The sequence below is a fragment of the Natator depressus genome, chromosome 12 (genome assembly GCF_965152275.1).
Source record: "Natator depressus isolate rNatDep1 chromosome 12, rNatDep2.hap1, whole genome shotgun sequence".
In the NCBI taxonomy this organism is placed as follows: Eukaryota; Metazoa; Chordata; order Testudines; family Cheloniidae; genus Natator; species Natator depressus.
The window spans coordinates 33,413,483-33,485,571 of record NC_134245.1 but is presented as its reverse complement, the minus strand read 5'-3'; the positions used below and the strand labels follow the sequence as shown (position 1 = coordinate 33,485,571).

Genomic DNA, 72,089 nt, shown 5'->3' with positions numbered 1-72,089 from the left:
TGTGCTGAATCTTTCCTTTGCCTCCTCTCAGAAGAGTAATGAGGCATAGGTGATGCATGGGTGGGGAGAGGGGGATCATGGGGGGGGTGTCAAGTGCCCTCCCAGGTTTCTTGGGGGCGGGGCTGGAAGAGGGGCTCTGTCCTCCTCTGGGGCTTCCCCCCACCCCCCAGCACACTCGACTTCCATCCCTGGCAGCAATACCCGGGTGGGAAGCAGAAGGGCAGGACCAGCCTCTTCTCACGCCGGCCAGAGGGCGCTAGAACAATTGGTATTGTGGGGGTGCTAAGAGTCATTGAACCGCCCTGTAAACCTTGTATCTGATGGAAAACACTTCAAGCCAGGGGGTGCGGCAGCGCCCCCAACATCCCTACCTCCATCACCTAGGACACCGGCCACTCCGCGTTGCTGCTCTGTGCAGCGTGGCGGCTGCCTGCGAGAGCCCAGTTGGGAAGCCTGACTTCTCTGCTCCCCTCCCAGGGCTGGCTGCCAGGGACAGGGGCTGAACGTGCTGGGGGAGGGTTGGAGGTGCAGCGGGAGAAGGACAGCACCCCCAGGTAACTCTGGGGAGGAGGGGAGAGCGCAGTGGTCACCTGGCTAGGCACAGGTTGGGGAGGAGGGGGGGCGCTAGGGAAGGCTCTGGGAGCAGGTTCCCTGGCCTCTGCACAGCCAGGGCCAGGGCTGGCCCCAGCCAGGCCCAGAGGCACATGCTCCCTGCTCTTGTGGCTCCAGCCTCCCAGGAGCTGGTGGGATTGGCTGCCCTGGCCCAGGGAGATGGGGCTGGAATTCCTCCCAGAGGAGACATGTTGAGCGGTCACGTGTCCTCCCCTTTACGTTGTGCCCCTCCAGTATCAGGAGGCACCCGTCATCTGTGTAATGAGGGAAAGAGTCAGTCCTTGGCAATGGAAGCTGATCCCGCGGTCTCAGGAAACACTTTCTAAAACATGCACTTGGTTGTTGTGAAAGTCACTGGTGTGATAACTGTGCAATCTGAAGTTCTCTGTCAACACCCCAGTAGGAATGCAAGATTCTCCCTCAAGGTCAGACCAAAGTGTATCAACACAGACCTCTAGTGGTTACAGAGAACATTTCAGCTTCCAGGCCTGAGCCCTGGTCTACACTAGGAGTTTAGGTCAAATTTAGCAGCATTAAATCAATGTAAACCTGCACCCGTCCACACGATGAAGCCCTTTTTTTGACTTAAAGGGCTCTTAAAATCGATTTCCTTACTCCACCCCTGACAAGTGGATTAGCGCTTAAATCGGCCTTGCCAGGTCGAATTTGGGGTACTGTGGACACAATTCGACGGTATTGGCCTCCAGGAGCTATCCCAGAGTGCTCTATTGTGACCACTCTGGACAGCACTCTCAACTCAGATGCACTGGCCAGGTAGAGAGGAAAAGGCCCGCAAACTTTTGAATTTCAATTTCCTGTTTGCACGATCACCTGCAGCTTGTCATGCTGGCCAGAGCTCATCAGCAGAGGTGACCATGATGGAGTCCCAGAATCGCAAAAGAGCTCCAACATGGACCAAACGGGAGGTACGGGATCTGATCGCTGTATGGGGAGAGGAATCCGTGCTATCAGAACTCCGTTCCAGTTTTCGAAATGCCAAAATATTTGTCAAAATCTCCCAGGGCATGAAGGACAGAGGCCACAACAGGGACCCGAAGCAATGCCGCTTGAAACTTAAGGAGCTGAGGCAAGCCTACCAGAAAACCAGAGAGGCGAACGGCCGCTCCGGGTTAGAGCCCCAAACATGCCACTTCTATGATGAGCTGCATGCCATTTTAGGGGGTTCAGCCACCACTACCCCAGCCGTGTTGTTTGATTCCTTCAGTGGAGATGGAGGCAACACAGAAGCAGGTTTTGTGGACGAGGAAGATGATGATGATGAAATTGTAGATAGCTCACAGCAAGCAAGTGGAGAAACCGGTTTTCCCGACAGCCAGGAACAGTTTCTCACCCTGGATCTGGAGCCAGTACCCCCCGAACCCACCCAAGGCTGCCTCCCGGACCCGCCAGGCAGAGAAGGGACCTCTGGTGAGTGTACCTTTTAAAATACTATACATGATTTAAAAGCAAGCATGTTTAATGATTAATTTTCCCTGGCATTTGCGGCTCTCCTGGATGTACTCCCAAAGCCTTTGCAAAAGGTTTCTGGGGAGGGCAGCCTTATTCCATCCACCATGGTAGGACACTTTACCACACCAGGCCAGTAGCACGTACTCGGGGAATCATTGTAGAACAAAGCATTGCAGTGTATGTTTGCTGGCATTCAAACAACATCTGTTTTTTATCTCTCTGTGTTATCCCCAGGAGAGTGATATCATTCATGGTCACCTGGTTGAAATAGGGTGCTTTTCTTAAGGGGACATTCAGAGGTGCCCGTTCCTGCTGGGCTGTTTGCCTGTGGCTGAACAGAAATGTTCCCCACTGTTAGCCATGGGGAGGGGGGAGGGGCTAGCCACGTGGTGCGGGGAGTTAAAATGCGACCTTGGAACGAAAGCACATGTGCTGTGTATGTAATGTTAACAGCAAGGTTTACCGTGAAAGAGTGTAGCCATTGTTCTAGAAAATGTGTCTTTTTAAATATCACTGTCTCTTTTTTTTCTCCACCAGCTGCATGTGTTTTAAGAATCACAGGATCTTCTCCTTCCCAGAGGCTAGTGAAGATTAGAAGGCGAAAAAAACGCACTTGTGATGAAATGTTCTCTGAGCTCATGCTGTCCTCCCACACTGACAGAGCACAGACGAATGCGTGGAGGCAGACAATGTCAGAGTGCAGAAAAGCACAAAATGACTGGGAGGAGAGGTGGTGGACTGAAGAGAGTAAGTGGTGGGCTGAAGAGAGTAAGTGGCGGACTGAAGAGAGGGCTGAAGCTGAAAGGTGGCGGCAGCATGATGAGAGGAGGCAGGATTCAATGCCGAGGCTGCTGGAGGATCAAACCAATATGCTCCGGCGTATAGTTGAGCTGCAGGAAAGGCAGCAGGAGCACAGACCGCCGCTACAGCCCCTGTGTAACCAACCCCCCTCCTACCCAAGTTCCATAGCCTCCTCACCCAGACGCCCAAGAACGCGGTGGGGGGGCCTCCGGCCACCCAGCCACTCCACCACAGAGGATTGCCCAAGCAACAGAAGGCTGGCATTCAATAAGTTTTAAAGTTTTAAACTATTAAAGTGCTGTGTGGCCTTGTTCTTCCCTCCTCCACCACCCCTCCTGGTGCTTCTCTCCTCCACCACCACTCCTGGGCTACCTTGGTAGTTATCCCCCTATTTGTGTGATGAATTAATAAAGAATGCATGAATGTGAAGCAACAATGACTTTATTGCCTCTGCAAGCGGTGATAGAAGGGAGGAGGGGAGGGTGGTTAGCTTACAGGGAAGTAGAGTGAACCAAGGGGCAGGGGGTTTCATCAAGGAGAAACAAACAGAATTTTCACACCGTAGCCTGGCCAGTCATGAAACTGGTTTTCAAAGCTTCTCTGATGCGCACCGCGCCCTCCTGTGCTCTTCTAACCACCCTGATGTCTGGCTGTGCGAAACCAGCAGCCAGGCGATTTGCCTCCACCTCCCACCCCGCCATAAACGTCTCTCCCTTACTCTCACAGATATTCTGGAGCGCACAGCAAGCAGTAATAACAGTGGGAATATTGGTTTCGCTGAGGTCTAACCGAGTCAGTAAACTGCGCCAACGCGCTTTTAAACATCCAAATGCACATTCTACCACCATTCTGCACTTGCTCAGCCTGTAGTTGAACAGCTCCTGACTACTGTCCAGGCTGCCTGTGTATGGCTTCATGAGCCATGGCATTAAGGGGTAGGCTGGGTCCCCAAGGATAACTATAGGCATTTCAACATCCCCAACAGTTATTTTCTGGTCTGGGAATAAAGTCCCTTCTTGCAGCTTTTGAAACAGACCAGAGTTCCTGAAGATGCGAGCGTCATGTACCTTTCCCAGCCATCCCACGTTGATGTTGGTGAAATGTCCCTTGTGATCCACCAGTGCTTGCAGCACTATTGAAAAGTACCCCTTGCGGTTTATGTACACGCCGGCTTGGTGCTCCGGTGCCAAGATAGGGATATGGGTTCCGTCTATGGCCCCACCACAGTTAGGGAATCCCATTGCAGCAAAGCCATCCACTATGACCTGCACATTTCCCAGGGTCACTAGCCTTGATATCAGCAGATCTTTGATTGTGTTGGCTACTTGCATCACAGCAGCCCCCACAGTAGATTTGCCCACGCCAAATTGATTCCCGACTGACCGGTAGCTGTCTGGCGTTGCAAGCTTCCACGGGGCTATTGCCACTCGCTTCTCAACTGTGAGGACTGCTCTCATCTTGGTAGTCTTGCGCCTCAGGGCAGGGGAAAACAAGTCACAAAATTCCATGAAAGTGCCCTTACACATGCGAAAGTTTCACAACCACTGGGAATCGTCCCAGACCTGCAACACTGTGCGGTCCCACCAGTCTGTGCTTGTTTCCTGAGCCCAGAATCAGCGTTCCACCGCAAGAACCTGCCCCATTAGCACCATGATGCCCACATTGCCAGGGCCTGTGCTTTGAGAGAAGTCTGTGTCCATGTCCTCATCACTCACTTCACCGCGCTGATGTCGCCTACTCGCCCGGTATCGCTTTGCCAGGTTCTGGTGCTGCATATACTGCTGGATAATGCGCGTGGTGTTTAATGTGCTCCTAATTGCCAAAGCGATCTCAGCGGGTTCCATGCTTGCCATGGTATGGCGTCTGCACAGAAAAAAGGCGCGGAACGATTGTCTGCCGTTGCTCTGACAGAGGGAGGGGCGACTGATGACATGGCTTACAGTGTTGGCTTACAGGGAATTAAAATCAACAAAGGGGGTGGCTTTGCGAGAAACTGAATGGCCCCCTCAAAGATAAAACTCAAAACCTCAAGGATAGAACTCAAAACTCGGTTTAGCAGGCCGTTGATTTCATGGAGGGAGGGAGGGAGGAGAAAATTAATACAAAACAAATCTGGTCTATTTCTTGTTTTGAGCCACTTCATCTATCTTTATACATCTTGCTGGCAGCGGATTGTGCAGTACGGCTGCTAGCCATCGTCGTCTCCTGGGTGCTCGGCAGAAGACGGTGCAGTATGACGACTAGCCATCATCTTCTGCTAGTTGGAGGTTAAAAGACAGTGCACTGCCGGTAGGACTGAATCGCCACGAGATGAAACAAGGGAAATGACCTGGCTGAGTCACTCCCATGTTTGCCCAGGCGCCCGGTTAAAAGAGCACCCAGGACTATGTCGACGATGGCTACCAGTCATACTGCACTGTCTGCTGCCAAAAGGCAATAAACTGCTGCTGTGTAGCAATGCAGCACCCAGGAGACATACGGTGACGGTTAGCTGAGCGGGCTCCATGCTTGCCGTGGTATGGCGTCTGCACAGGTAACTCAAGAAAAAAGGTGCAAAACGATTGTCTGTCCTTGCTTTCACGGAGGGCCGGGGGGGGCCTGACAATATATACCCAGAACCACCCGCGACAATGTTTTAACCCCATCAGGCACTGGGATTTCTACCCAGAATTCAAATGGGCGGCGGAGACTGCGGGAACTGTGGGATAGCTACCCACAGTGCAACGCTCCGGAAGTCAACGGTTGCCTCGGTACTGTGGACACACTCCACCGACTACATGCACTTAGACCATTTGTGTGGGGACACACACAATCCACTGTATAAAAACGCTTTCTACAAAACCGACTTCTATAAATTCGACCTAATTTCGTAGTGTAGACATTAGTGTAAAACTGGAGCAATGCCACGAGGAATCAGGCCTGGGGATTCTGCAGAGTTTGCCACCTTGACTGCTGGCGATCAGCGACCATTCTGGTGATCATTTTGGGGATGAGGAGACAAGTCCATATAGCTCCAATTCATTCCCTCCAACCTCCAATCAGCTGCCAGACAATAACAGAATTGGTCACTACCAACCTAACCATGACTAGCACTGTAGCTATAACCCTTGTAACATGCACTGTGACTGGCTTCTTGCCCTACGTCAGAAGGTCAAGTTCAAAGAGATGATGACTCCAGTCCAACTTAAATTAGGCTTGAAAATGCTTGTTAAGTTATACGTGACCGCACCTAATGGTAAGTACCTTCGCTCTGAGGATCAAGATGGTCCGCTGATTTAGGCCACCCGGGTTGGTAGGACTGGAACAAGATGACTGACTAGCAGGAGGTGTACTAAGCACCCTGAGCAGAGGCAGCTGCCATTGAAAGTGACAGAAAGCTGATACAAGATGGTAATACAAACAGAACATGGACTATGATAAGACCTGCCCCGGGACATAAGCTAGAGTCTGAGATGAAGTTCCAGTGTGTTAACAGGGTGAAGTACAGAGTGCCCCATTGCACTCTTAATAAATTGTGTCTGGTTGAACTTTAACTCGATGCACACAGTGAGTTAAAGTTTAATCACTTGCAATTTATCACCCTTGGCTATTAATGCCATGTTTTATCAGCTTCTTATCTCCACAAGCCAGCCTCTCTCTAATGTGAAATACTGATGCAATTAGCAAAGAACATCTATTAGTTAAAGCATTTCAGGTTGGTCTTCAAAGTTTCAGAAGCAGAGCTATTAAAGAGAATTTAAGGCAGAGGCCAAAAACATAGAGTCCTTTTTTCTTTTGCAATCCAGCCTCTTTGTGCACTGCTCTGAGGACGCAAAGTGGCTGGAAAGGTAGTAGCTCTCCCCAGTTAGGGATTCTCCCAGCTGGCAAAGCTAGCTCCTACACCAGCCCTTTCCACAGACCAGGGGACAGGAAGGGTGGGGGACAGGTATAGGCAGAACACAACCACGCTGCTGAGGACCATAGGCAGCCAGCAAAACTTAGATTAGATGCTAGATGGCTCTAAAGGACCTGGGGGCAATATGTTTCTAGTCCCAGAATCAGAGGGCTGCAGGGGGCTTCTTTGCAATGCTTCTTTTCCCAACTGCAGCCAGAAGATAGGGGGTGAGAGAAGAATCTGGGTTACTGTCTTCAAAGCGTTCTTCAACCAGCGCCGTTCTTCTTCACATTGCTTTCACTGCTCTTCCCTTTGTGGTTTTGTCCCCAGCTCTCCTCTATGTCCTCCCACAAATACTTCTGAGGACAGTGAGACGCTACAATAGCCCCAGTAATTTAAGCAAAGCCAATGCCAGTCAGCAGAAAACATTTGCTCATGGACATAAACTTTGCTTGAGGCCTGTTCTGCCACTGACTCTCTGGGCCAGGTTCATCGACTTCACCAGCAAATATTTGCTTTGTGGGGCAATTTAATTTGTTTCTCAAGCTCTTACAATTTTGAGTTTAGCTGAATAATCTTTTATGATGTTGATCTCCATTGTTGACTTGACGGTGTTGTTTAGTTTGTTCCCCTCTGATCACAAACTGTGCCCTTGACTGAACAATAAAATGGAAGCTCTCACGTCACTGGGTTGGTTTTTGGGGGGTTTTTTTCTCTTCTTTTCTTGTTGGTTAATTCAGTTCCCCTGCTCCATGAAAGACGATGTCCACTTCTTATTAACTGAGCAATGAATGTACAGCGCACCCTAGAACTCAACAGTTGCACCCCCATATGTTCATTTTCACCACGCCCGGATACAGTAAAACCAGGCAGATGTTCACTCCAGCATGGCGTGGGTTGTTGTCGATAGGTGGATGTTCTGCACTGTTATAAGCGAGCTCAAGCTATGGCTGTCAACTGGCCAGCATAGCCTAGGTGGGGGCCAAAACCCACAATCTCTGTCACAGGGAGGCTGGTCCTTTACAGAGATATGGGCCTCAGCCCCGTCTGGGACACAACCAACTTGCCTCTCTAGCGGGGGAAAATGGGTCATGTGACCCAAACAGACTTCTAGGGTAGATAAGGGAGAGGCCTGGGTAATGAGCAGGAGAGACTTTGGTAGAGGCAGAGATAGAAATGCCGAGGGAGATGGACTTCATCTCCTGCTGTCTGATGTGCCGGAAGCGCTAGGAGGACGGGACCAGTTATTGTCAGAGATCGGTCAGCTGAAAGGGGAGGGGAAGGACTGTGGAGTGAAAAACAGACTGGCAAGGGGCAAATGAAGAAATAAAGTTTGGACTGCAGAGAGCTTGCCTCAGGATGGGCAAGGATCTGGGGAGTGGATGGTCACAGGGTGACTGGCCCTTTGAAGGGAGATGAGTCTCAGCCCCACCTGTTAAAGCAGCCAGCGTGCCTCCCCCTGTGAGGGAAATGAGTCAAGTGACTCAATCGGGGGAGACCTAGGTTGTGACAGAAGGGGGAGAGAGACTTCCACAAAGGCCTGGAGAAGGCTTGTGAGGAGACTCTGAGATCCCAGGGGAGCAAAGACTCCAGCTAGGCAGGACTGGGAGTGGCTGCTCAGGAAGGAGCAGCCAAGAACCCAGGGGAGCCCAGGAGGAGCTGAGAGGAGACAATTCTATGGCCCAAAGAATACTCAGAATGGTGCTCAGACTAAATAATCTAATGATCCCTTCTGGCCTTAAAATCCATGATGAAAAAATGTCTCTGGAAAGCACGTGGGAAACTGAGTTGAAAGTGAGAAATACATCCCTGGCAGAACACCGCTGACTTCACTGGAATTACACCAATACATTTTTACATGTGCAGACCCTAAAAATATGGGTGGCCTTTCACCTCCCAACAGCCACTTTCCCACCAGGAGGGGAGATTGACACCCCAGCTACAGGAACGGCTCACGCTGGTTTGCTCTGATTTTTGTTTGTAAGCACACGCGATCTCCTGACTAGGACAACTTGCGTTTCATGCAAACAGCCAGCAGACAAAAAGAACAAGAGGGCAGTTCTCTAGAGTACTCCAAATGTTTTCTGCCGGTCTGGTGTCAACAGATGACCAGTCCAGCCACTGGAGTCTCCCTCTACAAAGAGTCATCTTTCTGTGCTGTGGAGGCACCATAACAGGTCCTGTGATGTCCCTGCGCAGGAGGAGTGACTGGAGGAAAAGTGGGTGTGGCCAGGACACTTCTGAATCCAGCTGAGCCCAGCTGCCATAGCAGCCCCTGGGGGCCATTAACCTTTTGGTGCTGAAGAATCTGGCGTTCTCTGTCACCACCAAAGAAGCAGACAGCCACAGCTTTCCAGTCTCCTTACTACTTCCATACCCTTTCTCTTCCCACGCTGAGAAACCTTCTGTCCCTTAATAAAGGGAGTGCAAGGGGTGCCCTGTGATGCTTTCTCCTCTGCTGAATTGCTGTGGAGTTGCAGTGCACTGACTAGCCATGTGTTTGCAGCAGCTTTTGAGCAATGTGTTCAGTACCGAAGCATCTGCCTTACCAAATGGGAAGAGACAGCTCCTTAGAGGAGGCAGTGTCTCATTTTCCCACCGCCTACTCTGTAATTTGCAGAGTACACTTCACTTTTTATGCCTTCTTGGGATGGTGAATTTGGCTCTGGCTGACAGCATCAGTAATTGCCCTGTACAGAATAAAATGAACTGTTGCGCAAGTTTAACTCAATTTACTTGCTCCCTTTTTGCTGCGTGGTCTGTGTTCCCAGAGATCCAAGCAGAGGACACACAGCACGACACGCTATGTTTCTACATGCCAGAGCCCGCAGAAATCTGACGTTCCCCTTGGTGAAGGTGAGGGTGTATTCTTTCTGAGACAATGAACCTCAACTCCCATTTCTTAGTCTCTTTCACCCTAGGAGACTTTGCTAGTAATTTTAAACTTTCCTGCTGTTTTGCCAGACAATCAATTGTGCGGTGTTACTAATCTAGTTTAAACTGCCAGTTTACATTGAAGGTGTTACCCAACAACCCTTCTGCTGGGCCAAAGACATGAAAAAATTGTGACTCTAACTTCTAAAAAAAGCAGAGTCATTTCTATGCTGGTGCTTAGAGACAACCAGTGGGACTTTTGAGACCCACATTCAATTTCCTGCTCTGCCACTGATGTCCTGTGTGACCTTGGGCACGTCATGGGAGTTAGGTGCCCAGGGGCTTTTGAAACCTAAACACCTTTGAAAATCTGGTCTCTGTGTGCCTGTTACCCATCTGCAAAATGGGGATAACAGCACTGACTACTTCACAGAGAAATTGTGTGGATAAATACATTACAGATTGTGATGCACTCAGATACCATGGGGATGGGGGCTTATACATATATAAAATAAACTCATCTCTCCAGCCAAGCTCCTGAAATTGTGGAGTACAAAGGGAATGTCTACACTGCAATAAAACACCCTTGGGCTGGCCCGTGTTATCTGACTTGGGCTCGGGCTGTGTGGCTATAAAATTGCAGTGTAAATGTTCAGGCTCAGGGTGAAGCCAAGGAGCTGGGACCCTGGCTCCTTGCTCCAGCCCTATCCTGAACATCTACACTGCAATTTTATAGGCCCACTGCCCGAGTTCCACAAGCCTGAGTCAGCTGATATGGGCCATCCATGGGTATTTCATTGCAGTATAGATATACCCTAAGGGCCCTTAAGCTGCAAAAGAAAATTATTTCACCATTCATACACATGCTCACAGCCAAAAGCAGAGCAATATAGCAGTGAAAACAAAAATCCTGCTTAACCTACATGGGGCATAGAATCCCAGAACCAATGTAACAGACCAGGTCTCTATGTGAGAGGAAACTACGCTGATCTGTTACAGAATTACAGAATCCTAGAAATGTCGAGAGTAGAGGCTGCAGCACCTCCATGGCCTGGTGGCTGGGACTGTTACCTTGCATGCCCCCATCTGTCTGTATTGATTTGTTGTCTTCTGAATGATATTTAGGTTGTAAACTCATAGAGATAGAGGCCACTGTTTTGTTCTGTTTTTGTATAGCACGTAACACAATCAGGGCCTGGTCTATAACCAGTGACACAAATAGTAAATAATAACAACTAGGACTCTGACATCATTGTCATTGTGGCATTCCCAATCCTAGATGCCATTTTTAAGTTGTTTCCTGGGTTAATTTTCTGGGACAACTTTTATTTCTAATCTCTGGCCTAGAAGGCTCAAGAACATGACATAAGAACATAAGAATGGCCATACCGGGTCAGATGAAAGGTCCATCTAGCTCAGGATCCTGTCTGCCAACAGAGGCCAGTGCCAGATGCCCCAGAGGGAATGAACAGAACAGAGAATCATCAGGTGACCCATCCCCTGTTGCCCATTCCCAGCTTTTGGCAAACGGAGGCTAGGGACACCATCCCTGCCCATCCTGGCAAATAACCATTGATGGACCTATCCTCCATGAACTTATCTAGTTCTTTTTTGAACCCTGCTGTAGTCAAAGAAATGAGCCTCATGTACCATATTGAAAGCATTCATGAGCTGGATCATTGGAACAGCATCCGGTCAAGTCTAGTCTCCGCAAAAGCATGTGTTCCCATTATAAGGATCATCATGAGGAGAGGGATGCCCCGGGTGGGAAGGATAGTTTGACAGCCTGTCTGAGTCCTTTTTATCTGGAGAGTGGTATAAATACAGGCAACGTCCAGGAAAGAGAATCCTTTAGAACTGGACTGATTGTGAAACATCCATTCCTGGCTATCCCATAAGGACATCTTCACCACCATCCGACTCTTTGTGCCATCCTGACTTCTGATTTACTGTGGATAAATGGCATCCTTTCAGGAAGGAGGAGAAGCAGTGACTTGCAAGGAGAGCTGGTGATATACATTCTCTCCAAGCTGCCTTTTCAACCACACTTGTAAGGCAGGCAACCGACTGCAAACAAAACTGTAACTTCTCACATTTAATTGCTGATGAACCTGCCCTTCTAATCGCATAAAACACGTCTTCACAAAACTCGTCACTGGGTTCTGTGCATAAAGTCATAGATTCGAAGGTCAGAAGGGACCGTTGTGGTCATCTAGTCTGACGCCCTGGATAACATCTTTCGAACTGCCCCCAAAAGATTCCTAGCGTAGATATCTTAGAAAATCATCCAGCCTTGTTTTCAGAATTGCCCATGATGGCGAATCCACCACCGCCCTGGGTAAATTGTTCCAATGGCTAATTACTCTCACCATTACAAATTTCCAGTCTGAGTTAGTCTAGCTTCAGCTTCCAGCCATTGCATCATAACTTTCTCTGCTAGATTGAAGAGCCTATTATTAAAGATGTGTTCCCCGTGTAGGTGTTTATGGACTGTAATCAAGTCACCACTTAACCTTCTCTTTGTTAAGCTACCTGGTTTTCTAAGCTCTCTGACTCATCCACATATACTTGCCTGTGCATTTTTGACATTTTCCTCCTGCTTTGCATATCAAAAATGCAGGCTCTTTGTTATTTCTGCTTGTAAAGCCAGTTTGCCATGAATCAACTTTTAATCAGAGTCCCAATGAAATCTAACTGAATACATCCTATTTTAAGCACTAGACATTAGACACATTTATTCACTAACAGAAACCCAGTTGCTGTACCTCAATGAGTTTAGCTGATGGCCAGCCAGGATATTTTTACTTTTCTATTTCCTTAGCTTGGTTACAAATTTTGCAGGGTTAATTTCAGTTCAAATTCATTAAAAGTTTTAACCTCCGGCTGATAGGTCTCCTATACATGTTATCAAAGACCTAGCTGCATCATTAATTGAAATTGGCTCCTATTTTTTATCTTTTATTCTATACCTAAATATATTCAGCAACATAACCATTCTCTTTATCAAGAAAGAAAAACCTCGTTCACCACATATCCATTCACACAGACACCTCGCATATTAACGGCACATATCGCAGACTCAGTCCTGCTCCAACTGAAATCAATGGCCAACCTGCCATTGCCTTCAAAGCATGCAAGCCCCACTATATGCATACGATGTGAATGTTACTTCTTTAAAGGATTTGAGATTAGTCTTTCTTCTCTTAAAATGACACTAAGCGGTTGCAGGAAAGTATCTGGAGGCTTCCAGGTGGAAGGAGAAACTTTCCTCCATTTTCTAGGCATAATGACCTCTGGCCTCTCCTGCACTTCCTCCTAGGTGAGACCCTCTGGGGATATTGCCCGTCCGTAATAATTTGAGGCCCACACAAACTTACGTTCCTAGCTACGCCTCTGAGGCTGTGGAGTTATAGCGGCAGAGTTATGGCGCCATCGCTAAGCTGTTCTACTCCCCCTAATATAAACGTGGCCCTAACTAACGCACCTTGTGTTAAATGACGAGGTAAATTAGCATTCGCTAAGCACAGAGACTAGTTCCATCTCGTTAATGGACTTGCAATGAGGTGTGGCATGTACAGGATTTGCGGTTGCTCAGCCTGAAGTCTCTAGGAATTAACGATCAATCTTTCATTAAAGATGGTCATGTGATAAGAAATCTCCAGGAATACATCCAACCAAAATTGGCACCCCTAACAGGACTAACCAATTTATTTGAGCATATGCTTTCGTGAGCTACAGCTCACTTCATCGGATGCATACTGTGGAAAGTGTAGAAGATCTTTTTATACACACAAAGCATGAAAAAATACCTCCCCCCATCCCGCTCTCCTGCTGGTAATAGCTTATCTAAAGTGATCACCCTCCTTACATTGGTCAAACTGGACAGTCTCTACGTAAAAGAATAAATGGACACAAATCAGATGTCAAGAATTATAACATTCATAAACCAGTCGGAGAACACTTCAATCTCTCTGGACACGCGATTATAGACATGAAAGTTGCGATATTACAACAAAAAAACTTCAGATCCAGACTCCAGCGAGAAACTATTGAATTGGAATTCATTTGCAAATTGGATACAATTAACTTAGTCTTGAATAGAGACTGGGAGTGGCTAAGGCATTATGCAAGGTAACCTATTTCCCCTTGTTTTTTCCTACCCCCGCCCCCCTCCTCAGACGTTCTTGTTAAACCCTGGATTTGTGCTGGAAATGGCCCAACTTGATTATCATACACATTGTAAGGAGAGTGGTCACTTTAGATAAGCTATTGCCAGCAGGAGAGTGGGGTGGGGGGAGGTATTTTTTCATGCTTTGTGTGTATATAAAAAGATCTTCTACACTTTCCACAGTATGCATCCGATGAAGTGAGCTGTAGCTCACGAAAGCTTATGCTCAAATAAATTGGTTAGTCTCTAAGGTGCCACAAGTCCTCCTTTTCTTTTTGCGAATACAGACTAACACGGCTGTTACTCTGAAACCTAACAGGACTGCGTGTTACGACCACTCCCAGGTTGTAGCTGACTCTGCGAATTAAATAAAGAAGGGCAAGACAGGATTTATTTGGGTTGGGTTAGAGTGTCTCTTGAAAATAGGTAGAATGCACCTGTGGGGGAAACTGAACTGCTGTCTTCTCCTGACCTACGGGGAAATGAACCATCGAGGTCACCCTGACACAAGAGCAGTGTGTAAAACAGCTTTTTGTCAGTGAGACCCGAAAAGAAACAAGTTTCCCTCATCCCAGCTTCATGGGAAAATGACAGCAACAATTTGAAGTAAAGGGATTGTGATTCTTTGATGATAAAACAACTGTTGTGACCCTCTAGGGAATCAACACTAATTACTTGACTTAGTTTAAATACGTTGACAACTTTTATTGGCAAGCTTTTTAATGGTTGTCCGAGGAATTCATTGCAAGTGGAAACTCACCCTCAACTAAGCAGCATTCGCTAGGCAAGGGACATGGGTTCCAAAGCCCATTGAATTGAGAGAGGTTGGGGACAGGTATTTGTACTTGGTAGTGTGGGCCCCGTCTGAGGGCCCGAAACACCACTTTGACCCCTCCTCTCTCCACTGTGTAATAACAGAGCTAAGTTGGACTCAATTAGGAGTCTTGTTACATGCTGCAGAGCTGAAATCACTGATACCTAGGTCTAAGCATTAGCCCTACTTAGGGGTAGTGGTTCTGATGCAAGAAGATTATCCCGGTGCACTAGCAGTGAGGCTCCCCTACTAACAGCTGAAATCACTGAGAGCTGTGTTAAGTGGCGGGGCCTGACGACATATTGGTGAGCGGCCAGCAGAGAGGTGCGGCGAATATGTGAGGTGCGGCCAGCTGGGTGGGTGGTGGAGAGGTGCGGCTAGCGGAATGGCTAGCGGAGAGGCGCGGCCAGCTGGGTGGCTGGCGGAGAGGACTGGAGCAGAACCCACAGAGAGGCATGGCAATCAGCCGTCGAGGGCTCGAGCAGCGGAGACTGCAAGGTGCCTCCATGCCTCCACCCCTTCCACCCAGGCTTGGAGGTGAACTCTGCAGATGAACTTCTGAACTCTGGGGCTGCACTGACCAAGGACAGCAACTGTGGGTTGGGTGACTTTTGGGTTGCTGGACTTGAGACCCTGAGGGGAAAAGGACACTGCCCAACTTACTTGGGGTGGGTCTTTTGCTCATGGTTTGTGTTATGAATCCTGTTTGTGGTGTTTCCCCAGCATAATGTCGCATTGTTTCCCTCCTGTATTAAAAGGCTTTTGCTACACTCAGACTCTGTGCTTGCGAGAGGGGAAGTATTGCCTCTTAGAGGTGCCCAGGGGAGTGGTATGTAATTGTCCCAGGTCACTGGGTGGGGGCTCGAGCCGGTTTTGCACTGTGTTATTGAAGAGGAACCCCTAGATACTGAACCCGGCCCTTGTTGCTGCCAACTCTGACGGGCAGAAGGGTCACATTTATTTAGCTATTTGTGAATCTACTGCTTAATCTTTGGGTGCACTTGCAATAGACACAACAGGCTGGATGCTGTTCTCAGCTATGCAACTGTAAATCTGGAGTATCTCTGCATTTACTGCTGGAGTTATTTCTGAGTTCTCCTGGTGTCACTGAGATCAGAATCAGACCCAACGGTACTAAATGTGAACTAATGCAGTCAAAATAACTCTTCTCCACCACACAAAAACACAAAACCCCACCCCTGCCCAAACAGCCCTCCTGAAGGTCAGTAAACTCAGGGTCTGTCAGAACAAGGAGCAGCAAGTTGCGGTGCTTTGCTGTCTGAGGTTACACCAATTTCCAATTTAGTACAGTCAGCTTGAGCATCCTAGCTGATCTCACATGCTGTTTGGAACCTGAGCCTCAAACATATTCAGGATCCACCCATAAGGGCTTCAACCAACACCTTGACTTGCCTCTAGAAATCAATCGGAAGCTAGTGCCATCCCTGCAGCACATCCTCTTGAGAAGCACTGATAAGCAAATGGGCTGCTGCATTGTTGACCAGCTGAAGTTTGCGTGGTCTTCAGGTGTCACCCAAGCAGCGCAAATAGCAGTAATCTAGTCTGCAGCTGACAGAGATAGAGATAGAGAGAATAGTGAAGTAAAGTAAAAGTTTGCTCTGTGCCTCGTACTGCCACTATCTGCTACCTTGCGCCCATCGTGGTCTAAAGTGACCTCTGTATGGTGATAACCCTTCTTGTCAGTGAGAGTAATGCTGCTTACAGTGGAGACATTGCAGCTTGGTCAAGTGGCCAAGTCAGGACAAGTAGCAAAGGGATGATGTGCTTTCAAAAGCTGGAGATAAAACAGCCTAAATCCACAAAAACCAAAGTCCTAGGGACTGATTTTCACCAGTAGAACTTCACTCTCACAGGAGATAAGAATGACTGACCATTGGACCTCAACACTGATGCAATTTAATGCAAAACTTGTTTCTTTGATCTAGATGTCCCTGAGTACATTCTACACACAAGTTCAAGTTCATTTACTTCCTCCGTACACACCCCAACAAAAAAAAAAGAGAGTGAGAGAGACCCAGACGAGCTATTCCCCTTACTTGCTGGGAAGAGAGACAGTGTTATATATTTTTAATATTGGGAAGGTATCCAGATACTGTGGTGATTGGGAGTTATAGAAATTCCTCGCCAGAAGATGTCCGTAAGGTGCACTTGGCACACTAGCTCTGTTTTCTGGAAAGTTAGTAGGACTCTGGTTCTTTTTGGAGTTGAGTAATTGCTGCTTGGGCGTACATGACTTTAAATAATCCAGCCAGCGCTACTTGAGGTTGATTGCTGTGCAATTGTGTGTTTTGAATATGGCCATTCATTATGTTGTGAGCATGGCTGTCACCAAGTCCCATTTGCTACTCTGAAATATATGTTAAACCTGGAGGCTGAGTATATTCAGCTATCGTGTGGATTTGTTCCCTTTTTTAACCTTTTCCTGTCCTTGAGAGTTCTTCAAAGAGCCTTGGGGCACAGTAGTGATGTCACAGGGGGACATTTCCAAGTTGCTATTTGTGTTTCTTTTATCACCCGCCTTCTTGTGCTGATCACCAAGTCCCCGCACCCCTCACCCCGTCCCAGGGCATTAAGCCATGACCATAGGTCTTGGGGATAGCAGGTTTAAGGGACATTGCGTTCGTGCATGTGCATATGTTTCAAAGGAGACTAGAAAATGGCATACTCCCTGCATGAATTTTTAACAAGATTTTCTGTGATAAAAAAGATTTGGAAAAGTGCTGAATTTTTAAAATCTCCTATTAGTCTTCTAATTCATCTTTGTCAGGCACCCAGCAGGATTCCACAGCTGCATGTATATATATTAAAGGACAATAATTAGATCATATTTGCTCTACTTTGGAGCCTTTTCTTCATCGTCTTTTAATTAAATTAGCCCATCAGGAACTTCTCCTTAGGGATATTAATTGTGTTTCTGTTGGAAATTAAAGGCATGAAGATGCTTTCTGAGATATAGACTCGTCTAAATGAAGGACTGGAAGGGACCTCGATGGGTCATCTGGTCCAATCCCCTGCACTGAGGCCGGACAAAGTATTAGCTTGACTATCCTTAACAAGTGTTTGTCTAACCTGTTCTTAAAAGCCTCCAGTGATGGAGCTTCACACCGTCCCTAGGTAATTTGTTCCAGTGTGTAACTATCCTTACAACTAGGAAATTTTTCCTAATTTCTTAAATCTCCCTTGCTGCAATTTAAGCCCATTGCTTCTTGTCCTGTCCTCAGTGGATAAGGAGAACAATTTATCACTCTCCTCTTTATAACAATCTTTTACATACTTGAAGACTGTCCCCCTTCAGTCTTCTCTTCTCCAGACTCACTCAAACACCCCCCAGTTTTTTCAGTCTTTCCTCATAAGTCATGTTTTTCTAAGACTTTAGTCATTTTTGTGGCTCATCTCTGACCTTTCTACAATTTGTCCACATCTTTCCCAAAGTGTGGTGCTCCGACTGGACACAGTACTCCAGTTGAACCCTTATCAGTACTGAGTGGAGTGGAAGAATTACTTCTCATGTCTTGCTTACAAAACTCCCATTAATACATCCCAGAATGTTTGCCTTTTTTGCAACAGTTTTACATTGTTGACTCATATTTAGTTTATAATCCACTCTGACCCCAGATCCTTTTAAGCGGTACTCCTTCTTAAGCAATTATTTCCCATCTTGTACTTGTGCAACTGAACATTCCTTCCTAAGTGTAGTACTTTGTATTCGCAAAAAGAAAAGGAGTACTTGTGGCACTTTAGAGACTAACCAATTTATTTGAGCATAAGCTTTTGTGAGCTACAGCTCACTTCATCAGATGCATACTGTGGAAAGTATAGAAGATCTTTTATACACACAAAGCATGAAAAAATGGGTGTTTACCACTACAAAAGGTTTTCTCTCCCCCCACAAACCCACTCTCCTGTTGGTAATAGCTTATTTAAAGTGATCACTCTCCTTACAATGTGTATGATAATCAAGGTGGGCCATTTCCAGCACAAATCCAGGGTTTAACAAGAACGTCTGGGGGGGGGGGGGCGCGTAGGAAAAAACAAGGGGAAATAGGTTACCTTGCATAATGACTTAGCCACTCCCAGTCTCTATTCAAGCCTAAGTTAATTGTATCCAAAAAAACAGACTCCAGCGAGAGACTGTTGAATTGGAATTCATTTGCAAATTGGATACAATTAACTTAGGCTTGAATGGAGACTGGGAGTGGCTAAGTCATCATCCAAGGTAACCTATTTCCCCTTGTTTTTTCCTCCCCCCCCCCCCCCCGACGTTCTTGTTAAACCCAGGATTTGTGCTGGAAATGGCCCACCTTGATTATCATACACATTGTAAGGAGAGTGATCACTTTAGATAAGTTATTACCAACAGGAAAGTGGGTTTGGGGGGGGGAGAAAACCTGGATTTGTGCTGGAAATGGCCCAACTTGATTATCATACACATTGTAAGGAGAAAGAAAAGGAGTACTTGTGGCACCTTAGAGACTAACCAATTTATTTGAGCATAAGCTTTCGTGAGCTACAGCTCACTTCATCGGATGCATACAGATGTAGCTCACGAAAGCTTATGCTCAAATAAATTGGTTAGTCTCTTAGGTGCCACAAGTACTCCTTTTCTTTTTGCGAATACAGACTAACACGGCTGTTACTCTGAAACCTACTTTGTATTTGTACTTATTGAATTTTGTCCTACTTATTTCAGACCATTTCTCCAGTTTGTCAAGATGATTTTGAATACTAGTTCTGTCCTCCAAATAGCTTGCAATCTATCCCAGTTCAGTATTGTCCACAAGCTTTAGAAGTGTAGTCTTTATTCCATTAGCCAAATCATTTATGAAGATATTGAATAAAATTGGGCCCAGGACAGATCCCTGTGGGACCTCATTCAATATGCACATCTAGCTTGACTGTGAACCATTGATAACTACTCTCTGACTACGGTTTTCCAAACAGTTCTACAACCACCATATAGTAGGTTCATCTAGGCTATATTCCCCTAGTTTGCTTATGAGAAGGTCATAGGAGATAGCACCAAAAGGCTTACTAGGTCAAGATATATCACATTTACTGCTTCCCCTCCATCCACACAGCTCATTAGGTTGGTTTGTCATGGTTTGTTCTTGACAAATCATTGTTAACTCTTGCTTATCACCTTATTATCTTCTAGATCTTACTAACTAATTGTTCAGTTATTTGCTCCATTATCTTTCCAGGTACCAAAGTTAAACTAACGGTCTATAATTCCCTGGGTTGTCCTTATTATTGTTTTATAGATAGGTGCTATATTTGCCCTTTTCCAGTCCTCTGGACTCTCTCCCATCCTCCACAAGTTCCCAGAAATAACCACTAGTGACACAAAGATCTCTTTAGCCAGTTCCTTAAGTACGTATTTCATCAGGACCTGAAGACATTACTTTTCTAAGTAAGTCTTAACTTGTTCTTTCTCTATTTTAGGCTCAGATCCTACCCCATCTATGCTGATGTTCACTACATTAGTTATCTGATCACTGCTAACTATTTTTGGTGAAAACTGAAACAAAAAAGACATCTAATACTTTGGCCACTGCTGCATTTTCTGTTATTGATTTTCTCTCCTCTTTGAGTAAAGGGCCTACCCTGTCCTTGATCTTCCTCTTTCTTCTAATGTATTTGCAAAATGTTTTCTCGATATCCTTTATGTCCCCAGTTAATTTAATCTTGGTTTGTGCCTTGGCCTTTCTAACTTTATCCCTACATGTTGGTGTCTTTTTTTATCTTCATCCTTTGTAATGTCCACTTTTTGTATAATTCTTCTTGAGTTTCAGGTCTTTGGCAATTTCCTATTTAAGCCAGGGTGATTTCTTACCATACTTCCTATCTTTTCTACACATAGGTATAGTTTGCTCTTGTGCTCTTAACAGGGCCGGCTCCAGCCTTTTTGCTGCCCCAAGCAGCGAAGAAAAAAAAAAAGAAACACCTGATTGAGCTGCCGCCGAAGAGGAAGGGAGGGAGTGAAGGGCTCGCTGCCAAATTGCCGCCCCAATAACGACATGCCGCCCCTTTCTATTGGCCGCCCCAGGCACCTGCTTCCTTCGCTGGTGCCTGGACCCAGTTCTGGCTCTTAATAATGTCTCTTTAAAAAACTGCCAACTCTCCCAAACTGTTTTTCTCTTAGGTCTGCTTCCCATGGGATATTACCTATCAATTCTCTGAGTTTACTAAAGTCGGCCTTCTTAAAGTCCATTGTATTTATTCTGCTGTTTTCCCTTCTACCATGCCTTGGAACCAGGAACTCTATCATTTCACTTTCACCCCAAGCTGTCTTCCATGTCCAAATTCTCTACCAGTTCCTCCTTATTTGTCAGACCTAGGGTAGCCTCCCCTAGCTGCTTTCTTCACCTTCTGTAATAAAAAGTTGTCTCTAGTGCCTACCAATAACTAGTTGGGTAATCTGTGCCCTGCTCTTTTATTTTCCCAACAGATGGATGGGCAGTTGAAATCCCCCATCACCACCAACTCCTGTGTTTTGGATGATTTTGTTAGTTGTTTTAAAAAAAGCCTCATCCACCTCTTCTTCCTGGTCAGGTGGTCTGTAGTAGACTCCTACCATCACATCACCCTTGAGCAGATGTGCAGTACTCCCTGCTCCAGAAGTCACCAGCAGCCAGCTCCTGTGAAGGAGCTATAATGTAGCACCCATAATGATGATTTATAACCCTGGTTCTTAAAGGTAAGAATCTCACCCACGTGATGATCAGCTAAGCTCTGCAATCAGCCAAGGGCCAGGCTCTTCACACACACCTCTCTCCTTCACCTTCCAGTAATTTGTTTTATTCTCCTGATTATGCCCATTTTAGAGGTTTTCTCCCATCTTGGTAGAGTGATAAGTAGCTTAGAGCCACTATTGTTGATGCTGTGGGCTCACAGGTAATCGGAGGCAGAAACACCTCCCATAAGCTCTCTCAGGTTCTTACATTGGAAATGATTGTACCTAATCCTTAGACGCTAAGCCTTCTCCACTTACATCCTTCTCAATCGGTGCTGAGACAAATATTTGGCTCTCATGTTCCTCCTTGTACTGTGTTCTCAAGTGAGCTGAAGGCAGCACACAGTTATGCCTGTAAACTTGTTTAGCTCAGATGCCTAAGGTATTATAACTGCCTAAGTTGCAGTTTTCATCATGATAATTACCCTCATGAAGGACGTAAAGGCCAGAATAATTAACTCAGGTTATGATGACCTGTACAACATCTTTGAAAACCACAATTACCTCACCATTGGAGAGATTCACCATTTGTCTCCTTTCACAGCATGACAGAGTTGCTTGGTTTATGCATTAGGCCATGCTCTAATAATTAAAGCATTACGTTTATTGCTATGTTTGGAGCCCAGCGTCCTCAAGGTTTTTGGAACACAACACTATATGAATAATAAGCCACTGTTATTTCCAGCATAAATGGCAAATGTAATGGCCATTGAAATTTTGCCTACTTTGTAATCAACATTCCAGGCATAAGTAGATCAACTGAGTGTGAGTTTCTGGACTTGATATTACTTATAAGCTGATGCAGTGATTGCTTCTGGGTGATTGCATTGCTGGTTATTCTGTTATAAATTTCAAAGCCAGAAGAGACCTTTGTTGTCATCTAGTCTGACCTCCAGTATAACTAACAGGCCATAGAACTGCCCCAAAATAATTCCTAGAGCAGCTCTTTTAGGAAAACATCCAGTCTTGATTTAAAAATTGCCAGTGATGAAGAACTCCCTACAACCCTTGGTTAGTTGTTCTCATGGTTAATTATCCTCACTATTTAAAAATGTACACCCTATTTCCTGTCTGAGTATGTCTATCTGATTACTTTATTTATTTATTTATTATTTTATTTTTATTTTTATTATTTTATTTTTAATTTTCATGAAGAAAGAAGGCACCCACATTCCCATTTGGTGAGAGAGAACTAAGGATGTGTACTCTTTATCGATTATATTAAGAAAATATAAATAAGAATAAATGAAACTAAACAAATATATCTGAAAAATTTACTTGTATATTTTCAATTGGCTTAGGGAAATTTATGACCATGCAACAATTGAGGTTTAATTACTAAATATGGGAATTAACAAAAACATGAAATGGGATCAACAACTGAGCAAGTCATCTGCTCAACACAATCAATTATCAGATTATGAAGTCAGTGTAATACATCATGAATGTTACAAAAACTAAAATAAACCAATCAAATAGGCCTAGTCTCTTTCCCAAAGCTGAAATGCGACTACACTCCGTCGGAGCACGGTAGCTTGATTGATGGACTCTTATTTGCTCCCGTTCCAGCTAACTTCTCTACTTTCAATACAATGGTGAGCAGCAACTCATGATTCCCTTTGCAGCAGGATTTGTTTAAACTTTAGGTTAGTAACTAATTAATGGTGCCATTTTTAATAGATGTACCTACATGCTACTACTTAAACATTCATATAGTAACACTTCAAAAAAGCTTAAGCAAATCATCAATTGGCAGATGTCTCTGAACAAGTATATTCAAAATAAAGAAACAAAAGGGAAAAAATCTTATCTAGAAAAGAAAAAGGAACAGCTCTTCAGCTTGCTTGGTCGAAGTCAGATGATTTCTTCTCACTTGATACGGCTTGATACATGCTGTACGGCCTTCTGGTCTGTGATGGTCTGAATCTACTCTTTCCTTTGGGCTAGCCCAGGGAAAGTAGGGGCATCTGCCATCTTCCTTGTTGTCATGATGGCTTGAGAAAAACATGCTTCTCCTGTGTTTTCTTTCACCTTTAGGGGTATGATTCAAACAGGTGGCTCCCCATTGCACCTCCCAGGACTCCTTCCAAGTGACTCAGGGTACCACAGCTCTCATACCCTGACAACATGGTCCAAGTCAAGCTTAACCTTTGGTCCATTTTAGAACCTCCCTCCCAGTTGACAGTTCTTTTGTTTTAGACTGCAAACACATGCATAATTTCAACATAGAGAAGCATGAGAGCAACACGCCATGAGTTTACATCCCTTCTCTGAGTTAACAGTTGAGGTATGCCCATGATTTCTAATCATTAAAGCCATGGACTTGACTTATGACCTACAGAAAACTGTCATTGCTTCTATGCCATTCACACAAACACTCACTCAGCATGTTCTCAAAATACCCATTTTAGGGTTGCTTTTATAATCCTGGTTTCAGAGTAGCAGCCGTGTTAGTCTGTATTCGCAAAAAGAAAAGGAGGACTAGTGGCACCTTAGAAACTGTCAAAGTCAGATTCAGAACTCACAAAATTTGTCAGACCACTCTGTTTATTAGCAAAGCGCTTTGCGAATGCACCCAGATGTGAGCCCCTCTCTGAGGCTCAAGATAACTTATTGAAACAGCAAAGCCAAAGCCAATTTAACATAAGAGACAAAAGAAAGCAGAAACTGACAAATATACATACATATCTTATTTGCATACTAACGTTTACCAATCTCCTAGCTCAGTAGGAGCTCTAAGTTAATTAGTTTGAGGACCCATTGTCTCACACTCCTTAATGTTTCTCTTCCTGACAACTATATTTCAACAAACCCTTCAAGTAGCATTTCTTTAATGAATTATAATTTCAATATAATTCATTCTACTTTCACAAGACTAACAAATTTATTTGAGCATAAGCTTTCGTGAGCTACAGTGTTCATCTAAATCCCATTCAAAATAAAGCAAATGTGTTTATATACACTACTCTAGGTCTATATACCTTACACTGCTCAATCCCAAACAAGAGACATGTCCTTCCATACAAACATAAGAACGGCCATACCAGGTCAGACCAATAGTCCATCTAACCCAGAATCCTTCCTTTGGACAATGGCCTATGCCAGATGTTTCAGAGAGAATTAACAGAACAGACAATCATTGAGTGATCCATCCCCTGTTTTCCGCTCCTGGCCTCTGGGAATCAGAAGCTAGGGACACCCAGAATGCAGAGTTGCATTCCTGGCCATACTGGTTAATAGTCATTGCTGGATCTATCCTCCATGAACTTATCTAGTTCTTTTTTGAACCCCACTATAGCTTTGACCTTCACAACATCCCTGGGCAAAGAATTCCACAGGCTGATTGTGCTTTGTGTGAAGAAGTACTCTCTTTCGTTTGTTTTAAACCTGCTGACTATTAATTTAATGGGTGACCTCCCTAGTTCCTATGTTATGTGAAGGAGTAAATAACACTTCCTTATTCACTTTCTCTACACCAGTCATGATTTTATAGACCTCCAACATATGCCCCTCCCCCCGGCTTAGTCATCTCTTTTCCAAGATGAATAGTCTGAGTCTTTTTAATCTTTCCTCATGTGGGAGCTGTCCCCTACCCCTAATAATTTTTCTCTGTACTTTTTCCAATTCTAATATATAGTGAGATGGGGTGACCAGAACTGCAGGCAGTATTCAAAGTGTGGGCATACCATGGATTTATAAAGTGGTATTATGATATTTTCTGTCTTAGCTGTCCCTTTCCTAATGGTTCCTAATATTCTGATGGCTTTTTTTGCCTGCTACTGCCCATTCCGTGAATGTTTTCAGAGAACTATCCACAATGACTCCAAGATCTCATGCTTTCATGGTAACAGCTAATTCAGCGCCCATCATTTTGTATGACCAGTTGGGCTTATGTTTTCCAGTGTTCATGACTTTGCAATTATCCAGAGTGAAAAAAGAGACAGGGTTTTTCCATTGGAGAACCATGCTGGGCAATGTAGAAGAAGGTGTGTATGCATCTTCATGCGGAACACGTGTGTCTGAGCATTCTGAAAAACGGTTATTCCATTGACACATTTTTTTTTACTTATAGTTGGTACCTTGTGTTGTTTCTGATCTGTAGCTAGCTCTAACACCACCTGAAATGCATTTCCAAATAGCCAACCAACGGTAGCCAGAGTTCTGGGAAATAGACTCAAGCCTCCCACGCCTTTTTACCAGACATTGGGAAGAAAATATTTACTTGTGTTATGAAATTATCCTCATTGCATGCAAATGAGTGATTTTACAGATAAACTCTGCTTTAACAGAGCCACCATCCACTAATTAGGTCTTCTCTTGATTCAGTTCTGTCCCTTTACAACTATAATAACCATGGAAGCTGAAGGTAGCTGAGATAGCTACATAAAATGTGATGATTGGTTTGCAAGTCTTGGAAGGGGATGACTTTCAAGCAAGTGTCAAACTTCAAGCATTGCATTCCGTCATGTGGGCTTTTTTTATGACCACACTTGTCTCCTAACAATGTTAAATTTTTGTTTCAATGTATCCATCCAACCGTGCAACACTCTCTATATTTTAGAGGGCATTTCACACTACAGTTTCACCCTAAACTTTTCTGTGAGCTTAGCCTGAAATTTTTTGCTGCTTTAAATGCCTTTTGAACTACAGTCAGCTGCAGTAACTCATGCAGAAAAGCTGTTCCTTGGTTGCCAAAAGCGATAGGAAAGGTTTCATTCTGTATAGAGGAAAGTACCATGTCCCTGGGGATATAGGCACTGCTTGGGACAAATCTATCTCTGATGCAAATCTGTTGAATACAGTGGGGGATAAATTAGTCTCCTTGTGCTTGGTCACTGCCTATCATTTTTAAAATTCCCTTCAAGCCAGCACTGCATTGCAGATCTATGAGAACAAACAGTTTGGTTGACTCGAGAAGACAGACGCCTCAGCTACCCTGGGAGTTGTTCTGATTCTGGCCTTCAGGATAGCTGCACCAGTACCAATTCCAGTGTGGATGGGCACAGCTGCCATTTATGTCAATGGGGTTTAATCCCCTTTTCAAGCACAAGCAGCCTCTACTAGTGAAAATAGCAGCTTTGCAGGTCTACACTAGAGTCTGCCGTGGTGGAGATACACAACTGACTGGAACCAGGGCAAGCCCTTCATCTCTGCAATTCCAAGAAGGATCCCACAGCTTGTCACGTGTCAGAATGACACACTGGAAAATTCTTAGAAACAGATGTATAGCATTTTGGTCAGGTCTGCTGCGCATGGGTTACCCATGAGTGGAGTTTCACTATGTACCTTGTAAAATGTCAGGCACTGTTATTACTACCCTAACACGGACTCAAGGTGCTAAGAGGAAAAACACATTGCAGACACGTTCTGGACTGGCTTTTGCTAAATGAGTGTTGACGTGTTTTGAGACTCTTTGACATGCCTCGGGGTGTGCGTGTGTGTACAAACCCCATGTACTCTTCTTCTTCAGACACCTGGCTGGTGTACAGCAGCAATTACAATTTCCCCTGAAGTTGATAGAGCCAAATGGCTACATCAGGAGTAGCAGAATTTATTGCAGTAATGCCTCTTTCATATTTATAAATTGAGCAGTAGGTAGTGATCTGTTCAATGGTCTGTCATGGGGACCCACACTCGCACACTGGGGAGGCCTTGATTTTTCCATTTGTTCATTAGCCCTCCGCATCTACCATGGTTGGTTTGAATTCAGTTCAGAGTTTACCAAGATGACCATGGAAGGTCAAACCCAGGAACCTTCTACATGGGATCTGGCACAAGGTGCTTACTTTTTAAATCTTGTTTAGCCCAATCTGCTTTCCAGGCCTCCTTCTGATCATAGCCTGATTGCATGAAGCTAAACAAATATTCCCAGAAAGGCTTGCGGGTCTTAAGCTATTGGGGGGTGGGGGGAAGTGACATTGTCAAGGTGAATCAGAAGACATCTGTTTTCCTAGATTCGCTGAGCTTCATGGAATCTTGCAGTAGTTTGGCGTATCGGTGCGGGAGCGACGTTAGACAGGACAGGTAGCCATGGTGTTGAAGCCAACTTCAGGGTTTCCGTGATGCATCACATCACTGTATTTAGCTGGGTATCCAAAAGTCATGTGTGGCTGCATCTGCTGCATACCAGTGCCCAATATTCAGCTACTGAATATCCAAAGGCTATTGCAGATGTTCACAACAGTGATGCTGATGCATACAAGGTTGTACCTGCTTGTTTCTGGATTATGTTGGCTCTTGTTTTTAATCTTTGTAGCTACTTTCTCAGGATGATCATGGAAGGAGAGGGTGCAGTCGCGTTTCACTCCGAGATACGTTGGAATGTAATTGTGTGGAACATTTTTAACCACCTACCTTCAGTGCATTTTTGGCACTCTTATTATCAAGATGAAATGTGCTTATTATTGTTTTTCCTGGGTTTGGAAATATAATATTACCTTTGAAATGTGATCCCCCCCCGTGGTTGAGTCTGAAAGTGTTTTAGGTTGGCGATGATTGTGACACCAAGCTGGGGGGGCGGGGGGAGGGTGTTGCTAGCACTTTACTAGGTACTAAGCTTAGAAAGGAAAAGTCCAATGTACAAGTACATAACTGGCAAGGTGGTTGTACTGCTGAAAAGGCGTTGGGGGTTATAATGGAGTCAATAATATGATGCAGTTGCAGAAAACCCTACTAGCATTCTGGTGTATATTAAGAGGCATGTCATTTGTAAGACACAAGAGGTAACTGTCCCACTCTACACAGCACTGGTAAGGCCTCAGCTGGAGTACTAGGTCCAGTTCTAACGTCCACACTTTAAGATGTGGCCAAATTGGAGCGAGTCCAGAGGAGAGGAACAAAATGATTAAAGGTGTTGAAAAAAACTGACCTCTGAGGGGAGGTTTTAAAAAAAACCTGGGTGTGTTTAATCTTGAGACAAGAAGACTCAGGGGGACCATGATAATTCTTCAGACACATTAAGGGCTCTTACAAAGAGGACAAAGACCAATTGGTCTCCATATCCACTGATGGTAGGACAAGTAGTAAGCAGCTTAAGCTGCAGCAAGAGAGATTGAGGTTAGATATTAACCTAGAAGCTGTATAATTATAAAGGCGAGTTAAACACTCGAACAGCTGCCTAAGCCAGGTTGTGGAATCCCCATCATTGGAGATTTTCAAGAACAGGTTGGACAAACATTGGTCAGCAGTGGTGGATTAGACTCTGGGGTGACTGGGCCTGGGCCCAGAGGCCCCAGCCAACTGGGGGATCCTGGAAAAAAAATCTGCCACCAGATGGCAGAAGCCCAGAGCCCTGGCAGCTGGGGTAGGGGAAATCCCCATGCCATGACCTCATCCCCAGCAGAAGTTGCGGGATGAGGGAAGCCCCCCTCAGTGGCCCCCGACCCCCGTCCCTTGCAGAAGCTGCAAGGTGGCAGGGAAATCCCCCCCAGCATGCCCCCATCCCCAGAAAGCCACCCCCCCCAATGGCCCCCATCCCCAGCAGACACCACCGGATGGGGAAGCCCCCCCACCCGGCAGAAGCCATGGGGTGGCAGGGGAAGCCCCCAGTGCCCCCTGACTCTGTCCCTGGCAGATGTTGCAGTGTGGCAGGGGAAGCCCCCCGGCTCCCACCAGTGTCTTCGCCCCATCCCCAGAAGAAGCTGCAAGATGACAGGGGAAGCCCCCACACCCGACCCCAACCCCGTCCCCGGCAGAAGCACCAGGCAAGCAGGGCAGGAGAAGCCCCAGCACCTGGCCCCCTGCTGTGGCCCTGGGACTGAAGAAGCTCTTTCTCCCTTGTGTGGCCCTGGGGCTGTGACATGGGGGACAGAGCTGCTCCGGTCTTGGGGCCGCATTGTGGGGGGCAGGCAGAAAGGCGCAAACGGGTTGCACGGGTGCAGTGGGGTGAGGCAGAATGGGGGAACCCTGGGTGGAACAGGAGCAGGTTCCTGGGGGAGGGGCAGAAAATGGTGGGGCTGTGGGCAGGACCGCAGGTGGAAGGGGTGGAACAGGAGCGGGACCACAGGCAGAAGGGGTGGGGTGGGCCCCCTCCCACTCACTCTGGCCTCGGTCCCCTTAATCTGTCTCAGGCATGCCTAGGGTTACCTGGTCTTTCCTCACATTAAGGAGGTGACCAGGCAGTAAGGCAGGAGTGTTAACAGGCCAGCGTTACACTGATAGTTGGAATTTGGCGTAATAAACCATTTTGTAAACAAGTAGAGGGCAGCCAGCCCGGTGAGTTTCTCTGTACACAGAACCTGGTGAAATCATGACGCTACTGAAGTCAATGGGAGCTTGTGGATTCAGTGGAGGCAGGATTTTGCCCATAGGGTTTGGTGTAGCTAATGATAGACTTCCCTGGAAAGTTGAAATCATAGTATGGTATGTTATTACTTATGTTTTGGTTCTTTTACATAGTTTTCCTCCAAGAGACCTTGCAATTGGGAGAGTCAAGCTCCCTGTATTGGTTTCCTGTCTTCTATTCTGTCTGTTTTTGCCTAGCCACATCTTAATCACAGAGCTCTCTTTTGTGCATCACAGCATGGTCAAGGCCCTAGCACCTGCTTACATTTTGCACAGGTGTCAGTCATATTGCTCTGAAGAATATTCAGATGTTTATAGATATTTACTGAGTAGGTTGGCTTTTTATCAAACTGTGCCTGAAGTTATTTGCAAGCTCCTATGCATGAGTGACCAGAAAAATGTCAGTCCCAGGTAATGTGGATATCTCGTGCCAGTACAGATTGATTCTGCTAGCAATCATTGTGTGTAAATAAATTGCGTGACTAGGTGCTGTTGTTATTCTCTCCACAAAGGTGAGGCGTGAGCCAGTTGATAGCTGTCTGTTCAATAATCTTTCTAGGGCACTTGATAATTCTAATTCTTATTTCTCTTTTATATGATTAATCAGTTACTCATTTGTTTCTCCATCACTTAGAGCTGCACAAAGTTTGACCATCAGGCCTTGTCCACGTCTGAATACTCGAAGGAAGAGCGTTGTAATTTATACAACCGAAAGGATCATCTTAACTGTGCAAATGGTTGTTTAAAGGGGTTGGGGGAGGAGGATGAAACATGGTTTGATCCATTGAAGCCAAAGTGAAGACTTCCATGATCCCTTTAAAAGAAAAGGAGTACTTGTGGCACCTTAGAGACTAACAAATTCATTTGAGCATAAGCTTTCGTGAGCTACAGCTCATGTCATCAGATGTGATGAAAGCTTATGCTCAAATAAATTTGTTAGTCTCTAAAGTGCCACAAGTCCTCCTTTACTTTTTGCGGATACAGACTAACACGGCTGCTACTCTGAAACATGAGCCCTTTAGGGTATCAGCTGCTTCCTTTGCTTGGTGTTTGTCATCACATTAACAATGAGATTAGGTAGGCAAGAAGAGAGGTCAGGGACTGAACTTTGCACCCCTTGATAATCTGTACATTATTCCCTGATAACCAGGAACTTCTATGCTTAAACTCTGTACCGTTCACTTTTTTTTTTTAAATCATCTTAACAAAAAAAAATTCCTTCCCCCCCCCCCCCCCCGTTTCCCCCAATCTATCTTTTTTTTTACTTGGATCACCTTCATAGAATGTGCTGTTGATGGTCCAGGTATGTCCAGAGCTATGTGTTTATCAGCAACGTCAAGTATAACCCTGTCCAATTTGGCTTCACTACGCAACACCAAAAGCCGCTCCAAGGGCCATCTATCCCAGCTAGCTACTTTTTGTCCTTCATGGGGAAATAAAATCTTTAGGCCAGTCTGTAAAACACCTGGCACACACCCCATGCTGTGCAAATAAATAACCATGTATCACAATTGCAAATCTGAGATTAAATATGCGTATGAATAAAGTCAAGTAATGTGGCAAGAGTAAAAACTATTGTAATTAGGGTTGTGTTTAGAAGGCTTATGTGATAGTCTGGAAGCTACTTATTGCTGCATGGGATTTTTGAAAGAGCCTAATTGATTTATGTGCTACTGTTCCTAGGTGTCTTACGTAATCAAATAATTTAGGAGCACAAAGCCAATTGATTTTTCCCATGAATAACAGTCACATGTTTGACTTGTGCTTCTTAGTGATGTAGCAGCAGGGTTGTTTTTTTTTTTTTTTTTTATAAAGGTATTTAGGTGCCTAGTGGGGTTTTTCAAAAATGTCTAGTTGCCTAAAACTCATTGATTTAATTGGGTGTTGTGTGCCAAGGCACTTTTGACAATCTGACCAGGCCCCTAAATACCTTTAACAATCTGACCCTTGGTCACATGTTGGACTTTCAGTTGCACTTATGCTCTCAGGTCATTTACTGTCTTTTGAAAATCCATGCATCAAGGAAGCACTTATCAGGTTATCATATGGGCCTGCTAAAAACAGCCTTGGCTCCAAAAGTTGTTACTCTTGCTTCATTACTTGGCTTTGTTCACTGAAAATCAGCATCACATAGACACAGTGTCTTGAAAATTGAAAATCTCACTTGCCAGTCAACATGTACAAATGTTGAAGGTGTTTTTAAGTCCTTATGGGGAAACAACATTTTCATTTTAATTTTTAAGCCCCGAAAACTTTTTCAGAAAAATTACCCTTAGGAGAACCAAAATTTCTCATATATGTTCTGAACCCAAAGAGAGAATGTTTTAAAGTAAAACTTAATTTGACCATGATTGAGTTATCCCATATAAGAAAGCATTTGATCACCAAGTACTTAAAATAACTTTTTTGGCACTCAAATAAAATGAAGTTATTTTTAAAACTTGCCAAGAAGCTAGTCCTCAGCAAGTGCAAATGCCTTCTCAAAAGATGTACTTAAAGAGATACAGCTAAGAAACAAAGTTCTGTGTATGGAAATCCTGACCGGAACATAGTAAAGGTGAAAATCTCTAGGTGACATTCTGGATCCACTGAATTCAATGGCAAAAGTCCCTTTGTCTTTCAATAGGGCCAGGCTTTCCCCTTCTTTATCCCCAGGGTAAGACACACAGGATGAGTGGTGCTAAAAAAGTACAGCCGTTAGTCATTTTGGCAAAAAGTCAATTTATTTGTTAGAAACCAGGCTAATTCTACTGAAAGTAGGACATCCATATATCCACACCCCAACAGGAGAGAGCATTCATAATCCGAAAGAGAGAGGACCAGCCTGACCTATTGCTATGTTCATTTCCAAAGTGAGGCTCATGACAATATGGCTTTAAACATTATGGGCTAGCTTGAGACTTTAAGAGTCAGACCTGGGTAAGGGATGCCCTCTGCCTCTTCCCCTTTACTGGGTGCAGCATGCTTCTGCCACACCATCTGCCTTTGCCCCCACTCCCCTGTGCTAGCTGGACTGATGGGAAGCAGAGATAAGGTGATGGCTGACCCTCTCTAACCCCTGCCCCACATTCACCTAGCAGGGAGGGAAGGGAGACCCCTGAAGCTTTTCTCCCAGATGGTGGGAGAACCTGACCACACCCAGGTGGCTCCAGTACAGACCCTACTTCCTTACTACTTACAAGGGGGCCCTGCCCTTTGCAGGCATTCTTAAGTCTCTCTGGATGGGGGAATCAAAAGGAAAGTCAAATGCCCCAATGCATTGGAGGGTATCTCCTTCCCAGGATCTCCCAAAGGTGTTGGGGGTGGGGGGCCCACAGTAGTGCCAACAATACCACCTGCATAGGAGTTTTGAGAGATCTCTCTGGCGGGGCTGCTGAGCGGGCTTAGAGTGTGAGCTCGCTGCACTCTCTGTAGGGTTGGGGTGAAGATCTCGTGGCTGTGTCTTGAGGAGTCACTCCAGCAGTCTCCTGCTTACGGCAATCATGCTCCGCGCCCATCCGTCTGCAGTTTAGTTTCCTCCTTTTTAAAGGCATCCTCCCTACCATACATTGTTGACAGGGCTGAGGGGATGGGGCTAGCCTTGGCACCCAGGATCTCTGGCCCTGTCCTCATCAGCATGGGATCTATAACCCCAACAAGGGAGTACCAGGGATGCAGCCCCCTTCCTTCCTTCCAGGTCCTGAAGCCATGTTCAGAGAGTGTTAATGCAACAATGTGGGGTGGGATCTTATGCCCCTGTCGGCACGGAGGCCTGTGTCATACAATGTGTGCTTTCATAATGAGCTTCATAATGTGTGGCATTCACTGGCCGGATGAAGCAAACTCAGCAAAAAGGTGGACGGACAGGGCATGGAGCCTGAGCTAGCCACTTACTTCCCAAAGAGAAAGGCACAATGTGGGGTAAGGGGCACTGTGAGGGGAAGTCATCACTGTTCCTGCTAGTGCTGCCCTTCCTCCACCTTTCATGAACACTAAGAGCTTGTCTACACTTACTGGGGGTTCAACGCGCGGCGATCGATGCATCGGCAGTCGATTTAGCAGGTAAAATCGACCACTGATCATGCTCCTGTCGACTCCTGTATTCCACCTGAATAAGAAGCGCAAGGGGAGTTGACAGGAGAGAGTCACCAGTCAACATAGCATAGTGTGGACCCTGCGGTAAGTAGATCTAAGTTATTCATTTAGCTGAAGTTGCATAATTTAGATCAATCTCTCCCCCCCCACCACCATCACCACATAGACAAGGCCTAAAATACACAAAGCTTCAAGATTAACCCAGTTGCCCAGCAGCTGGAAAGCAACTTGGTGAGCAAAGGGGCCCAGTAAATTACAATGTAGCAAACGCTGTCTTCACACAAAACCTTGCCCTGGTCTCAAGGTGTAATTTAAAATGCTGATTGAATTCCATACTCTGCCTACGTGTTCTTGTTTTTGGCCTCTGATGCCTTTAACGCGCTGGGTACACTCTTGGTACTTTGCATCTTACCCATGAAAAAATCATAAAACCAGAGAGGAAAATAGCAAAAGGTACATAGACCTAGGTAAGCACTTTTGCCTGGAGTGTATAAACCATGTGGACTCTTTGCCAATAAAGCATGGAGAACATCATCTAGTACTGGAGAGAGGTCAGAGTCACAATGAACTGGCATGTTCAGGAGGAAATTTTTCAGTGCCTGAATGTAGTCTTCACCATAATCTTTCTTCACATCTGGTGTGAGATTCTCCAGAAGATGCTTTTCTTGCTTAGCCCACAGCTCAGATGTACCTTGTATGCCTGGAATAACAAACTAAAGTTTATGAGTTTGGGCTTTTGTACATTAACTTGACAATCCAGTTCAACTGGTAAATAAGTACATCGAGTCTTTTCCTCCCTATCTTGTTCAGCACATCTAAACTGCATCAAAAAGTTTCATTATTTGATGGTAAGCCCGAAGTTCTTAAAAATATAACAAAAGTATGGCTAAGTTGCAGCTAGAACAGGACAGGACAGGACAGGACAGCCTACTGTAAAGTATGGATTGAGGGACTTCACTCCTTTTTCGTCTTTGCTATCAAGCTTGTACTTTGCTAATGTAAACCATATCTAAACACAGAGGAAGAGACAGGAAATTTTAGAGCCCTGTCCCTTATGAAAAACAAACACTCAGTAAGGCCATTTCAAGTTATTTTCCATGGAAAGTGTAATGGGAGTTTATAGATAAAGAAAATTCTCTTTGCTTTTTAATGTTTTTGTAAACACAATTTTTAGTGCTAATAAAAGGTGCTGAATAGATAGCACTGGAAACTCAACCCTTCCATTTTCCTCACCAGAAGAACAAGCACATCCACAGAAACTGGGAATGCCGGCGTCCTCATAATGCTCTTCTACAGGCCCTCAACTGTGTTTTGTAGGGCCTAGTCTCCAAGTACTTAAACTAGCTAGCTAGACACCACTACTTTGGTTTCCACTGAATGCTTGAAATCTCTTCTGTGACTTGTAACTTTTGTGACTTGGAAAGGAATTCTGTAGAAACCTGGTTTTCTTCTCTAACAGGGTGGAGAGAAGAAGAATTTAGAGTTGAAAGGGCTATTGGAATGTGGGTAGCAGAGATTAAAAAGATAGGCGCCTCAGTTACATAGTAAAAATGAGTAGCACCTTGAAACAATGCACCAGGACACCCATTACGCAGATGGAACCCATTACACGGGAAAACTGTTTGATAAAGAGAATTAGAACACTGTGTCCTATGCAGTTTTACCTATTATTAGCCAGATTTGAAGTTCTTCATTAGTTCTTGTGGCTTCCTTAATCAAGTCAAACCCACACAGAAGTCTGTTTTTTATTTTTGGCAAGGCAGGTAAAGGCAAAGAGAAGAAATGATTGCCTCCCCCATTAGGAATGACTGACAAACACATAGCCCTGGTCTACACTACGAGTTTAGGTTGAATTTAGCAGCGTTAGGTCGATTTAACCCTGCACCCGTCCACACAACCAAGCCTGTTTTGTCCATTTAAAGAGCTCTTAAAATCGATTTCTATACTCCTCCCTGGCAAGGGGTTTAGCACTAAAATCGACCTTGCTGGGTCAAATTTGGGGTAGTGTGGACGCAATTCTACGGTATTGGCTTCTGGGAGCTATCCTAGAGTGCTCCATTGTGACCCCTCTGGACAGTACTCTCAACTCAGATGCACTGACCAGGTAGACAGGAAAAGCCCCGGGAACTTTTGAATTTCATTTCCTGTTTGGCCAGCGTGGTGAGCTGATCAGCAGAGATGACCATGCAGTCCCAGAATTGGAAAAGAGCTCCAGCATGGACCGAACAGCAGGTACTGGATCTGATCACTGTATGGGGAGACGAATCCGTGCAGGCAGAACTCCGTTCCAAAGGACGAAATGCCAATATATGTGCCAAAATCTCCAAGGGCATGATGGACAGAGGCTACAACAGGGACACACAGAGAGCCGCATGAAAACTAAGGAGCTCAGGCAAGCCTATCAAAAAACAAAGGAGGCAAAGGACAATCCCTTCTCCCTGGCAGCCAGGAACTGTTCATCACCCTGGAGCCAATACCCTCCCAAGGCAGGCTCCTGGACCATGAAGCCGGAGAAGGCACCTCTGGTGAGTGTACCTTTTAAAATATAATACAGGGTTTAAAAGCAAGCATGTTTAATGATTAATTTGCCCTGAAGACTTGGGATGCATTTGCGGCCAGTATAGCTACTGGAAAAGTCTGTTAACGTGTCTGGGGATGGAGCGGAAATCCTCCAGGGACATCTCTATGAAGCTCTCCTGAAGGTACTCTAAAAGCCTTTGCAGAAGGTTTCTGGGGAGGGCAGCCTTATTCCGTCCTCCATGGTACGACACTTTACCACACCGAGGCAGTAGCAAGTAGTCTGGAATCATTGCAGCGAATGGGCCCGGGCTTTGGTGGCATTCAAGCAACATCTGTTCTTCATCTCTCTGTGTTAGCCTCAGGAAAGTGATATCATTCATGGTCACCTGGCTGAAATACGGGAAATTTGTTTAAGGGGACACTCCGAGGTGCCCATTCCTGCTGGGCTGTTTGCCTTTGGCTGAAAAGAAATCCCCCCCGCTGCTAGCCACGCGGTGAGGGGAGGCCCGTTCAGGCTGAGCTGTTCGCGTTTGGCTGACAGGGATCTTCCCTGATACTAGGCACGCGGTGTGTGCTTGTGTGTGTGGGATGGGGGGGTGAAGCGATCATCCCAGAGAATTGGTGGGGGGGTTGTGCTGCACATTCACCCTAAAACCGCACCCCCTCTTTTTAAATGGGCAACCCAACAGGCTTTGCTTGGTATGGGAAAGGAGGGCGCTGCTGTTTGAAAGCATTCCCACATGTTATGAAGGTTGAAGAAGTTGAAACCCTTTGCCTTACCATGTCTGCCTGCAAGCCGAATTCTGTTGCCCAGCTGAGCATGTGTGATGTCTCACACCAAACTGGCAGGCACTCAATATAAGAGGTAAAATGCAACCTTGTACCAAAAGCACATGTGCTATGTAACGTGAATCACTTGATTCAGTGTGAAATAGTTTTCTCTTTGTTCTCTAAAATCAGGGCCAGCTCCAGGCACCTGCTTTCCAAGCAAGTGCTTGGGGCGGCTGTCAGAATGGGGCGGCAGTCCGTGTCCCGTGGCGGCAATTCGGCGGCAGCTCCGCTGCTCTTCCCACCGCCGCGGCAATTCAGCGGCGACTGCTTGGGGCATCAAAATTGGGAGAGCTACCCCTGTCTAAAATGTGTCTTTTTAAATACTACTCTCCCTTTTTTTCCCCTCCTGCAGCTGCAAATGTTTCTATGCTCCCCCATCATCTCCATCCCAGAGGCTAGCGCAGATTAGAAGGCAAAAAAAAAAAAAAAGCTCTCGTGATGACATGTGCTCAGGGCTCATGCAGTCCCGCCGCACTGAAAGAGCTCAGCAGAATGCACGGAGGCAAACAATGGCAGAGTCCAGGAAAGCGTTAAATGAACACAATGAGAGGAGGGAGGAGCACGATGAGAGGAGACAGGATGCAATGCTGAGGCTAATGGGGGAGCAAAGTGACATGCTCAGGCATCTGGTGGAGCTGCAGGAATGGCAGCAGGAGCACAGACCACCGCTGCAGCCCCTGTATAACCGCCTGTCCTCCTCCCCAAGTTCCATAGCCTCCTCACTCAGACGCCCAAGAACACGGGGCGGGGGGAGGCTATGGGCACCCAGCCACTCCACCCCAGAGGACTGCCCAAGTAACAGAAGGCTGGCATTCAATAAGTTTTGAACTGTAGTGTGGCCTTGTCCTTCCCTCCTCTCTTCCCCCACCCCACCCAGTGCTTCCCTCCTCACCCACCCCTACCTTGCAAGTTTCCCTCCATTTGTGTGATGAATTAATAAAGAATGCATGATTTTGAAATAATAATGACTTTATTGCCTCTGAAAGCAGTGATCAAAGGGGGGGAAGTCGGTTGGCTTACATGGAAGTAGAGTCAACCAAGGGGGCAGGTTTTCATCAAGGAGAAACAAAGAGAACTGACACCGTAGCCTGGCCAGTCATGAAACTGGTTTTCAAAGCTTCTCTGATGCGCAGGGCACCCAGGTGTGCTCTTCTAATCACCCTGGTGTCTGGCTGCGCATAATCGACCGCCAGGTGATTTGCCTCAACCGCTCACCCTGCCATAAACGTCTCCCCCATACTCTCACAGATATTGTGGAGCACACAGCAAGCTGCAATAACGATGGGAATATTGGTTTCACTGAGGTCTAACCTAGTCAGTAAACTGCGCCAGCGAGCTTTTAAACGTCCAAATGCATTCTACCACCATTCTGCACTTGCTCAGCCTATAGTTGAACTGCTCCTGACTACTGTCCAGGGTTCCTGTGTATGGCTTCATGAGCCATGGCATTAAGGGGTAGGCTGGGTCCCCAAGGATAACTATAGGCATTTCAACATCCCCAATGGTAATTTTCTGGTCTGGGAAGTAAGTTCCTTCCTGCAGCTGTTGAAACAGACCAGAATTCCTGAAGATGCAAGCGTCATGAACCTTTCCCGGCCATCCCACGTTGATGTTGGTGAAACGTCCCTTGTGATCCACCAGTGCTTGCAGCACCATTGTAAAGTACCCCTTACAGTTTACGTACTGGCTACCAGGGTGGTCCGGTCCCAAGATAGCGATATGCATTCCATCTATCACCCCACCACAGTTAGGGAACCCCATTGCAGCAAAGCCATCCACTATGACCTGCACATTTCCCAGAGTCACTACCCTTGATAGCAGCAGCTCAGTGACTGCGTTGGCTACTTGCATCACAGCAGCCCCCACAGTAGATTTACCCACTCCAAATTGATTCCCAGCTGACCGGTAGCTGTCTGTCATTGCAAGCTTCCAGAGGGCTATCACCACTTGCTTCTCAACTGTGAGGGTTGCTCTCATCTTGGTATTCTTGTGCTTCAGGGCAGGGGAAAGCAAGTCACAAAGTTCCATGAAAGTGCCCTTACGCATACAAAAGTTTCGCAGCCACTGGGAATCATCCCAGACCTTCAACACTATGCAGTCCCACCAGTCTGTGCTTGTTTCCCAGGCCCAGAATCAGCATTCCACAGCAGGAACCTGCCCCATTACCACCATGATGTCCAATTGCCAGGGCCCGTGCTTTGAGAGAAGTCTGTGTCCATGTCCTCATCACTATCGCGATCACGCTGACATCGGCTCCTCGCCTGCTTTTGTAGGTTCTGCACATACTGCGTGAGGCATTTACAATGTTCACAACAGCAGCAGTGATCTGAGCGGGCTCCATGCTTGCCATGGTATGGCGTCTGCAGGAGAGCAGAGTTGCAGCGGAAGCGGTGGATGACGACAGATGCCACAAGAATAGATATTTATACAGAACGACGAGAGGACCTGCAAGGTGGATTCATGGAACCAGGAGAGCAGAGTTGCAGCAGAAATGGTTGATGACGACTGTTAGCAGTCCTACTGCACCATCTGCTGACAGCAGCACCCAGGACACAACAGCAGCCATGGCGGTGAGCTGAGCTGAGCGGGCTCCATGCTTGCCATGGTATGGCGTCTGCACGGAAAAAAGGCGCGAAACGACTGTCTGCAGTTGCTTTCATGGAGGGAGGGGCGACTGACGACATGTACCCAAAACCACCCGTGACAATGTTTTGCCCCATCAGGCATTGAGAGCTTAACCCAGAATTCCAATGGGCAGCAGAGACTGCGGGAACTGTGGTCACCCACAGTGCACCGCTCCGTAAGTCGATGCTAGCCACGGTAGTGAGGACGCACTCCGCCGACTTAATGCGCTTAGTGGGGACATACGCAATTGACTGTATCAAATAGATTTCTAAACATCGACTTCTATAAAATCGACTTAATTCCATAGTGTAGACACACCCTTAGGCATGCCACTGCCTAGTCATTCACTACATTCTATTAATCAGGAAAGGCAAAATAAGGTTTCCAGTCATCCCTTGGTAAAGATTATTGCCTAAAGGTTAGCTGCTTGGAAGCAAAAAAATTGCTCACTACCTATGTAGGGGGAGGTTGGTGGGTTTTTTTGTTTTTTGTTTTTAATTCCCTTAAGAAAGCTGGCTCAATTTGAGTAATGGAAGAGAAGTATAGGAAGTAACTGTGACTGCTGAGAATCATTCATGACTTTTACTTGAGGATGTTGGTCTCTAAGGAATAATCTGAAGGAAGAAGGAGAACTAGCTGAAATGTCAAATACGTACACGTTCTGAAGCCTGCTGGATGAACTGCAGCAACTTTAATTCCCCATTTGGCAAGCTCCTGCCTCATTACTCCAGAAAACATGGACAGAGCGGCTTTTGATGCACCATATGCGGCAAATCTTGGCATCGGAATGCCTCCTACAGGAGCAATATAAACCATGATAAAGTTTGACTCCAGTGCTTTCTGGGCTACTGAAACTTTATTTCAATAATTTAAAAGAATGATCATAGCATAACCCAAAATTATGCAGCTCTCACTGAGGTTAAAGACAAGACATCGCGGGACTCATTTTTTTCTGGCACAAAAAAAAAAATTCTTAAATCAGCAGTAGCTCGAAGCAGCTGCAGTCAGAATCACACCTGGTCATCCGTCACTTTTAAACACAGGGAGAGTAAATTGTATTGCATTTTGGGATACAATGCAGAGAATCACAATTGCAGTTAGATTCAGAAAGGGAAATCACACAGAGAACATGTTAGATAGTGTTAATAATTAAGCAATGGTGTTTTGTTCTGTTATTTTTAATGGGTGAATAAAGGCAGTGGATTTGAAGTCCCCATCAGTTAACACAGTCTCAATTCCAGTTTTAAAGGCCATGTCTACACTACAGAATTATGACAGGTTTCAGAGTAGCAGCCGTGTTAGTCTGTATCCACAAAAAAGAAAAGGAGTACTTGTGGCACCTTAGAGACTAATAAATTTATTTGAGCATAAGCTTTCGTGAACTATAGCTCACTTGAGCTGTAGCTCACGAAAGCTTATGCTCAAATACATTTGTTAGTCTCTAAGGTGCCACAAGTACTCCTTTTCTTCTTACTGCAGAATTATGTCGACATAACTTACGTGGGCATATAGCTACCACAGTTATTAAATCACTTATATATGTCCACACTTGACTCCTTATGTCAGCAATGCATGTCCTCACCAGGAGCACTGGTATCAATTATAGTGTCAGTGTGTGAGGCATTGTGGGATAGCTTCTGGAGGCCAGTAACAGTGAATGGAAACAACACAGCGTCTATACTGACACTACGTCGTCCTAATTACTTTGACCATGTCTCTACACTGCTTGGGGAGGTGGTGTTACTAAATTGGCGCAGAGAGGCACTGACGTTTTCAGGGGTCAAATTTAAGTGAAGACACTTCCACAGGTAGGTCGACGCAAGGCATCTTATGGCAACCTAACCATGTAGTGTCGACCAGGCCTTATAAAACCACCTCTTATACCAGCAGTAGATTCTCCATGTGTTTTTAACATCTGCTTGAAAAAGGTGAGATTAGAGCTAGGAGAAATCTATTAGGCCAAACCAAACTTTGCCCAACTGAAAACATCATCAATAAGGTGCCGGGAGCTCAAAGGTCACAATTACATTGCATAAAAGGGAACAGATATAGTCACAGGTCCCAGAATGCATTGCACTATTTCCATCCAACCAGCCTTCCTTTGGATCAAGAAAACGCAACAGTATACTGCCTTAGGGAAGAGTTGGAAAACAACAAGAATTTTTCTTGAAAAACTCCAAAAACAATTGAAAATTTAACAAAATTTGGGGGGAGAAAATTTCCAGTTTTTCAGAATTTTTAGGTTTTGAAAACTGAAAAATTTTAGAAAACTAATTTTTTATATGAAAACTTTTCTTTTTGACAGAAAATTTTCAACCAACTCTTGTAGGGAACTTTAATCTCCAAAGGCCATGCTTTTACAGTGAAGAGGATGGCTACAGGAGAGTATAGAACACCCGGTGTCAGATTAGAACGCTCTTCCAATAGGTCATCAAGCCCAACCCCCTGCTGCACCCACAGTTAGTCTCACTGGTATTTGCACTACATGCTCAAAATAAGACACACATAATGCCATGCTCTGTTATTAAAAGGCCATTAAAAGGACAATTACTCATTGTCTTCTGCGTAATCCGAACTGACATTAACTCCTTCTTTCTTAAACCGACAACATTCCTTTCCTTTCAGGTCAGTCTAACCTTAACTCGAGTTAAAGAGCATCCTTCCCCCACCCAGACACAGGCAAGCACAGACCATGCATAATGCGACTTCCCTAACTGTTCTGCTAATGTTTTACCAAAAGAATGCACACTCCCCTTAATATCGGCACATTTATCAGCACTGGCCAGGGTATACATGCATTCATGTAAATACAGTATTTGTAAGTAAAGTGGGTGTGACCAAAGCACCCCTGGATTCACACCCTACACACTACTGTAATCATCTTTGTACAAAACATGCCTGGTGAGGTATCATTTAAAAAATGATAACTTGCTGGTCAGTAATATGAACGTGAAATGAACATAGCAACAGTGTATGTAAAGTTATGAATTCCCTGTTTGATGTTAGACGCATGTTCATAACCAGACTACACTGCATAGGCAAAAGTTGTTAAACAGGTCTATCCTAAACAAAGGAATGTGTGCTTATCTCAATTTACATATAAGCAGTAAAGAAACAGGGGGAGGAGAGAGCAGGAAAAAGAACAATTTGCATTTCAGCAAACACAAGTGGGTGGGGGAATAAAGCATGGCACGTCCTTGTCACCAGACTCCATGTCACCTTCATCTTTACTTAAATAAACTTTGAGGGGTAACCTTCAGAACCACTTCAAAGGTTCACTAGAGTATAAAAGAAAGGGGCAGAAAACCCCAAGTTCTCTCTTTCACCTCAGAAACCAAAAGCACCAGCCCCTTTGGGCCTCTGGGAGAGATCCTAACCAAGGAGCGGCTCAGTCACCATCTTGCTGGAAGACAGTGGGTGAGAAAGGCCATCTTAAACGAAGCCTTGAACCAAAACTTGCTAGGTTAAAATTTAGACTTACTTGCATGTTTTCACTTTTATTTGCTGGTAGCAATTTCTAACTTTCTCTCCCATACCTGAATTCACTTAAAATCCCATCTTCTTTTGTTCATGACTTGTTTTATTTTTAATCTAAACCAGCCCAGGACAGTGTTTAAACTGAACTGTTTGGTAACTCCAGTCAAAGTTGCAAACTGTTGAATATTGACACCTTAAAGGGGCAATTAACTTTAATATCCCACCATAGGTGGTGCACATAATAGGCCAGGGAAAGCTAAACCTTCCCTGGCACAGCCCCTGCCACTGGATGCCGGGTTGCAGGTTTTTACTTATTCTTATGTGTTAGGCAGGTTCTGGGGCAGTTTAGGAGACGGTATTTTCTATTCAGCTTCTGGGGTTCATCAGTAATCTCCCTGGACTCCAGAGAGATTAATGGTGAACCCTGGAAGCTGAGTACCAGATACCATCTCCTCAGCCACCCCAGAACCTGCATGGCACATACCAAAAGCTCAGCGTTCTTCCGCTGGGTGGCTGGAGGAGGCTACTTGGGCCAGCCAGGCTACTTCAGCAGCAGGGGGGCTCAGGGTTCCAGTGGGCCTGGAGCTTCTCTGGCCAGAGGGGGCCTTGTGCAGAAGGGGGCTATTCTCCCTGATTGGGGTGTCCACCCACCACCCATGTATCCCACTGATTGCTCCAGGAAAGGACATTTCAGAACACACGTTTTGGGGGAAATTCGGGGCTGGGGAAAGCGTGGAGTCACCTTGCCAGTTGGTAACCACGGCTGGTGGAAGCCAGTGGAAATCTGTGGTATTGCAGGAGGCTCCAGGATCCAAAGCACTGGATCAAGGCTGCCCAATACATAGACAGAGCGCATGCTCGTTGCTGACTGGCAGCATCCATCCCAGGCAGAGAGCCAGAGTGGCAAGGCACTCAGGGTTCCAGGGTAAGAGGTGACAGAATCTCTCACTGATCTGGATTGCAACCCAGAATGTGACAGCAGGATCATTTGATATGCCTCTAAAGGCAAGTTATTAAAAGGTCCCTAATTGCTAATTTTGTGCCAGAAATCAATTCTGGGGCATAAATGATAAGAATTCAGACATCTACCTGAATGCACCTACAACGCAAACTTTATACTCTCACATTAGGCTGGAGTCTACATTCTATCATTTGTGCCTGCAATGGACGTTAGACGTTAGACACAAAATCAGAAGCCACATTTTGAAAACAAACCTTACGTGTAATGTTTCTAACACCAACTCAGTACTTCCAATTCCATTAAACCTGTAAACGCTAAAAGAGTAAACACGCTTTTAGGTTATGTGGACAGTCGCCAGACATACTAAAACACAAAAGATTTCAAAGCAAAAGTAAAGCCATCTCCTGTAACAGTTCCCCATCTTTAAAGTGGGACTAATAATGTGTCCCTACTTCCTGGGGCATTTGAGGATAACTACACTGAAGATTGTGAGGTGCTTCGAGATCTATGGATGACAAGCACTATGTAAGAAATAGGCGTTATTATAAACTGGGAGAATTAATGGAGCACAGCGCTCTGCTTAGCTGGGCAATGCAGCAGTAAGACACCCAAGCCACTGGCTTTGTGGTGATCACAGACCTGCGTGAACGTATCAGCTTGTCACTCCGTGCCCTCAGCTGGCTTCCTTCCTTGCTATTGTTCGTACATCTTACCACTTTCTAAACACTTGTCACAAACCAGATTCAGCAGCTGAAACTGGCAAATGTCTCTGCTCTTACATTCAACACCTGGCTGCCAGCTGCACTGCAAACGAAGGTTCGGAGCAGCCAAAACACGTCAAAGGAACATTTTTAAACAAACCGATACAGTAACCCTTTAACTTGTCTTCATCAAACCAAACTCTCTTCTGGCAGTGTGGGATCCTGCATCTAGGAGCTCTAACACCTCAGCTACTGGCTGCCAGCTCCTATTATTGCACATGTTTCCAGGTGATCACCCAAATTAGAAAAGACTGTTTTAAAATGCTCGATCCACTGTTTCCTTCACTGTAAAATTATAAGGTCTCAGATATGAAAACATGACCTGGAGATAAGTCCATCATTGCATAGAAATGTGACTTTTTTCCATTGGCTTGCTGAGGGAGCATATAATTTTGGGGTAATTAAGTTAGGTGGAGCCACACACACAAAAAAGGGTGAAATTTTGGATCCATCAAAATCAATGGCAAAATTCTCATTGACTTCCATAGGGCCAGGATTTCACCCTGAGTATGAGCACTTGAGTTTGCTCGTACCAGAGCCAATGAGAAATTGCCATATACTTCAGTGGGAGCCAGCTAGTTGAAATACAGATCCCTTGTTATGTCACATCATCTCCAAAGTTATACCAATGCATTTAAAATTTGTGTAAGCCAACAGTCGTTGCTCAAACTAGTGACGTGGACGATAGCCCCGATGTGAGTTCCCAAGTACCGCTTACGTGCATGAATTTGGCTGTTCTGTGACAAATAACTGTGCCCACAAAACTGTATTCGCAAACGTGGAGGCTGGGATAAAAATACGTCCCTCAACATGAATTGAAATCTTTTTTTATTTAAAAAAATATATATATTTCAGACCTTAAATTGTTAACAGGCTATTCTGCCTGAGTGGGCTTCAACACTGTCACACACAGAACCCTCCTGAATGGACACTTATCAGTTATGTTCTGTTTGGGGACCACCTCATTGGACCTCCTGTTCTTTAAGCCCAATTTGTCTAAACAGTGTCCAAGCTCTGCCTGTGGGTGGGGTCCCTAGGCAGACTCCTGGGATGCAGATCTTTTATCTAGCAGCCCAATCCCAGAGACTAATGCTGACCTCTCAGAGTTCTCTGTAGCTTAAATACGCCCTATCCCAGAACTATACCTGCAGGGGCACGCAGCGTCTAACTGCTCAGTGGCATGCAAGTGAAAGCCAACAGACGCACCCACTCTGCACAGGACTGTAAACACACATACTCTTGATTTAACCTGAGGGGTAAGCAGATCTAGACAAAAATCATAAACACCCCAATAAACATCTCCCTGCCTCAGTTTCCTCACCATCCTGTAGAGTTCTTTGGATTTGGGCAGAGACCTCTTAGGTGCCCAGGATCCTTCCCCTTCAGAATCATGGCTCTTCTCTCCCTTTCAAGGTCAGCTAGTTTTCTAGGACCGTGGTTGGGCCCATAATTAGACAGAAAACCCCCACTACGAAAGCTTGTCCCTCACTCCTACCCAAAGCTTCCTGATGTCTTGCTCTGTGAGTCCCTCAAGTTTATATGTGCCAAGGGGTCCTGGAACAATTTGTAGGGGTTCTAAGAGCCATTGAACCAATCTGTAAACCCTGCATATGACAGAAACCACTTCAAGCCAGGGGGTCCTGCAGGAACACCCCCCCCCCTCTAGTTCCAGCACCTATGTTTGCGCCCCTACCAACATCTGGTTTCCTTGTTCTCCTGCTGGGGATTTTCCACCTTTCACATCCAGATCTAGGCATGCTAGATTATTATATTAGTTTCTATGGAACAAGAGAGTTAATTTCTCTAGGATGCTACTGTTTTTATCCCTATAAAACTCTTCTTCTTTACGGGTTGGTTACCGGAGGTAGTCACTAGACAAAATAGACGGTTCATTACAGAGGCCTATAGATAATGAAATAATAAGCAGATATGGACTTCTGAGAATTAGCAAACAGAGATATATTGACCAAAACCTTGTTCAATATTTACATCAGGTAAATTCTAAATAATTATTGGTATAGCACCATCAACTTGAAACTTTAGTTTAACTCACCTGCCATACTTGATATATTAATTAGCCTTCCTTTGGATTTCCGAAGTAACGGTAAGAACATTTTGGTCACCTCTACATGCCCAAAGAAATTCACATCCATACACTGCTTGTACACACTCATGGGCAGCAGCTCACCATCTGCAGTAAACCCCAGGATTCCAGCATTGTTGACAACACCCCATAACCCTGAGGAAGAGAAGAAAACGTACACTGCTGTTACAGAGTCTACGCTGCCAGAGAAGGTAAGTAAATATAACTTCCCTAACAAGGAGAAAGCACAACTGTTAAAATGCCAGCTTCTAGTCTGGTTGGCCCAGACAAAACCAAAGTTAGGATGCTGTGCAATTGTAGGTACATGTGCCCACATTGCACCTTTCCCCCTCTCGGCCCACTTGCTTCTTGTAGGTGGCACACTAGTGCCATTTGACAAGGATCCCGTTTTTGGAGTGCTCCATAAAGCAAAAGTTTCTTCAATATAAATATCCTTACCGGTATAGAGGTACAGAGATGGGGTGGGAAATGCAGAACACACACACACACACACGGACACATTTTCAAACAGTGATGCAATGGAAGCCCCTTGCAAGAGGTATCTGCACACCACCCCGTAAAATGTCACAGAAACCATACCTGTATTTTGCACCATCTCTGAAATGTTAAGATAGGCTTCCTTAATTTGTGAAGAACTGGTTAAATCCAGCTGCAGGACACAAAGTCTCTGGGAACAGCTTCTTTTTAATTCTTCAGCCCCAGGTCCTTTTTTATTCAAGACACTAGCAAATACAACAAATCCTAAATTGTCAAAGTACTTTGCCAATGCATGTCCAATCCCGGAATCACTTCCTGAAAACATCAAAGTCAGAAAGACACCTTAGGCAAAATAAAACAAAAACTCCTTCCTAAACAGAGCTGTAAGAATGTTTGTTTCTGTTAGTTTTTTTGGTTCACTAACTGTTCAGGAAAAATAATTGTTTTGAGTTGGTCTGAAATGATTTATTTTTTTTTTAATTTTCATTGAACCGAAAAATTAAAAAACATTTGTTTGGGTCAAACGAAACATTTTGTTCAACCCTAAAAGAAACATTTGGTTTTGTTTGGGGTGTGTTTTTTAATCTTTCAAAATAAAATTAAGATAAAATGAAGCAAATTGCAAAATGAAACGTTTCATATTGGTTTTATTATTATTATTATTATTGTGTGATTTTTGACAAAAAACATCAGTGAATTTGACACAAGTCACTGAAATATTTTGGCTCAACTCAAATCTGCATGGTTTGGCAAAAAAAAGTTGACTGAAAACTTTCGCACAGTTCTTCATCATCTATTAAGAATATAATAATGTAAAATGACTGCCAGGAAAACCATGCATACATCCAAATGGAGGCCAAGTAAAGGATCCTTAGATAATTGGTCCGTTAGTGCATTGGTGTTTAACATGCAATATAAGTAGGCCTGGCAGAATTCAATTTTTGTTTTTTTTATAATTTTGATGGGTAACAGATGTTTATTTCTAAGCATTTTTTTAGATTTGGAATCTGTATAAATTCTCACATTGCAGGAAATTCTGTGGCTCGGACAATTATTTAATGGCAGTGTTCACTGAGATTCAAAAAGCTAAACCTTTATAACCTTTCAAATGCAAGCTGTCAACATCACATGTTGAAATATACAAGGCAAATATCCTTCAATCAAACCCTCAGTTCTCAAGCAGCATTTTTCATACTTTACCTCTCTGCAAATTTTGATTATTGATGAAAGTATTTTTTGTTGGTTTGTGTGTGTGCTGTGAAATTGACGTTTATTGACATTTACTGATAGAAACCTAATCATTCCAAGCCTAAAGTATAAGGAAGTTAGGTACAGCTTTAGGAGCAGCATCTGTGGGAACTTGGAGACTGCCTATGAAACCCTATCCTTTATGCATATAAGAAAACACAGCTGAAAGACTCAGAGAGAATGTCTCCCAGTAGGTCAGGCTCTGGAGATGATGGCGTCTGCTCATTTCATCACAAACAGGTGCACCATTAGGATTTGACTCCACATATACAAGAGAAATGGAATGAAAAATGCTGAATTGCTTCAATGCAAGATAGCGTTCAGATTGAAATCTTGGTTATAGCAAAGCTGTTCTGTGAAAAAAACAAAGCAAAACCTAAGAGATATCTACTGTTGCAGGCCTTGAAATCTCAGCTGAAACAGACAATCTTCCGAAGTACTTTTGGATCTCAAAGCAATCACTCTGCAAAATGACTTTCGAGCCAAGAGAGATTACATTATGTAAAATACAGTCAGAATATCTGTGTACAGAAGGCAGCTCTTCTGGTCACATTCTGCCACCAAACTGGAGAGAGGCAAGTGGTTTCTCGGTCTGGAAGGGAGCCCACCCCCGTATGGAGGATTTATCCCCGAGGCTCATAAAAATACTTCTAAAGAGCAAATTTCTATCTGTAGAACAGACCAAATAGCACCAACTATCAAGGTTGGGTTTTTTTTTCAGAAACTATCAGGTGAGAATAGTTCCCTGTCCCCCTTAACCACCCACCCCTACTTCAAAACTACCGGCTCTGAGCATAGTGTTCCAACCCAATACACCATGGGGGGAAAACTCTGTAACTGTGTCCAGCAGAAGCCCGTAAGTAAATTTGTTTGACATTGCTTCTCTCTTGGTGACAGCTGTGCAGTTCCACTCATCCTAGACAGTGATGAGTATTTACTACATGAATGCATTCACCAGTCTCTCACCTCTCTGGGAGCTCACTGCATCCCTTCACAAAGAAATAACCACAAAGGGTGAGAGGGGGTGGGATTGGGAAGTATCTTGTTAAAATACTGGCAACAAATCCTTGATTCTCATCTCTGACCCTTCCCGCCAAACAGAATCCCTTGTTTGACCCTTCCTCACTTGCTAAGCACTGTCCTACCTCATCTCCTCAATGAGATTCCTGAGGAAATGGTCCAGGAGGAGCTCAGGTAGTGTGGCCATAGTGGGAGGGGTCATGCTAAGCTTGTGTTTGAAAGCTATTATTTGCACGCCAAAGAGTGTAATGCTGAGTCTCAGAACATGGATGTCCCACATTATAAAGAAGAGAAATATTGTTAAGTCATAACATGCCTCCTTGTTATTCTGTTCTGTCTGGGTTTTTGCACTGCACTCTTCCCTGTAGTAGTTGAGTATCCTCCAGTAGTGCATTAAACAATGTGGCTACACATCTGCACCAAAGAAGCTCTTGCACTATGTAATGTACATTGAAGGCAAGGGTGTTACACTACCATCTGGCTATTTCACGTAATGGAAATTCATTGGCTAGAAGACCCCTGACTTCCAAATAAACTATGCAGTATGGCTTAGACATCTGAACACAGGCCTACAAGCTAGCACTCCTGAGCCTAATCCTAGTCCTGACATTAAACCTTTCTGTGGCCACGAAGAAGTCATTGAACCTCTCTGCCTCAGTTTCCTCTTTTGTAAAACAGGGATAATACTGCTTACTTACCAACCTCACTGTGGGCTAGTGATGATTAATCTCTGTAAAGCACTGTGAAGAGTAAAAGTATTATGTATTATTGGTGTTGGACCCAATCCTGAAGTCCTTACTGTAGCAAAAGTCCTGAGTCAATGGAAGTTTTGATTGCAGGATATGGCTCAGGATTATAACAACACATTCAGCACATATTTTATTGGTTACATGTGTCTCGTAGTCACTAAAATTAAACTGAGCATTGTTTAGGGTTGCCAACCCTCCCGGTTTGGCCCAGGGTCTCCTGGAACTGGGCTCAATTTCCTGGAGGATACTGAAGCCAACCCAGGAGATTTTAGGCCACTAACAGTCCAGTGGTGCAGCAGGGCTAAGGCAGGCTCCCTGCCTGCCCTGGCTCTGCACCGCTCCCAGAAGCGGCCGGCATGTCCAGCTGTGGCTCCTAGGTGGAGGCAGGGCCGGGGGGGAGGGGGGTTTGCAAGCTATCCCCACCCCAAGTGCCGACTCAGCAGCCCCCACCACCTGCCTAAGGCTCTGGGAGGGAGCTTGGGTGCGGGAGGGGTACAGGCTCTGGGACGGGGCAGGGGTTTGGGGTGAAAGCTCTGGGAGGGAGTTTGGGTGCAGGAGTGCAAGTGCTGTCCTCCTTCCAAAGATCACTCCTCAAGATCTGGCTGAAGGGAGTACTCAACACAGGGAGGAAAGTAGGCAACAGGCTAATCCCACAGCAATTTCCCAGCCTGAGCCTGTGGAGATTGAGCAGCCAGAGGAGCAGCAGCCTTCAGCGAGGGCTGGCCCACCATGGCAAGCTGCTTGGATAGGGGAGCTGTCGAGGACAGCCTCCTTCGATGACTTTGACCTCCTTGTAGACAGACTCACTAAAGACCTGTCTGCAGAAATCATATCTGGGAGGAAGGGAACTCAGGAGAACACACCGACTGCGCACAGAGCTCCTATGTGGAGACATCACCACCACCAGAGAGAAGCCAGGAGAAGGAACATCAGTTGCCCCTACAACCCAGCAGCAGCATCCAGGATCCAGAAGTTCTACCAGTGAAACTGCCCTAAGGCTAGCAGAGATCCTCGACGGGCCTTCATCTTACTGCACAATCCTGTCAGAAAGACTATTCTCATACTTCAAGGGTATGTTTGACTGTGTAGCTCAGAACGACGCACAGCGTCCAGAGTGCCTTCACCCTCTACCCCATGTTGACTATGCAGAGGGCCTGGAACAAGACTTTACATCACGGGAAGTAGAGACCAGACTTACAAAGACCAAAAACACAGCCCCAGGAAAAGATGGCATTCACTATAACGTCCTGAAAAACAAGACCCCAGCTGCCAGGTATTAACTGCACTTTTCAACAAATGCAAACAGTTCTGCCGCACTCCCAGCTCCTGGAAGAAGTCTCTGATGCTGCTCGTCAATAGGAAAGGCGCACGAGATGACCCCAGCAACTGAAGACCCTCTCTCTCTGCTCCACCATGTACAAGCTGTATGCCAGCTGCCTCACAGCTAGGATCACAGACTGGTCGGTGAACGGAGGAGCCATCAGCTCCATCCAGAAAGACTTCATATCATGTGAAGGCTGCACCACCACCATCCGCTCCATGGAACGAAAGATGCCTGAAATTCCTATCCATAGAAATTGATATTCTTGGGAAATTCAGGAATCCTCTGATGCATTCTTGGGATTCCCTCTAGGCAAACATGAAAGAGGCTGCTGAGGTCACTAAAACCAAACAAGGGGTTTCTTGTTTTGATTTGTTGAAGTAAAATCCCATTTCTGTGCTGAAAGTGCCACCTGCCCTTTCCTCTGCCCTGCCTGTTAAGTGAGAACATACTGTTACCTCAGTTTTCCTAGAAACCAACCCAGGATTACTCATATTGTTTTTATTAAATGCCGCCGTTAGATCAAACAGAAAAGGGATGGGGCTTATTCATGCACGCACCCATTCATCACATTCATACCCTTATGCACCCACACACGCACACAGGCGGAGAGTTATCGGAGACAGCAGAGGAAGCCGAAGCATAGTAGATCTGGTGTGTCCACCTGCGGTCACGGATCCGGGCCGGCAAGCAGGTCAAGAAGCAGGGGGCTTGTGTGTGTGCCTTCTTCCTTGTGCTGGAACTGGGCGGCTCCTGTCATGTACAGAGTTTCCCTTCTGTGTCTGTCACCGAGAAGCATTCCCAGACCTCGTTCTTTCATGCACACCAGGTTCTTCTTTTCTTTACAGCACCCCATGATTGCCTTCTTAGGGCAGATTACATCAGACACACCTGGCTCCTGGCTCTATTCTCCTTGCAGTTCCTCTCCACCCAGTCCCACATACACTCCCTTGTTCACACTCTCTCTGATTGCCTTTGGGGTATTGCAAAGCTTGGAGGTTTATACAAGGGGTAACTGAAAAGGTTACAGAGCTTGCAAGAGTTACAAAGCTTAAAAGGTTATGCTAACAATAACTAAAGTTACAAAGTTTGCAAAAGGTTACAGAACTTAACAATCATACTAGCAGTAACTGAAAAGTTACAAATCTTACAATCCCATTCTGCTGGATTGAGCGGAGGCTTTACATAACACATACAAATACAGAGATCTGCGCTTAACTCAATTGTTAGCTGAGATTTGCAACACAGCCTTAAGGAGGGAAAGGGTGAAGTGTTGGTGAAAGCGACAGATTTAGCAATGTCAAGGAGGAAATGCAACATTTCTTTTACCTGATTGTTAGGCACCTCTCTTGCTTCCAAGCAATCCACCTCCATCCCATACAAACCTGATTTGGGGCCAGCCCTGCTCCCACTGAAGTCAAGGCACATTCCACTCTTGAGATGGCTGCATTGCAGTGGAGGAAGAAGTGATCTTTGTGCATATTTTATATTTCAGTTTAAAGTTTTGTAAAATGCTTTTTCTGGGTCTTTGGGATGGACCATGATAAACACGTAATATATTATAGTTACTCCTAAAAAAAAGGAGTACTTGTGGCACCTTAGAGACTAACCAATTTATTTGAGCATAAGCTTTCATGAGCTACAGCTCACTTCATCGGATGTGTAGCTCACGAAAGCTTATGCTCAAATAAATTGGTTAGTCTCTAAGGTGCCTCAAGTACTCCTTTTCTTTTTGTGAATACAGACTAACACAGCTGCTACTCTGAAACATATTATAGATTGTTATTCATACTATACGTTCCATTCTATGCAACTGATGAAGTGGGCTGAAGCCCACAAAAGCTTATGCTCAAATAAATTTGTTAGTCTCTAAGGTGCCACAAGGCCTCCTGTTCTCTTTGCAGATACAGACTAACATGGCTGCTACTCTGAAACGTGTCATATAGCTTGAAGGATTCCCAGACCCAAATACATGCTACAGTTCTCTGAAATAAGTGAGAGACTAAAATGCTATAAAAGAGCTGAGACAATGCTATGGACTAGCTGAGGAAGAGAAAGCTTTACGTGCTGTGGGATGAATTTCTTCAGCACATGCAACGTTTTCCTCCATATGGCTTCATGAGTCAGCATGTTGGATGTCAACTGGCAGGTTACGGGTACTAATAGTCAGATTAATGGTAGATTCTTCATCTCTTGATGTCTTCAGATAAGGACTGGATGATGCATTTCTGGAAGATGTGCTTTAGTCAAGCCCAAGTTATTGTGAAGTTCTATGGCCTGTGGAGGTCAGATTAGATGATCTAATGGTCCCTTCTGGCCTTAAAATCGATGACCGAATCCATGAACAAAGATACAAAAGTGCCTTGACTTCAGTGGCAGCAGGGCTGGCCCCAAATCAGGTTCATATGGGACGGAGGTGGATTGGTTGGAAGCTTGGTTGGAAGCCAGAGAGGTGCCTAACAATCAGGTGAAAGAAATGTTGCATTTCCTCCTCATCATTGCTAAACCTGTCCCCTTTCCCCAGCGCTTCACCCTTTCCCTCCTTAAGGCTGTGTTGTAAACCTCAGCTAACAATTGAGTTAAGCTCAGATCTCTTTATTGTATGTTCTCACTTAACAGGCAGGGCAGAGGAAAGGGCAGGTGGAACTTTCAGCACAGAAATGTGATTTTACTTCAACAAATCGAAAAAAACCCCCACCGTTTGGTTTTAGTGACATCTGCAGCCTCTTTCATGTTTGCCTAGAGGTAATCCCAAGAATGCATTGTTCTGGCATGTCAGAGAACAGATTTAAAAACTTTACTACAGCTAATGTTAAAAAAAAAAATTAAGTAATACATAGGTCGAGAACAGAGTGTCTGTACATCTGGGTACAGTGCTTAGATTATCCACAAATACAGAGAGTGTTTTTAAAAGTCATGTGTACATAGTGTACGTAGGAGTGTAACAGCGTACAGCAACACTCCACAACAATTTAGGGAAAAAAAGGGAAGAGAAATACAGCATGTCATTAAAACTCTCCCTCTGGCCTTGTCTGCATTGGAGAAAACAACACTGAAATTGACCGGACAGCACCTTGCATCTACACACACAATTGCTTCAGTCACTGGGGAGGCAACAATTGGTGCAGCTTAACATAGAAATGTGTTGGGGATAAGCCCTGCTTTCAACTGATTGTGTGCCAGTCGGCAGTGGAAAACCTCCTCCTAGTTCAAAGAGGACAGCCTATACCTTTATTGGTTTAGGGCAGCCCTTGTGTTGATGCAAAGGCAAATCTTAAACCAACTGAAGGTGGACTGGAACTTGATTCAATGCAATATAATCAGCTGAAGCACAACTGATTAATCCACACAATCTGGTGTAGATAAGTCCTGAGAAACTGATGGGTTTTTATTAAAGAATGACAAAATCTAAACGTCTTGCAAAAGGTATTAGAAAAAAAGAAAAGAGAAAAGCAACTCTCCAGAGCCCGGAGCGTAAACCTAGAGTATTGCTACAGATAATCAATTCAAGTTTGTGCATTCATTCACAATCATCTATTCCCTATTCACCCATTGCTCACATCCATCCTCATTCCATACACCACTGCAAATGAACCATGACTGGAAGCAGCAGACAGAACTTGGCTGAGCTACAAGAAAAGACGTGACCTTGCTGCTGATGTGGTTTTATCATTTGTCTTTTTTCATCTCAGTAATAACACTTGTCAATCCAAACTAAATTACTTTCCAAGTTTCCGTATAAACTCTCAGCCAAATAAATCAGCTTTACAACTCAGATTCAATCCACCCTTTCAGGTACAAAAATATATATAAACAAATAAATAAATGACTAAGAAAGAAAGGGCTACGAAGGCAACTGAGCACCAGGAAATTGCTCCAGACAAAACAGCAGACTGAAATATTTAAATGACAAAATAAAAACATTTAGCAAAAATCAGATGAGCAACATGTCACAATTAGTTCATACAGTAGCAAAGCTCATTAGCAATGTTACGTATATGAACTTCCATTGTTAGGAAAATCTCTCATTCATTAATAATTTCATAGAGATGGACAGATAATGTACACATTGTGTGTGTATAATATTTTACTGTATTGAATTGGATATTCTTTGGGACTATGTAGTGTTTAAAGGTATAAGTCAAAAATAATTGTATGCATGTGCGTAGTTTAATAAAAACATTTTCCAGAAGTAAACAAAGGTAACATTTAAAATGCATCTACTAATTAAAATCTTAGTTCTAAAAGCTTAACAATCATAAGCAACATAATATGTATTTCACTAATAAATATTAGTTAAAGAAACTAGCAGCGCATCTTGAAAATCTATCTGTAAAATTTCTTTTCAAGAAACAAAGCCACTAAAAATAATAAAATAAGCACAAAGAATATTTTCCCACATGATTTCAGAACCTTTAATTACCTGCAAAAAGAATGCTGGGAAAATTAATAAAAAGAATACAAGATATTTAGTAAATAACCTTTAAGATTACACAAATTTGTACAGCATATCTGTTTAATGGGGCAGATTTGACTCCCCAAACTTTGCATGTTCCCTCTTACCTGTGATCAATACAGCTTTGTTATCCACAGGTAACATTGTTTGAACTGGTAAGTAAATATAACAGATGAGACATGCCATAGAGAACAGGATTAAGCCTACGTAACTTTTCAGTGTGACAAAACAGAGTATTTCCAATAAAAGTAGCACAAGGAGATCACGGGCAAATATACACTTTTTCTCCACCTGGTTCTTCTTGACTTTGTAAAAGGTGATTATTCCAAATGCTGCAGTCACACCCAAGCAGAGCAAGACAGAAGGGTCAGCTGTAGAGATGTAAGTGTCCATTCTCCTAGAGAGAAGGCAGACACTTATGCACTAACAGACAACAGCCTAGCAAGGTGTTGCTAAAGGCAGAGTGAGTTTTATATGAACTGGGTGAGGGGGTGGGGCAGGAAAAGGGGAATTTGTTTAGGATCCTGAAGTTAAGAAAGAAATATTGCAAAATGAAAGACTGGTTTATCTGAATCACTTCTGGTACTGGTATAAATACTAGAACACTTCCCCTTCTCACCTCTTATTTTTATTGCGTTTCAGCTCCACCCCACACACTGGTTGGATAATGATTGACAGAGCCAGGACATGAAGTAGCAAGCCCTGGCCTAAGACAAAGTGTAACTTTGACATGTTTGACAACACTTAAATGGAGTTTCACTAAATAGAAAAACAGAAGTGTCCTTCCTATGAATTTGGGGGCCTGACTTCAGTGGATTTTACTTCTGATTTACACTGGCATATGTTGAGAATCAGGCCTGCAGTGTTTACTCTTTCTAATTCAAAATACGTCGCTGTCATTGCACTAATGTTACTTTAATATTTTCAGTGTTCCCATCATGCTATCATCACCCACTTTATCTCAAGGAAACACTAAAGCTAAACAAGATTGCCTTTCCTGGATTTAATGTGTTCCTTTGGATATTGACACATTCCGTACCCATATTCATATGATCACTGTGGTTTTGGTTGATTGAAATTGGAGGGGCTTTGCCTCATGTTTCTGAGAATAAGATTCCAAATGAGCACTAGTCAACTAAGTTCAGTCCAAGATTTGGTCTGAATTTTAAAGGTTATGTTAAGCAAGTTTTGGCAGGTGCATGCTGTTCAAAATTGTGTCCAACAAGATGAAGGTTGGAGACAGTCAATAAATTGGATTAGAAATATTTAACATCTACGCTGGGGTATTTGAAGGTCTTTTTAAATTAAAAAAGTCGATGCTAAAACAGAATTAGCTAAATTGATTGAAACATCACTTAAACCTGTATCTAAGTACTAACGCTTTTTAAACCATATTGGTCAATCATGTTATAAACTGGGCTTACCCCAAGGACCCATTAACATGATTTTAAAGGTGTTAAATTTGTGTCTACTACAAGCGCTAAGTGGTGTTTCAATCTTTTAGTTAATCTGATTTTAAGATGTATCTTTTTTTCTAGTCTAGACAGAGTCTGAGAGATTACTGGGTATTTAAATACAGCTTGGTGGCATGTGAATCCAACAAAAAATACAAGTAATTTTTCTCCATTCATGACTTTAGTTTTAGGAAATAATATTTCTATTTATCATAAATTCTTTTAAAAGCTAATAAAAATGTTTATGTATGGCTATTATCTAGTGTATATTTCAGACGAGGTCATTATTCCTTAGAAGACCGTGAGCCTAAAGGTTTGTTTTTAATTCATAACCAACCATACTAACCTATGTTAATTTACTTCGAATCATTTGCATTATTCCTCTCTATTCGACATTGGTGAGGCCTCATCTGGAGTACTGTGTCCAGTTTTGGGCCCCGCACTACAAGAAGGATGTGGAAAAATTGGAAAGAGTCCAGCAGAGGGTAACAAAAATGATTAGGGGGCTGGAGCACGATTTACGAGAGGCTGAGGGAACTGGGATTATTTAGTCTGCAGAAGAGAAGAATGAGGGGGGATTTGATAGCTGCTTTCAACTACCTGAAAGGGGGTTCCAAAGAGGATGGTTCTCGACTGTTCTCAGTGGTAGCAGATGACAGAACAAGGAGTAATTGTCTCAAGTTGCCATGGGGGAGGTTAGGTTGGATATTAGGAAAAACTTTTTCACTAGGAGGGTGGTGAAGCACTGGAATGCGTTACCTACGGAGGTGGTGGAATCTCCTTCCTTTGAGGGTTTTAACGTCAGGGTTGACAAAGCCCTGGCTGGGATGATTTACTTGGGATTGGTCCTGCTCTGGGCAGGGGGCTGGACTAGATGACCTCTTGAGGTCCCTTCCAATCCTGATATTCAATGATTCTATGAACCCTATGTCAAAACAGAAAAAATTCAGGATTATAAATATCAAACTAAAAGTTTCATAAGTAAACAGGTACTTACAGAATCATTCAAATACAATCTGCTAATGTACACTTACTCAGTCTAGAAAAAGCTTTAGTCAAAGGTATGATATTCAAGTAAAATAGCACTTTAGAGATAAATTAAAATGGATATTAATAATAATAAAGGAACTCAACTACTGCAGGAAGTTACAGACAAGAGGTTTTTAAAGTATGAAAACTGATCTTGGAATCAAATTAAGATTTGGGTACTTGACTTATTCTCTTTGAAGCTATGCGGAGAGGTTCTTGGCTAGACACTTTCTCCTGGAAAATAAAACCAGCATGAAATAAATTGGATTTTTTTCCACCAAATGTATTATTAACCAAGTCTGTAAAAGTATATCCATGAGCAGATATATTCGGGAGTGGGGGAAAATATTAAATCATTTACTAGTTTGGGTTTACTAGCTGAGGGAAACAGTAACTGATTCTGCTATATACAAGAAGACATAATTACCACTTCTTAAAATCAAAGATAATCTGTCTTTGGTTTACAAGAGCCTGATTTTTAGTCAGGCCTTCCCACAGCTTCTAGCTGTGCATGTACAACTTTACATATTTACATTTGGGTGCAACACCACCTTTGTGAACAGCTGAAAGACTGCAGCTCCTTCATGCACAAAACCCATTTGGCCGGATAGACATTTTATGTGCAAAATCTATCTACCTCTCACACCATGTTAAGATCAGTCCTTTGGCCCCTATTCAGCAACGTATATAAAGCATGTGCTTAGCTTTAAGCACATGAGTAGCCCCACTTAAGTCACTGAGACTACTCATGTGCTTAAAGTTAAGTATGTGCTTAAGTACCTGGCTAAATAGAAGCCCCTATGCACACACGTGTTAGTGTATTGAAAGAACAGGCATAAAGTTGAACATATACAAGGAGTAGACAAGACCTGAAAATACACAACCTTGAGTCTCCTTTTTCATTATACTATATGGCTAATATTTACTTATGGGAAATAACCCCCACAGTACCAGGTATCAATACATTAGAAGGCTGAGAACTACATGTTACTAGTCTATCAGCTCAAGGGGGGAAAAAGGTCTCTTTGGTCAGTTATTTAAGTCTTTTAAATTGTTCATTCTGAAAGATTTTGGCCTCAGAAATACGTTCGCAGGCTTTTAACTTGCTAAGTGGACAGTAAATTCCTGGCGATCACTTCACAGTGAATACGTGATAACCCTTGAAGCTGAGGGGAAGGGGAAAGTGGTAGTGGGAGAGAATCCCAGGCAGCAGCCCTGAGCCAGAATGAGAGTGGAAGTGGCTCCAGTAGCAGACAGTAACATGCAAGGACCACCGTGGCATGGGCTAGAAAACGATCAGGAGTCAGGGCTTTAGCATGAGACGGAGGCACATTGCCTGACCGGAGCCACTCCCATTTTGAAAACAGGAGGTTCTGAGGATAAAGAAATCTTTAATCTACCCTCCAACTGAGTAAATGGGGTTTACTCACCTTCATTTCCCCTTTGCTATTTTAAGGTTATAAATTTTCTGTAATTTTAAATAGATTTTGGCTGGAGTTTTGAATGGTAGAGGGGGTGATGATTTGGAGGGTCATTTTAAAGCTCTCCTAGAGGGGCTGTGGGATTGATTAATATCACAGTTGCAATTTAAAACTGGTCTTGTTTCTCAGGTGCTTTAGTGGCTTTTAAACTGGACAGCAATCATCAACTCCTAAGTAAATTTCTGCCCTCTGGCTACTTTTTCCCCAGACGAATTTTGGCCAATTGCATCTAAACTCCCGATCTTTTAAGCTATAAATTTGAAGCAAATTGAGACGAATCCACTAATTGTCTAAAATCAGAGAGAACTTATATCCAAAAAGAAAAGGCGTACTTGTGGCACCTTAGAGACTAACCAATTTATTTGATCATAAGCTTTCGTGAGCTACAGCTCACTTCATCGGATGCATACTGTGGAAAGTGTAGAAGATCTTTTTATACACACGAAGCATGAAAAAATACCTCCCCCCACCCCACTCTCCTGCTGGTAATAGCTTATCTAAAATGATCACTCTCCTTACAATGTGTATGATAATCAAGTTGGGCCACTTCCAGCACAAATCCAGGTTCTCTCTCCCCACCCACCCCCCCCCCCACACAAACCCACTCTCCTGAGGAATTCCACCATGATTTCAAAAATTTCCATCCCACCATCAACCTCAGCCTGGTCCAGTCCACACAAGGAGATCCTCTTCCTGGACACTACAGTGCTAATAAACGATGGTCACATAAACACCACCCTATACAGGAAACCTACTGACCGCTATTCCTACCTACATGCCTCCAGCTTTCACCCTGACTACACCACACGATCCATTGTCTACAGCCAAGCTCTGCGATACAACCGCATTTGCTCCAACCCCTCAGACAGAGACAAACACCTACAAGATCTCTATCAAGCATTCTTACAACTACAATACCCACCTGCGGAAGTGAAGAAACAGATTGATAGAGCCAGAAGAGTTCCCAGAAGTCACCTACTACAGGACAGGCCCAACAAAGAAAATAACAGAACGCCACTAGCCGTCACCTTCAGCCCCCAACTAAAACCCCTCCAACGCATTATTATGGATCTACAACCTATCCTGAAGGATGACCCAACAGTCTCACAAATCTTGGGAGACAGGCCAGTCCTTGCCTACAGACAGCCCCCCAACCTGAAGCAAATACTCACCAGCAATATCATACCACACAAGAGAACCACTAACCCAGGAACCTATCCTTACAACAAAGCCCGTTGCCAACTGTGCCCACATATCTATTCAGGGGACACCATCACAGGGCCTAATAACATCAGCCACACTATCAGAGGCTTGTTCACCTGCACATCCACCAGTGTGATATATGCCATCATGTGCCAGCAATGCCCCTCTGCCATGTATATTGGTCAAACTAGATAGTCTCTACGTAAAAGAATAAATGGACACAAATCAGATGTCAAGAATTATAACATTCACAAACCAGTCGGAGAACACTTCAATCTCTCTGGTCACGCGATTACAGACATGAAAGTTGCGATATTACAACAAAAAAACTTCAAATCCAGACTCCAGCAAGAGACTGCTGAATTGGAATTCATTTGCAAATTGGATACAATTAACTTAGGCTTCAATAGAGACTGGGAGTGGCTAAGTCATTATGCAAGGTAACCTATTTCCCCTTGTTTTTTCCTACCCTCCCCCCCCCCGCCCAGACGTTCTTGTTAAACCCTGGATTTGTGCTGGAAATGGCCCAACTTGATTATCATACACATTGTAAGGAGAGTGATCACTTTAGATAAGCTAATACCAGCAGGAGAGTGGGGTGGGGGGAGGCATTTTTTCATGCTTTGTGTGTATATAAAAAGATCTTCTACACTTTCCACAGTATGCATCCGATGAAGTGAGCTGTAGCTCACAAAAGCTTATGCTCAAATAAATTGGTTAGTCTCTAAGGTGCCACAAGTACTCCTTTTCTTTTTGCGAATACAGACTAACACGGCTGTTACTCTGAAACTTATATCCAGCGATTTGTTAGTTCTGAAAAACCAACTTTTGGACCTTAGTGATCCATCACAAGCCCCCCAGAGTATAGACTGAGATTTAAAAACAAAAAACAGGATAATCTAATCACCTAAAAGAGATATCTTCACCCTTCAAAAGATTTAAAAATCCTGTTTTATTCAACTTGCTTCACTCATAAGAAACACCTTCAGTCGCAAGAGTTGTCGAAAATAATGGTTCCCCAATCCTATTAAAGATCCTTAGGAGGGAATATAAAAAAATTTCTGAGTTAGAAAAAGTTGGATAATCAAAGAGCCCTTTGAAGGAATTTGAACTTGTGGCCAGAGGGAAAAATTCATCTGTATTTTGGACATTGGTGGCAACTACTTATGATACGTGTAACTAGCTATTATTATAGTAACTAAAGAAGCCCTTATCCTCATACATGCTTGGGAGAGATTTTTTTTGCCTTTCATGATACCCCATCTATCAACCATATGGTACAGTCTATCTTCATGGACCCCACCTGTTGTCCCTTTCCAGAAAGACCCCAAGGCAAGTTAGAGTTTTGAGAAACCAACCACATCATAATAAAACTCCTGGGGAGGATTTTATCTCCGCAGAAGTTTATGGGAACAATTTTGATCAGTGGGCCTCATTGTTAGCAAAATTATTTACTAATATAAATAATACAGGAATTTTTCCACCAGGTTGGTCCATCAGTATTATTTTCTTTATAAAAAAAGGCAACAAATGATCCTGGGAATTATTGACTAATTAGTCTCTTAGTTATGGGTTTTAAAATCTATATCTGGGGAGATTAGAGGATGGGGTGAAGAACTGTAATTTATTTGCAAAGGAACAAGCCAGTGTCAGGAATGGCCACTCTACCATTGATAATTCTTTTGCTAATTTGATTCATAAATATTGCTACACAGAGGATGTAAAATTTTAATAGCCATTGCTGACCTGAAATTGCCTTTTGACTCCATTGACAGAGGTCACCTCAGGGAGAAACTTTTGAGGACTGGGCTAGATTTGGGGCACGGGTCACTTGCAGGTTTAAACTAGTGTGAATGGTGGATTCTCTGTAACTTGAAGTCTTTCAACCATGATTTGAGGACTTCAGTAAACTCAGCAAGAAGTTAGGGATCTACTATAGGAGTGGGTGAGTGAGGTTCTGTGGCCTGCGATGTGCAGATTGGACTAGATGATCATGATGTCCATTCTGACCTTAAAGTCTACAAGTCTAGAACATCTGCTACTTTTCTGAACCCTTCACAGCCAAAGGGCAGCTGTTAGGATAGAGTGGCAAGGTAAGCTAACTGACCCTCTATCCATCACAAAGAACGTCCATCAGGGTTGTTTATTAGCACATTTCCAGTTAAAATTTTACAGGCTGTGATGGTTTTAGAAGGGTTGTAGTATTTTTCTTCCAAAATTGTGAACTGGTATGTATTGGTCCCTCTTTATGTACACAACGTGGTTTTGCTGTCCCAAACGCGTCTGGGCTTGAAGCATATGTTACAGGATTTTGGTTCTTTTTACCAGGAATCCTTGACCACAAATTACCAGAAAACTAAAGTAATTTCCTTTGCCCGCAAAGCAAGGCTACACAAATGGATGACTGATGTTCCACTACATTTTAACAGGTCATGTTTTTCCCCTATTTAGGTGTTTGTTTTAATATAATAGCCAACAGGATAAACATCTGGAGGAAGTAATAAAAGAAAGCATTAAGTTCTAGGCAAGCGGATCCAGGGCGGGGGGCAATTTAATCACTCTTTCCTCTTAGAGGGCTAAAGGCTAATCTCCATGACCAAATATTACGTGGTGTGGAAATCTGGGGCTGGAAAACTCCTAAGAGTCTTAGAAGTTGAGCAAAACAAGTTTTTAAGGAAAATACTCAGCCTCTCAAATTTCACACCAGCTGCCTTACTTAGAGCACAGGTAGGGGAATGTGCTATTCTGAGTAAAGCTCAGTGAATTTATATTAATTCTTGACTGTGTATTCAGCTTATGAATCCACAGCATCTTCCAAGGCAATGTCTGAAGGAACAACTTAACAAAACACATACCCTAAAGTTTCTCTGACTTTTTTTAAGTCCCTGCTTCTCTCTGTCTTTGGACTTCTTGGAACTTGACCTGGCAAGACCTGGACAAAAGTGTGAATTCTTTATAATCATGTTTAGAGCAGAAGCTATTTACAAAATTGGATATGGAAGATATTCCTACAACAAATACCCCCTTGGCTTTCTCATTTAAAACAATATTCAGTTCTGAGAAATATTTGGACATTTTTAACAACATTTTAAGGAGAGCTTTTGCGGGTCTCCATTTTCAAGCTATGATAGATAAATTCATGGAGGACAGGTCCATCAATGGCTATTAGGCCAGGATAGGCAGGGATGGTGTCCATAACCTCTATTTGCCAGAAGCTGGGAATGGGTGACAGAGGATGAATCACTTGATTACCTGTTCTGTTCATTCCATTGGCCACTGTCAGAAGACAGGATACTGGACCAGATGGACCTTTTATGTTCTTATGCTCTCAGCCTATCTGAAAGGGAGGTATGCTGGTATTGAGAGACAATCATATTTCTCTGTGCAGGTGTGGCCAGATCAAAGATGTAGCACACGTCAGCTTTCCTGTAACCTGTACTGTCATGTAAGAAATAAGTGCTTAGCCCCATTCCTGGCTCAAATACCTTTTACCACACCAGCTAAAAAACAAAAATACTTGTTATGTAGTGAAAATATCTTAATTATATGGGCTGATGCGCTATTTGCCTGGTTGGCCACAAAAACATGTACAAGTGAAAGAGAGGTTCCTTGTGCTCTAGATGAAATTGGGTATTTTTAACTCTTTATTTTATTTTCGTGTTGGTGAGAATGATGGGTTAACTTTGTGGGTTTTTAAAATTTTTTGTATATTTAAAATATGTATCCAATTTATTGAACTTTGTTGATTTTAAAACATGTGGTTATCTGATATTCATTATTACTTAAGACTAAAATACTATATTAATAAATTGGATTTGATTTACAGTGAATAAGCAACTGCAGTTGCCCACTTTTGATATTATAAGATCTAATACTTCAAAAGGGAAAATCTCCCTCCTATTTCAGGCCCATCAAAACTAAGCTTTGTGCCAGTTTAACTATTAGATGAACACTTTGCAAATTTTGTGCAACAGACCAAGACATCCTGAATCAGTGAAACCTCTGGTGTTATGAAAACTCCTTCCCATTTCCAACGGAGGTTGGTTGTTGGTCAGGGGTGTGGTTTTTTTTCACACCTCTGACCACCACAGCTATGCCAGTTTAAGTTTTTAGTTTAGACAAGGACTTTTTTTTTTTTTTTTTTTTTAAATGAAAGCTGGGAATCTGGAGAACAAGATAGCATCTTAAAGAGGTGTCATTATGCCAGACTGCCACATGGGCCAATCCAATCCAAGCCCTGGCAAAAGATATGCCTGCACAACGTCTGTGGTGCTGTAGGGAATCAAAGCCAGGTTTCACAAAGCCCAGGGCAGCCTTCTATACAGTGAAACATTATTCCTCTTGCAACTGAAGTGCCCCTATTGGGATATAGGATTAAGTGATCAACTGTGGCAAAATGGAAGTTATCTGACACACAATCTGTTTCCTCTCACTTGAAAAACAAGTCATTTGGTTATGAATTGGGAAGTAAGCCAAGTAAGTACATACCCTGTTAAATAATCATGACTTCACCTTGTCCATATTCATTGACTTACCTTATTATTTGTATTAAATACAGAGTGCTACATACAACGCATCACCCGCTATCCTTTAATGCTATTGATTTGATTTTGTTATTTTTAACACTAGTTTGTGCTGCTGCAAAACTGCTTCAATCTCATTCTAACGCGGTCAATAAGAGTAAGAAGAGTTTTAGCTAAATACCATTTTTCAATAGGAAAATGCTCTGGCTGTAGCAAATAGTAATGTTCCTAGTTACAATCTGCTGAAGTAAACCCATTTCTGTGCAAGTGTAGTGACTTCTGCACATTCATTTTGTGGGCTTACACATAAGCTGAACATAAGGAAGTATCATTTTTAGATATCTGGATTGTTTAATACTTTTGTGTTCCTTTATCATACTGTTCATCTTAGATCTTGTATATTATGGGCTCATCTAAGGCCCTGATTCAGAAGGTGCCTAGCTATAAGCAGATGAGTAGTTCCATGAAATCAGCTGAACTATTCATAAGCCTGCGTGTAACTTTAAGTACATTGTTGATTTGGGGTCTAAGGGTATGTCTACACTGCAAAAAAGAAAACAACCCTCCCCCCACGCCACACACACACACACACACACACACACAGGGCAGAGAGTCTCAGAGCCTGGGTCGACTGACACCCCCTCTCCCTCTCTGGTTTCAGAGCTCAAGCAGGAATGTCTACACTGCTATTTTTAGCCCTATAGCTGGAGCCTGAGTCAGCTGACCTAGACTTTGAGCCTTGCTGCTGTAGGTTCCCCCCCACCCCCCAATGCAGTAGAAGTACCCGAGGGGACCAAGCAACACAAACTAAATACACACTAAGGCCTTGATCCTGCAGACACACATGTACTTAACTATATGTATTAAGTAGTCCCATTGACTTCAGTAGAATTGCTCAAAAGCTTGGTGAAGCATGTGCATGCTTGCAGGATTGGGACCTGAGAGAAGAAAACTACCTGAATTTGATTTCTTCCCATATTGTAAGTGTTTATTTCTACCATGACATATTCACCTTATTAAACACACACACAAAAAATTCATGCCTGAGAACCCAATTGCAACCATATCAGGTACTTAGGTGTTTATGTGAAACAATCTGCAGTGCAAAAAAAACTGAGGCTAGCTTTTATGAGGCTTTTACATGTTTATATGGTAAGGACTTAAATATTGCAAAGCCTTGTGGGGGGCAGAAGGGGTGGTCATATCTGTGTGGGTAGAGAGAAGAAACTTTTCTGACTACGCTTCCATACTTTTAACAAATCATTCATGGAAGAGGCTTCCTGAACTCTGAATAATCCACCATGAACAGTTTTACCAATACTGTAAAGTATCACTTGCCTTTTAAGTTTCATTTCAAAACTGCATTTTAACACAGTGTACTACAACCTCAGGGCCTGAATCTGCCCCAGGATGCTTGCATATAACTCTTACTGGAGTCAATGAGGGTTGCAACATGCATCTTCAAAGGCAGATTCTGACCAGATAGGTTTAATTTACTCACAGAATACAGCTCCACGATCCATTAAACAAAATATATAGAGTAACCATCTGTCTTTGATTAACTGCTTTCAGCCTGATGGATAAACAGACTTTTTACTTTCTTCTTTTTCTCAATTGCTTTGAACACAGATGCAGTCTTTCCATAATTAAACTCAGCACTGCAGCTCCCAGACAGATTAATTCTGGAGAGCTTGTCAGGCATGTCAGCTGATATACAAGTTCTGTGTCTTGTCACCACGCTTTTTTAAAAAACAAGAAGAAGCTCTCTTAGAAGTGACTGAATTAACCCATGAAAATGATGCCAGAGTACAGCTCTGTTCTGCAGTTGTATGCAGGCTCTTATGGGCTGACATGTTTTAGGAACTCCTCCGTTCACTGTAGTTTAGCCCAAAGCAGCAAAAAAAAAAAAAAAAAAAAAAAAGTGAAATTTCAGTTTCCAGAGATTATTTCCTGTGGACAGAGTAAATGACGTTTAAGCGGTCCTGCCGCACTTACCGTCTACTCTACAGCCTCCTGTGGGAACATCAATAGATTCTTCTTGATACATTTAATGAATTTTATCACTAGTGATAACCCTCCACCTGGACCCTGCCATAGGGGGAGTATCTTTAAGATAGTTCATTTCTCCTCCTTCGGCTCTTTTGAGACTGCAAACGAGGGCATCAATTGTACCGATAAATATCCCGGTGGAACAGGACAGACCATCTGACTCATTTCACTCTTTTGCTCATTACTGAACAGGATCTTTATTGGTTACCAGCCTTCTGAATCATGTAATCATCCTAGAAGTTACATACCAAACAATAAGACCCCAGATACAGTAGATGAATTCAAACTATTTAAGACAGATTGTTTTAGACAGAAGTTCTGATCTCAGACACATACTGTTACTTCAGTGGGAGCAGCGTACACATCCGGGGACAGAGTTTAGCCCTAAATTGCTATCAATAATGAGACCCTAACTGTTTTCATTTTCCCCTCTTTCTAAACGTACCCTACAGCACATCAGAGATTTTAAATCAGAGACTACAACTACAATTGTTAAGGTTAAGTGTTTCCCATTTTTAAAAACCTCTTATTTCATGGCTTTCTAACTCATGTGTTAAAATGTTTATTCTGGGCTGAAAATTGGCATCCACAGTCTCTGCCTAGAAGCAATTTTTCATTTAAGCAAAGTTTCCATTCCAATTTTTTTTTCCAGCAGTTAAAATAAAACTGCTGTGTCATAAGAGGGGCTTTAAGAATTCCAATGATTACATTTCGTTACAAAGAAGCGTTAATTACCATTACTTTGAAACAGATTTAATTTGAATTATTTATAGTCAAAATATAATAATTCACCACATATTGACTGCCTGATGATGCAGGTCAAGACCCGGGAAATGCCACTCAGTAGCCGCATACAAGAGAATGGCAATATGCTTTCAAAACAGCTGAAAAAGCAAAGTCTCAATTATGCCAAAACTCTGCCAAATGAACACAGAATTTAGTTGGTGCTGGAAAAAAGAACAATGGGCTAAATTCTGCTCCCAGCAACCCGCAACGTTCTTATGTACCCGAGAGTATAATTTTAGCACCATATGTTTAAGTGCTGCTAAATGGTTATAATTATGCTTATCTTCCTCCAGGGGAAGATTTCCAAAGGCACAAATGGGAAATCCCATTGACTTCCCTTTGTGTCCTTTGCAACTTTGAAAATCAACCCCTACTAAAAAGAATAATTTTATATATAAATGAAAAAAACTTTTGAGAAGGGAAACTACCATAGTTAATTATTCTAAGTAGTTTGCATTTAAATGATGTCTTTCATTCAGGAATGTCTTTTACAACAATAAGCAACTGAATCTTCACAAACTCCCTGTTAAGGTAGGTTTAGCACTATTACCCCCATTGTACAGATGAGTAAAATGCGTCACAGAGAGTCACACAGCAAGCCAGCAACAAAGGCAGGAACAAAACACAGGAGTCATGGCTCTCATGTAGGCAAACATCACCTCCACCAATGTTCCCTCGAATTTTTTCCACCCATGTGCAGAATAAACGTTATGTGCACCAAGGTAATGTGCAGATGTGCGCCACCAGTAGAAACAAAAAACCTAGATATAATATATATTTTTAAAAGTTACCAATAGGGATACTAACTCCAGCCAGGACAGGTTAGGCATTTTAGAACTCTCTACTCAAAGAATTAAATTTAAAGTGTAAGAGAAATAAAAATTATGAAATGCATAGACCACTCAAAAACGTAAAGTAACATACTTTGAAAGAATAAAATTACAGAGAATATATATGCATTACAGGAAGTACCAAGTAATAACAACAATAATGTTGGGCGGTATGTGACAGAGAGAGAGAGAGAGAGAGAGAGAGAGAGAGACTGTGTGACAGACTGAGACATACAGAATGTGTGCGTGAGACAGACATTAGAAAGACAGTTTGTGATAGACTGTGTGTGTGTGATTGTGATTGCGTGCATGTGTGACACAACAGAGTGTGTGTGTGAGACACAGAGACTGTGTGTGTGTGCTGGCTGCTGGGGAAGTTTCTGAGAGACGCCCACCTGCTGTCTCCCCCGTTCTGCAGAGCTGGGATACATGGGGGGTGGGGGTCGAGAGAGAGTGCATGTGCGCTCGTGTGTGCATGAGTGTGAGACAGACAGTGTATGTGCTGGCTGCCGGGGAAGTCTCCGAGAGACCACGCGCTGTCTCTTTAAGGCACTCACCCGAAGCCTAGTTCAGACCTCAGAGCTGCTGAGAGTCCTGATGAACCCTGTCCTCTCTACCCTGCTCTGTGGAGATGGGGTATGGGTGCTGGGGGAAACCCTGACATCAGCACCCTCCCTTTCCACCCCCCCCACACACACTCTGCACAGCCAGCAGGAGGGTCCTGGAAGCAGCTGCAGCAGCAATGTGGCTGCAAAGGGTGGGGGGGGGAGGGGGTTGGGGGGCACACCTGAACACACGCTGTAGGCTGGATGTGCATGGTTCTGCTAATCAACAGCTCGGCTGCCCAAGCACACAGCTTACAGGGAACATAAACCTCCATTCCTGTCCGCTTCTTTGCGTGCAAAAAAGAACATGGTGATTCTCCCTTAGGCAATTACTACTTATGACATACCTAGTATGTTTCGCTTCTCAGAAACGTGCTGTAGCTGCACTTTCATTCTGAGGAAGAATACATAACTTTTATATTCTGTTTCTCCTGTGTACTTTCTCTTAAGTCTTCATTCATATTTGCTTCACTGGCATTACTTATTTGCTATCACAAACTCAAGAATCTCAATTTCAGTATTGCCAACTCCACATATTCACCAACCATGAATCTGGCAAAAAAGCATAAGATTGGTTTAAAGATCATGAGACATCTTTAAAGTTAATACATTTGAGGGTCTCTTTAGTTGCTGTCTTGCTTTTAAGTCTTTAGGGTTTACATTTTCAAGCTCTTCTTCCCAACCCCAAGTAGGACCTTATGTAAATCACAATTTCACAAAGGGCATGGAAATCATGAAAATGTCCCCACACCATGATCTTTTAAATATTTTCTTTTGAAAAGGAAAATGTCTACCACAGTCTTTCATACAAAAAAATTAACTTAGCTAGTCAATTTCAAGGACAAAATGAATTTTACACCTCAATTAAGTCAGTTTAGGACAAATGATTACTTGTAAAATTCATTCCATCCTTGAAATTGACCAACATTACTTGTAAAATTCATTCAATGCAAACTCTGAAATTCAATGCTTTGCTATTTACACTGCCATGTATTTTCTAAAAATAAACTGTGATTTACACAGGGTCCTAACCATGAGGAGTAGAAACTTTTCTTTTTAAAAAAAAAGCTCAGGTTCTCATGACTGCAAGAACTGAGATTTTCAGAAAAGTATCAAATATTGTGAGACTGGCAATAAAATCATCAGAGTTAGCAACAATTAATTTTCATCCATTGATTTTTAAGTATGAACACTATCTTTTACATTGTTTTGTGCTGTCTTACTATAAATGAGTCTTTTGTAAAAATGCAGGTAAAGCTCAATTTCACTAAAGCCCCAAGGAACACCCAAAACTTCTATTAAATTGAGCGGTCATAGAAAAGGTGGGAAATACATCTTACTGGGAAACAGAGGCTTTTTTAAAAAAAGTTGTGTGGGTGGGGAATTAAAAAAATTGGTGTTTTCCTCTGGCTACTATTTAATAGAAAAAATACATCCCATAGCTATTTTATGGCAAGATATAGATAATGAAGACTTTTCTGAATACTTAAGGGTTAACTTCTCCCCTACCAGCAAGCACACACAGTCTGATAACTAGCAAAATCTAAATTACCCAGCTCCACTACCCAACCCATTCCGTGTCCTGAAGAGAGTGGTGGGGGCTGGGAATAGTACGGCTGGAACCATGGCTACTGCAAGTGTAGGACTGCAGAAGTGCCACATAGCACAGTTTTGGGAAGACAAGAGGGGCAGGATTACATCCTCCGATAAAGCACCTTTGTTAAGCCCTTTTACTCTGGCTTGGTGCAGGAAAGAGGCCATGCGCCCTTCATATGTGCTGTAGTTTGTAACGTTCACAGCGGTATACTTCCTTTTTTGTACTAAACTTTTCTCCCTCATTCAATTAAAAAAGGAG

General features: G+C 43.7%; 1 protein-coding gene across 1 annotated transcript; it reads right to left on the bottom strand.

Annotated features, from left to right (window-relative positions):
• Window positions 1–32,509: 32,509 nt before the first annotated feature.
• On the bottom strand, window positions 32,510–58,647 carry HSD17B2 (hydroxysteroid 17-beta dehydrogenase 2). The gene is made up of 6 exons (XM_074969183.1): window positions 58,488–58,647; window positions 56,382–56,671; window positions 47,583–47,795; window positions 46,953–47,138; window positions 40,357–40,494; window positions 32,510–34,424 (listed from the first exon to the last, which is right to left on the bottom strand). The coding sequence occupies exons 2-6, from the start codon at window positions 56,665–56,667 to the stop codon at window positions 34,066–34,068; spliced, it is 1,182 nt and encodes a 393-aa protein (XP_074825284.1). The 5' UTR covers window positions 56,668–56,671; window positions 58,488–58,647; the 3' UTR covers window positions 32,510–34,065.
• Between the last annotated feature and the right edge of the window lie 13,442 nt (window positions 58,648–72,089).

Excerpts from the sequence above, each read along its gene's own strand:
- HSD17B2 (XM_074969183.1), bottom strand. The coding sequence starts at position 56,667 with ATGGACACTTACATCTCTACAGCTGACCCTTCTGTCTTGCTCTGCTTG. Across the intron at positions 47,796-56,381 it reads CAAAGCTGTATTGATCACAG|GAAGTGATTCCGGGATTGGA; the intron begins GTAAGAGGGAAC and ends TGATGTTTTCAG. Across the intron at positions 47,139-47,582 it reads AGAGATGGTGCAAAATACAG|GGTTATGGGGTGTTGTCAAC; the intron begins GTATGGTTTCTG and ends TCTCTTCCTCAG.